This window comes from Pygocentrus nattereri, chromosome 3 (assembly GCF_015220715.1).
Source record: "Pygocentrus nattereri isolate fPygNat1 chromosome 3, fPygNat1.pri, whole genome shotgun sequence".
Lineage (NCBI taxonomy): Eukaryota > Metazoa > Chordata > Actinopteri > Characiformes > Serrasalmidae > Pygocentrus > Pygocentrus nattereri.
In genome coordinates, this window is record NC_051213.1 from 32,089,736 (window position 1) to 32,161,824 (window position 72,089).

General features: G+C 38.7%; 1 protein-coding gene across 3 annotated transcripts; it reads right to left on the bottom strand.

Annotated features, from left to right (window-relative positions):
* Positions 1-1,587: 1,587 nt before the first annotated feature.
* cep162 (centrosomal protein 162) lies at positions 1,588-56,586 on the bottom strand. 3 transcript variants are annotated; one of them, XM_037537366.1, is made up of 29 exons: positions 56,285-56,586; positions 55,869-55,961; positions 54,667-54,823; positions 41,025-41,117; positions 40,364-40,702; positions 39,201-39,353; positions 37,848-38,037; positions 37,634-37,707; positions 37,349-37,413; positions 31,925-31,955; positions 31,718-31,843; positions 31,304-31,486; positions 31,028-31,109; positions 30,694-30,937; positions 30,207-30,432; positions 28,595-28,734; positions 28,292-28,483; positions 25,666-25,803; positions 24,489-24,601; positions 20,934-21,039; positions 20,727-20,853; positions 20,472-20,635; positions 15,353-15,457; positions 14,704-14,949; positions 8,345-9,000; positions 6,489-6,630; positions 4,780-4,878; positions 4,062-4,196; positions 1,588-3,053 (listed from the first exon to the last, which is right to left on the bottom strand). In XM_037537366.1, exons 2-29 carry the CDS (start codon positions 55,926-55,928, stop codon positions 2,832-2,834), a joined length of 4,608 nt encoding a protein of 1,535 aa, XP_037393263.1. In that variant the 5' UTR covers positions 55,929-55,961; positions 56,285-56,586; the 3' UTR covers positions 1,588-2,831. The 3 variants fall into 3 exon arrangements, with proteins under 3 accessions (XP_037393263.1, XP_017562366.1, XP_017562367.1); XM_017706877.2 differs by lacking the exon at positions 41,025-41,117; XM_017706878.2 differs by lacking the exons at positions 40,364-40,702; positions 41,025-41,117.
* Positions 56,587-72,089: the final 15,503 nt, after the last annotated feature.

Sequence of the window (72,089 nt, forward strand, 5' to 3'; positions counted from 1 at the left end):
AATGTGAAATTATTGAATTGAGAACTATTTGTCACTGTGTTTGCACACTGTAAACTTAGACCTCTGCATTTAACCCAGTCATGCAGGGAAACACCCACATACATGCACACTAGTGAGCACACACACTAGGTGGCAGTGAGCAGCCCTATCCATGGCGCCCAGGGAGCAGTTGGGGGTTAGGTGTCTTGCTCAAGGGCACTTCAGTCATGGACTACCAGCTGAGGGGATCGAGCCGGCAATCTGCCGGTCACAGGGCTGGTTCCCTAACCTCCAGCCCACGACTGCCCCGTGGGAATGAAGAAGCAGAAATGATAGAGCGAAGATGGGACATGGCCATGCACAGACAGAGGGGTGCCATTTGGTTTTATAGTCACCTGCAGTTAACTGCTAAGGTGGGTTAATGTGCTGCAATGAGCTGAGCAGATTCTTCTTTCATCTTTCTATCTTCAAAGAAAAGCCTGCAGTGTTTAGAACACTTTAAATAAGGAATTGTTATTAAAAACTACTTTTCTCAGAACTATTCCTTATTTTAAAGTAGCAGTAATGATTCAAAAATCATTAATGATATATTGCATAGACAAGATATTAATTAGCTAACCAGTGTGGAAACGGTATGAGAAAACAACTTTCATTGGAAATCTTTTCCCTAAAAGAGTCACATCCAAAGGATATACAACTTTGTTGATTTACGCATTTTCCAAAGTTCTCCTGAAGCCATGTTTTAAATCCCATGTGTCAAACACAAGGCCAGTGAGCCTAGTCAGGCCTGTCACACAGTCCTATTTGGCCCATGAAATTATTTCAATTTTCTATTCTTAATACCCTGTTTCATCCTGAGATGCACTACATAACATAGCATGCGCTCTGACCGCCTTCACCGAACTATAGTCTATGTGTGGTTACAGATAAAAGAAACAATGCTTTGGTGCCTAGTTCAACCAAATAGGCGAAACAAAAGCTACATAAAAATGTATTTTTATTTAGCATTATTTTTAATAAACATTCGGTGCTCATTGTGCTGTTTGCTGTTGCAGTTTTGGCATATTCTGAATAAACAATAGCCCGTTTGGGTCATGACAAAATGTTAAGTAAAAATGAAATAAAACCACAACTTGGCCACAGATTTTTTTAATATGGCCCTTTTAGTGACACCCCTGCTTTAAACCATACCAATTACTTTATGCTGAATAATAAATTGTTAAATATTTTGATGTATTACTGGTATGCCCAGGAACCTAATCACCCAATAAATGCTAAACCATAAATTGAACAACTGTAGCACAGTGCAGCTGATTATGCTGGTGCTAGCACAGCAGGCTAATAGCTTAACCCAGCACACCACAGAACAATTTAGGTTAATAGCACATTTTAGCATATTACAAAGAATAAGTTCAAGCTTGTTCATGACGTCCAATCTAATCGTTCTTTTCTGTAAGTACTGAGAAAGCCTGTGTTTTCAATGGAGAAGGGTAAACACTGCACATGTGATACAAATATCCAGAGTTGCCAACTACTTTTAATGGAAAGTTAACAAAGCCTGCTTGAAAAGTTGCTGAATGTCGTTAAATGACACCATGTGCGAATTAGTACATTGGTGACATCATTGTATTGTATTTGCATTCAGCCTAGTGTCACATTCACTAGTGTGCCTTTTACATCTGGTTGGGGTTAAATCCGCTTTTTAAAAAAAAAAAAAAAAAAGGTATGAAAAGATGCTAAATCTGGCAACACTGCAGGTTACAATCCTCAATCATAAACTACGAAAGAGTTAAACATTTAAACAACACATTTCGAGTACAGGGGTTTTTAAACGCACTACTACAGATAGATGTTTAATAAGACTTTTCACAAGTTATATTTTCACTTTAATGTCAATAAATATTTAAGACAGCACAATACACATAATGAAAAAAATCTACTTTGAAAAATAAATTAAATTACTTGTTTTGTAGTACATGTGCAATTGACATTACTGGGAAATGACCTTAAATGTTAACGGTGTGCCCACATCTGCAATCCAGCGCGATTTATTACATGTAAGATGGAAATTAAATTAAACTTTCATAAGAGAGCAGAGAACAGCATGTGCCTTGACCTGCTCTGGGAAATTTAACCTGAAATCAGTCATCAGTCTCTTTGCTTGTGTATCTCTCCGTAGCCCTTTAAGTACGGCCAGCAGAGGTTCACATTTTAATCTAGTGATACCTGAGTGATGAGGTTTTCTGTGAAGGTTCCCTGGGTTTTCTGTAGAACTAGTGAAGTGGATTTAACAGCCACTTTCAGGTTTCCTTTATACAGAAAAAGGCACAACAACTGAGAACCCTATGTGCACTGGTCAAAGTCAAGAAGCTACATGTATAGGTAAAGAAGCTACATGTAAGAGTTTCATTCCACTTCAGTTGTGTCAATTTGCTTGAAGGTTTTATATAAACTGTCTGCAAACATTAGATGACATCACTAATCACCATGTGCCACTGCATTTTATCTGCTTTTACGCTTTTCTAGACCTTTCTAGCTGGCACTCGGCAAACTAAGAGCTTAACACTTAGTCACTACATCTGTCAAAGTGAGAGCTGCCAAAACACCCTGTCCACACACATAGTAACAAGAAAAATTCTAACAGAATCTCAGGCATGCTATTTACTTCAGCTTAACCATTGTAAACAGTTTATTCAATAATAAATCAACCTTGAGCTTAATTTAGCATAGAGTGGTCCAGTATTTGTCCAAAGCACAAAAACTAGGTGGCTAATTCCCAGATACAGGAGCTGCGGTCCAAACATTGTCCTAAACATACCTGAGTGTAATGGCTGGTTAATGGAGAAATTAAGTCAGGATCGGAGAGGCCGAAATACAATGCCAAGAGGAGAGGCGTGTTGTGAGGCAGGGATGACCACACCCTGTCTCTGCAGCTCTCGAAGCACGTCCAGTATAGAGTCCAGCTCTAGTCTGAAGGCCTCCAGTTCACTGCCCTTTCCCTGAGCTAACTTCTTCCAGCGAGCCACCTCAGCCTGCTGTTCCTGCTCCACCACTGAGCGTGTCTGAGTGATCATCTGAAACGTGAAAAACAGTAGGAACATTGTGCTTGGATAGTGAACAGTGTGAATATTAGGACTGGCAGAAGTTATTTGAATAGTCATGTATTAGTTTATGTTGTTGTTATTTCTCTAATGTTCAGAAACTTAGGTCACAAAAGGTGTAGCCTAAAATAAATTCAATCAGAAATGCTCTTAGATACTACATTTACCTCTGAATAAGTACTGGCATGTAACTTCAGGTGGGAACGTGAGCTCTAGAAAACTTTTCTTGTGGTTCTCACACAAATAAGATAATCTCAAACACACACACGCACACTTTCTAAGCTGCTTCTCCCTCGGGGTCGCGGGAAGATAATCAAATTTAAAAAAAATTTTTTTTTCAAATAGAGTTTTTAAATTATTTTAAAAAGAGTTTAGAATATTATAGGAAGGAGTGATTTAACTGGATCTCTCTGGAGTTTATATTTACTCACATGCAAGAAAAGTATGCCTGCAATTTAACAGATGTAAAATGTGCTTTTATTACAACCAGTGTAGACTGAAAAACTGATTATAAATGGAGTGTTCAAAAACGCTTCAAACATTGTTTTAAAATTCTCTTGTCTACTAATTTTTCTCTATTCTCCCCTATTATGTGATGTGGTGTTTGAACTGGCAGAGAAAGAATGCTGTTCAGAGATTTCTAAAAATTTTCTATAGTTTTCTGCTTAATTTTGTTCAATTTGAATTGGGTGGGACTACATTTTTGGCCCAGGTGACATCAAGATCTGCCAAAATACCCATCAGAGTTATCAATACATATAGGTCAGCTGCTCATGTGCAATACTTGTTTTGGTTCTTTACATTGCCTGAGAGACGCCACTGTCAACAACACAAGCAGTTATGAGCAGGTAGAAAAAAGAAAAGCTCCTACCTGCTCACAACTGAGTCATATCAAAATCACTGTATATATATGTGCAACAAAATAATATTACTTAAAACAGTCACTTCAAAGTTTTGAATGGTACTGTATGATGCACACACCTGCTGCAGTTCTTGCTCACGCTGATTGTATCGACGCTCCATGGAGTGGATTTTGTGCTCAAGGCTGGCAAAGTGTCTCAGCTCAGGACTGTGGGCCTCTTTTGCCTGCTTAAGCTCCTCCAGAAGCTTTGCCAGCTAGCACACACCAAAATACAAAGAGGAGATGACGGTAGTTGAAAAAAAATCAAAGCACCTAATTTATCAAAACTTAAAGAACTTTAAAAAACAAGAAATTATTTTTGTCTAATTAACAGTCTTTATTTTTAACAGTTCATGCTTGATTATATACTAGGAATTGTTACAACCCACAAACTGTGCCCTTTCCTCTTCAGCTGCTCATGTTTATAGCATAGCATAACAGACTACTGTGCTCAGTGTTCCATGATTAAACAGTTTACAACAGTAATTTAGTAAAATAACCATTAAAATTGTATAATCTGCAGATGGCTTATCTTTGCCTGGGGACTTAATGTTGACCCGTTTTGACCTTTTACAAAAAGCCACAATATGCATAAAAGAGTAGTCCATCAAAACCTGAGTAATGAGCCATTGGCTCCAAAAAGAAATCAGTGTCAACTTTCTATGGTAACACATTACTGAGTGCATTCGACTGTGAATGTAATGCCCTAAAGCCATGATGTGTGACAGCAAGAATATGGTAGAATCCTACTCACTTGCACAGGTTCCCAAAACACAGCAGAGCAGTAAAAATAGATACCTGGTTCTGCAAAGTCTCCTCTCTGATTTTAGACACAGCAAGAGAGTCTTTAGTGCTTTGCAGTTCCTTCACCTGCTCACGCAAATGCAGCACCATAATCTGTAACAGACACAGGTACTTAAAATTAATCACTATATAAGCATAATGTTTATTTAATTTTCAGTAAAAAAAAGCAAGCAAACAAACAAACAAACAAACAAAAAAAAAGAGCATCAAATAATAAAAATTTATAAAATAATAAAAAAATTATTAAAAGTGAGACAACTGGACTCCTAACAACTGTGCAAGACCTGGCAGATCACCAAAACTGTCATCATCAGATAAACAGTACTTAAATCTTTCTTCTTTGAAAAATAAGAAAAAGCTCCATTTTTGCTTTAGATCTGAAAAAAATCCAAAGATGTTTCTGTCCATCCTTTCAACACGTCGTTACTAAGAAAAGGAAACACAAATAATAACAACAATAATAATAAAACTTTAACAAAAACAAATTAAACTAAGAAGCTGCTGGCGCTCTCAGAAGAGTGCAGTGACTGACCATCCCTGAGTCCAGACCTCAACATCAATCAAGGTGTTTGGAAGTATTTGGATGGCAAGAAGCAGAAACTGCAACTAACTTCTACAACTAACTGTGTATCCCTGTAGGTTTCTTTGAAAAACTGAAAGCAAGCTTTCTGCATAGAATGGAAACTGTAATAATATTTAGTGACAGAAGTCAGAAGTTTTAACGGAGGATGTTTGTTTATCCCTGTCGAATGAAATAGGTACTTTTCATAATGTATCATGAACCATAATCAGGTCAGTATTAGGGGGTGGCACACTTTCATACCCAAGCAATGGCATTAAGACTGCACAACACACACAACACAGCTCAAAAACTACTCCACTGAACTACAAGTTATTTAAAAAAAAATCATTACTAAACAAAAATGAAACAAAAATGTTTTTGTGTGCCTTCTTAGATAAAGCTGTTGAGGTGATGCTGCTTCTCAGCTTTTCTGTGCACTGCAGGTCTGATGTAGTGGCTGTAGCGGTCAGTATTTTGTTTCTTTTTATTTTGCTCAATACTGAAAGGTGCTTTCGTAATTTTGTATTGTGCTATTTGTTTAGGAGAGAGGTCCATTAGATAGTCAGAGACATACTATTTTAATAATAATTTATCACTTCTCATACTGTCAACTTCATTGTGATATCCATCGGCTTTATCGAACATCGCATTTATTCTTATCATACAACCCTAATACAAAACATAACTTTAATGTGAACCTTACTGAGGAAAAATGCAATAGGTTTCTAAATGCAATGGCAGGTAAATACATGAATAGATGAATAAATAATATTTCCTTGCAAGCAACAGCTGTAGTTACCTAACTGGCTAACTCTGGTTGCACAAATCACTGTGAGGTGTAAGTAATGATATACATAGATCAGGCCTAACATTACGACCACCTCCTTGTTTTTACGCTCATTGTCCATTTTGTCAGCTCCACTTACTATAGAGGTGAAAGCCTTGGGGGCATCTTGAGCCATTAAACTGTAGCAAAGACTTTGGTGCTCCAAAAAACAAACTAAACAACAAAAAACACCCCCCCCCCCACCATCACACCTTTCTAATACGTTTGGTTATAACACCATAAGAAGTATATCTATTTCTCTGGGGTGTTAAACAACAAACTGAGCATAAACAGAACATAAATACAGACACTAACCTCTTGGGTCTTTAACTGATTTGTGAGTTCAGTCACTTTGGAGGAGGAGTGCTCGAGGGCATGGCGAGCCACAAGATGTTCCATCTCCCTCTGGTGCTCAGCTTTGAGTACGGCAAGTTGCTCCATGCTGTGCTCCTGATCCCTAGAAAGATCACAGCACAGCAACAAAAACAGCAAGTCAACTGCTGTCTTGTAAATAAATCATCAGAAATTATAATCTGTCCTCACATAAATAATGTGAAATGATCTGAAAACTGTAACAAGAAATGTATATATGCACACTGCCTGATGATTAGGGCTGAAACATTTGGGGAAAATTATTTAAATTTTATACCTAGCTACTCTAAGTTTGCTGCCTAGTACTGTGATTGTGATTCAAATCGTGTATATTTTCTATGAATTAAAGCTATGCACTTTGTAAGTTCATCTGTCCATGAACAGACACTCTTGTTCATGGACAAATGAACAGACAGTCTACTTAAGAATTCTCTGATAAAGAACAGAATTCATGGTTCGTTGAATAACAGCAAGTTGTTCCAGTCCTGAGGCAGAAAAACATCCCACATCCACTACCACCTCCACTGTTTGAATGTTGCTATGATGTTCCTACTCTGAAATACAGAAGTTGCTTCATGGCAGATAGAAAAGAATTCCTAAAAGGCTTAGCAATTATCCAGGTGCTATTTTTCGGAAATGTGAGGGAAGCACTGACGCTTCTGTTGGTTAGAAATGTTTCCTACATTACTGCTTCTTTATGGTTGACAGTTTTGCTTAGTCCAGTTCCTACTGTGGAGTAATGAACACTGACTTTAGCTGAGGTTAGGCAGTCCTGCAGTATTACGGATGAACCTTTGGTTACTTTTTGGATGATCTGGCTCTGTGCCCTTGGTAATATTGGCAGGCTTGCCATTCCAGGGAAAATTCACCAATGTTTTCAATTTGTGGATAATGGCTTTCACTGTGGTTGAATAGGACATTCCAGATGAATATATTTCAACAATTTTTTTTCTTAACCTCTTTTGAAATTGCTTATGACCACGGCCTAACACACTTCTCTCCGGGACTACATAACTCTGATGTTAAGCTTAAATATGACAAAGGTTTACTTTCAACAGGACTGCCTGCATTCAAGTCTGAATATCAGACATCTGAATCTCATTTTTCAATTAATTATGCATGATCTGTTTCTTGGCTAATGTTGCTTTTTTCAAACAGGTGATCTGCATATTGGATAAGTTTGCCTGTTAATGAACTGAAGAAAAAAAAAAAAAGGTTACTTTAGTTGGCAGATCGTTGGCAACAGTTGGCTGTTGACGAACATTATATCTTTTTATCAAATTCAGCACTGGAGAACTTTGTGTGCTGCCATGTTTACCATCACTATACAAAATAAGCATAAAGCTTCCCTTCTTGTTGGATACACAATGGTTTCTTCATTGCAAGCATGCGAGTTCATTCAGAGCACAGTTTGGATTGGTAAGCAATAATTATTGTTAGTCTGATTATGCAAGTTGTAAAGTGGGACTGTTGTGTGACATTCGTTTTTTTTTTTTTTTTGAGTTGATCACTTCCCTACATATCAAATTAACACAACAATCTAACAATTTAAAATTGTGTCATTAATGAAGAGTGGATAAAACATCAGATGAAACATTTACTTTTTTCTCTTGGTTTTAGAGGAATAAAAAAAATGAAATAATAATTAAAAAATGTGTTTTGTCCCCTAAAAACCTAAAAGCATTAACTGTGACACATGCAATAAAAATTAAAAATAAGAAATCAGGAAGGGGTCAAATACTTTTTCACAGCACTGTGAAAAAGTAGCACCAGGTAAAAGATGGGCCATAATCACGCACTTGTGGAGTTCATTGCGTGCTTGTGTAGCAGCTGCCTGAAGTGCGATTCTCTCCTGCTCCCACTGCAGCTCCAGCTGCTCCTGTCTGAGTCTCAACCGGTCATTATCCTGCTGCACCTCAGTAATGTGTGACCCTGAAAAAGCCTTGGGCTGATAGTATTTCTCATCCTGGGTTGGTGGGAAAGTCTCAGCGGGAACAGAAAATGGATCTTTGGCTGGGTCTGAGTGGTGTTGCTTGGGCTTAGTGCTGGACCCCTCGACCCTTGGAGCAGAGAGCATGGTCCTCCTTTCTCTCTGCAGACGCTCCACGGTACGGTGCAGCTCCTGAATGGTGCGGCTCTTGGTAGAAAGCTCTTGGGTTAGGCGCTCTATTCGAGCTGACTGCGCTGCCTCTGCCTGCCGCTGGTGTCGTGATGGGCTGCGGGATGGCTTCTCCACCTCTGCTGAAGGAAGTGCTTGGCTTACTTGTTCCTGCAGAGAGGCCACTTCAGCCCTCAAAGCGTTCACTTGGCACTGATGGGCCTCCCTCAGCTTCCTCAGCTCCTCCTGCAGTGGCTCAGCCTGGGTGCCCGAGTCTTGAGACAAATCGCCCTGATGCTCCTGACTTCGCTCAGCTAACCGCTGCTCCAGCTCTGAGATCTGCTGCTCATACTGGAGCTACAGAGACAGACATGCAGTTTTGGGTTTGTGCAACTGTCTATGATTCATGTAAATCAGTCTGACAACACCTGCAGCTACAAATCAATGACCATAAAGCAAAAGAATTAATACATTACTGCAGAAAAAGAAAACAAACCTGAATCTACAAACTTATAACACTGCTGCTTTCTATTTCTATTTTACTTAAAAATATGCATATTTGTCTAACTTGAAAAACAGATTTTAAAAATAGATAAACCTGGAAAAAAAAGTCAGCCTCTTTTCAGTTTGAGTCTCTTGACTGTCAAATTCCCTCCCAGAAATTGCTAATTTTAGTAAAACCCATTCTTCTATCTACCCGTGCTATATTGGCTGCCACATAACTCCTCAGTATAATAGATCTAGCCCCATACTTAGCTGTTGACAAGGTGTTCTTTTCATCAAATGCTGCCCCCCCCCAAACATTCCTTTGATGACTGTGATGAGTGAGTTCCATTTTTACTTCACCATTCTTTCCCCTAAAATATCTGTCTCATCAATACACTGTTTTGCATGTTTCAGACACTGACTTTTTTTTTTTGGAAGATGTTTGAGGTAAGGTTTTCTTCAGATGACTCTCATGGTGTCCAAAAATCTACTGTATATTTATCTCTACTAATTATTAACATTTTTTTCATATAAAAATGGCAAAAATGGAGAATAAAGGAGTAATGATGCATACATGCACACACACACACACATAAAGCAGTAAACAGTAAGCATCTTTCATCTATAAAACCACAAATGGGATAGACATTTTCCTCCAGTTTTTCAAATTCTGAGAAAAAAAAAAAAAGATGTGATTTGCGCATGTCTTAGTATACAGTGGGACCCTGAGAAGTGCGTCTAACATGATTACTCATGGTAGTGCTATTCTGGGGTAAAGACATGGAGAGATGGAGGTTCTTGCTTCCGTTATTAAATTTATTATTCACAAAGTTCTTTTCTGTTTTGTATTCACAAAAACACAAGGTTGTCCACTGTACCTAGCATACAAATGACTACAAAACCTTCTGGTCTTTAGTTCTGTCCACTTAAGAGTCTTGAAACAAGCCCTTCCAAGAAAAAAAGAGATGCTATGATGGCATGGATAACACGGATTCTCTATTTATCATATGGAAAACACCATATGCTTGTATTGTTTAGGTTGTTTTGATTTAATTTTTGAAAATGAAACATGACACTGACAATATATTTATACAGTGAAAATATATATGTTAAACAGGTTTGGCCATATGTAGGACTGGAATTTGGGACACATTCAGGAAATATTGTGTGCCTTTATGTGGCTTTGTTTCTATGGCAACAACCTTCTGTAAAGAATCACAGAGGTTTGAATCATGAACAGCTGAGAAGAAAAAAAAACATGTAAGTGACCATATGCATTTAGTATGAAATTAAACTAGTATTAGTAAGAGTTTCTCTGACATCATGGCTATGTGGCGTCATCACAGCAGGACTAGAAAGCCTATGACTTATCAGCAGTCATCCCTGTATACTGTTCATTATTTCTTTTTTTTTTCTTTTTTTTTTTTAACCTGTCATGTCTGGCCATTTTTGCAATCGGAATGGTAATCCGAATGTACTGATGTACCAAACATATTTGTTTTCACAAGAAAAAGCTCTATAGGTTACTAAAGCCTATTCTTGTTAAAGTTTTTATTTTATTTGTTTGGCCAGGCCTGACAGGCAATAAAAAAGAGGACAGGAAAGAAAGAGAAGAAGGGAGGAGAGAGAAAAAAAAAATAATAATAATAAATCATAATAATGATAATTAAGTAAGTAAATAAATAAATAGAAAAAATAATAATAATAAAAAAAATAAAAAAAAATTTAAAAAAAGAAAAAACAAATAAAATAAGTAAATAAACAGACAACTAAATAAAAATAAATAGATAAATAAGTAAGTTAAAAAAAAAAAAAAAAGGGAGGGGGAAAAAAACAATTATACAGATATACATACATATACATATTCACATATACATATACATATATACACCCAGACATAATTCTACTATTTGCTGCTACATACATACACATGTTTACATATCTATACATATGCCTCTATACATATACACCCACCCACCACACACAATTCTACTGTTTGCAGCAATGTGTATATGTGTGTATATGCGTTCACGTGTCATGTGTCATGGAATGTGCTCAGCAATGAGGGCAAGAAGCCGCAACCATGCCCCCGTGGTCCAGAGACAGATAGGGAAGGACCCGGGGGACCCGGACCATCCACAGCCCATTAGGAACTCAGGAGACCTGAGGGGGGGGGGGGGGGGGGAGTCGTCAAGCAGCGGGGAGCGGTGGGGAGGGGTAACTCCTGCCCACCACCATGTACCACAGATGTCCAGGCTCAGCAAGTCATAGACCCAGGCCCAGCTGTCCACACACACATGTTCACATGCACCCACACATACCCACACCCACACTCGCACACACCAGTCACCCACTCATGCATACACACGGAACATACATGGACTCACAGTATCGGCGGGCGGACACCAGCACGGGTCAGCGGTAACCCAGGGAGGCAGCCACCCCGGCCCCGAATGACCGGCCGGTCTCCCCACCAGGCAGGGTGCACCAAACCGGTGTGAGAGGACCCGCCCAAACACACACACTCAATAGGTGTGTGAAATGAAAAGAATGTGTGTGAGCTACAGTGCAATTAAAATTGGAGGGACAGAGGCAATGTAGTACTGAATAACAGCACACTGCCACACTGCCCCCCAAGGCCCTCAATGTCTAATGTGTAAATAAAATTGAGGGGCAGGTAGCAGTGAGCAGATAAGTGAGGTCACATCAGCAGCGCCACCCACCATCCACTGAGTGACACCTGCCCCCCAAAGCCCTGTGTGTACTGTACTGTGTCATGAAATGTGTCATTGTAAGGGGGGAAAAAAGGGGAGGAGTGGGACATCACGCATCACAGCGAGCAGAGCCAGGTAGGTGGCCCTACTCACTGTAGCATGGGCCCCCCTCCCCCAGAACCCCCATGTGTAGTGTGATGTTTGACTGAGTGGGAGGAGGGGAAGGGTCAGGATAAGAAAGACCGAGAGGCAGAGAACTACCCCTCGGAGGAAGAGAGCCAGCTGGCGCTAGCTCACTAGGCACCCCGGTTTCCTACACCCGGCCGCGGCGCAGGGAAGGCCGGCCCTGGGCCCAAAGCGGCCACGACCCCAGGACACCACCGCGCTCCAGGCCGGCGCCCGCCCACACAGCTGACACAGCACAAAACATACACACCCACACGCACACAAGAGACAACAATTATCACACATACACATACTCACGATTACAATACACATACTCACAATTACAATACAAACACACACACATACATACCAACACAAACACACTCACCCGCACAAACTTCACACACACCCATATATACGCAAACACAGTGGTCCTGGGTCCAGAACCAACCAGCCCTATGTGGTTGTCCCCCTACTTGAGTGCCCCACCCCTCCTCCCGGGAGGCATCCAGAATCCTGGAATGCCAGACAGACACCCCGGCGCGCCCCAGACCCCCCACCACCCGGCAGTGCGCCCAGGGGGGCACAGACCCTTCCAGCGCAGGGAGGAGCCCAAACGGGGGACGGGCGACCCCAAGCGCCAAGGCCCCAGACCCCGCACCCCGGCCCACACAGAGGAGGCCAGCCCCCCGGACGGGGCCATCACCCACCCCCACGGGTCCCCAGGTCCCCACCCCAAGACCGTGAGCGCACACATCCAGGCCCAACAACAGGGCCCGCACACAGAAACCGCAGAGCATCAGCCCCCATCTCCAGTCCAAGAGCCATCAGACACCCAATTTTCAATATAATTACCTGTGCAGTTAGTGCATATATTTGTTTCTCTGAGGCCCATTTGGAACATTCTGTGCCCTGTATAATGTATTCTATGGAGAGTTTTGTATTGTATAAGTTGTAAATTTGGATTTTTAGTCATTTTAAAAGTATTTAGACATATCTGTGTCCAGAAATTTTCATCCGGGATGATGGAAAGATCTCTCTCCCATTTTGTAATTGGAAGGGATATTGAATCATTAATTTTTAATAATAATTTGTATATTTTTGATAACAGTTTAGGGGTATAGAGGTTTAGAAAGTCTGTTATCCACACAGGGATTTCTAGATTTAGATTACTTAGATTAAATCTTGCCTGTATGATGGACCTCAATTGGTGATATTCCAGAAATTTGCTACTGCTAATTTCATATTTTAAAATAAGATCTTCAAATGAAATAAAGGTCCCATCATGAATAGCATGTTCTAAATTATTTATTCCTTTTTCTTGCCATTCTGAAAAATTCAGTACTGTCTTTTTCCGACATATATCGGGATTGTTCCAAATGGGTGTTAATTTACAAGGGATTAGTGAAGACTTAGCCATCTTTAAGAATTCCCACCAGGCTATCAGGGTGGTGCTTATTGTAAGGCTTTTAAAGCAATTGAAATGTTTAATGCTGGAGCTAATGAGAGGTAAGTCAGATATTTTCAATTTCCCACAGAGTGTTTGTTCCAGATCCAGCCATGGACTGTATGAGCGGTTTGATTTCATCCACCTTGAAACATACTGTAGTCTATTGGCTAAAAAATAGTGATAAAAATTTGGTTCATTATTGTTCATTATTTCAGCTTATGTTACTTCATACTTCATGTAACTCTATAATCAAGTACATCATTTAATAATTAAATAATTTAAGACAAGTTTCCATTTACTACACACAGAATACATGTCAAGCAAATGACGTGGCCCTCCACTTTTCCAAGAATAGAGAGCATGGTGAAACACTTGAACATTTTAAAATGAATCTTTGACATTTTGTAGCTTAAAGGAGGCTTACTCTGAGCAAATCTGCATCAAATCCAGACAGATTTCACAAATTGTGAAATAATTTCTCTTCTGAGTTAAAATCATTGGTCTTTGAATGTTTGATGTAGCATGCTGTGCTTGATGTAACAAACTGAGGGGTTAGAAACTTACCTTTAAAAAAAAACTAGCTAAGTAACATAGCACACTAAACAGGCTAAAATATCCAGGGTTAGAGAGTAAAATTAAAGTATTTTCTGAATGATTCACTTCTTAAACTGCAATTTAAAAAATAAATATTATTAAAAATATCAAATATTAAAGAATATTTTGTAAAATGTCCAAACACACTTCACTTGTGTTTTGGTTAAATCTGCCTTATGCAGTATTAAACCCAGTGTGGGTAAAACAAATGGCATAGTTAGTTTGCATGTCACTCACTTTCCACCAGTTTCTCAGCCTCACATGCATGTTTTTCAGATGACACATCCAGACATTGTCTTGTGGTTTTTCAAAGTTTGAAGAAAAAAAATTAAAATAAAAAATCCATAGAAAACGACATGTGATTTATTAACATATTATGGGACCAAGAGAAGCTCATCTAGCAAGATTATTCATGGCAGTGCTATTTTGGGGTACATGCATGCAGAGATGACGTTCCTTGCTCGGTAATTAGATTTCTGATTCACAATGTTCTTTTCTATTTTGGATAGACTTAAATACAAGATAATTAACTCTACTTAGCTTTTAATTTACTGCAAAACTTAGCAGTCTGTATTTTTACTACCAAATTCGGCTAAGATTTCAGCTGTCACATGCAATAAACATAGACACTCTACACATTTTCTCATATACCTTGATTCTTTGGAACTGCTGCTCCATGGCTCTGAGGGAGCGCTTGGCTTCCTCATCGCGGCCCTCAAGCTCAGCTTCCAGTCTGTGGATGCGTCTCTCCAGCAGGGCTGTTGTCTGCGAGGGCTGAGGAGCTGTGTGTTGACAACTGCTTCGTCCTTCCTCTCCACCTGCAGCTGCTGCAGCGTAGATCAGAGCTGGCAAGGAGTTCGGATGCCTACGGCGAAGTATGTCCTCCATCTCTTTTACCTGAAAGACAGATTTTAAGATATGAGCACTCTGAATTAGGGGCTGGCATCACGGTTAAATCATGATATCTAAAAATGTTTCCACAATATGTATTTGCAGTTTTTATGGGGGTTTGGAAAGTTGGAACACACAATGCACCAAAATGGGTGCCAATGCACTGCACTGTATATACTGAACATGTGCCTTGTACCAATCCACAAAAGGTAGGCACTCAGTAAGGACAGCACAGAATCGTTTGAGCAGGACAAATGGCATGTGGATCAATTTTTGAAACACTGACTGAGGAGAGTGAACAGAAAGGAGTGATGTGCTCTGAATGAGTAAGCTGCAAAATGAGACAGCTGCCTCTCTCAGGTCAGAAGGCCAGAGTACACAGTGTGATTCTCCGCAGCTTGTTTCTAACCTGCCGCTGAAGGTCCTGAATCCTCCTGGCCTCTCCAGCCCTCTCCTGAGCCTTCTTACGCTGCTGGTTGGTTCGCTTGGCTACCTCCATCTTAAGCTTCTCCACCTACGGAAAGACATACATTAGGCATGCACTACAATGACTCAACAACATGAATGTTATCACAATCACAGTAACAAACACCATTTGGCCAGAGTGAAAACGTATTGCTCAAAACATCATTGTGAGTTCTAATGACAGTAGGCATGTGTTACTGAGAAAATCTGAGGAGTTTGTGAGATGCAACAAGAGCAGCTCAGAAATGGCACAGCACAAAAATCAAATCAGCAACAGAATTCAGGTTTGATTTAAAGTGGCTGAAAAACCGCTGCGCATTTGATACAGCTGGGTAACGGTTATAGTTTAAATTCACTTACTATATCTTTGAGGTCATGTATACAGAGCAAAATGATGCTAATTATTGGTCATTTATTCGTTATTCTGGGTCTCTCCACTACTAAGAGGAGCTTGTTGCCAGGTTTGTATATTGTACACCAGATTATTTTCTTTATTGAATTCACCATTTTCTAGTCTTATAATGCAAGATTAGGCCCGCTTCCTGTTCACTGTTAAGCATGTACTATGAGCACACAAGGCACTAAAACAATATAACGTGCAACAAACTAGGAACGGAACAATAAACAGAGAGAGAGAGAGAAACAATTTTCAGCTCCGTATGGGGTAAAAATAAAACACTACACCACTGGTTTTGTTAGATTGTCTTGAATGGTTGACTAGCCAAGCTGTGTGAAATGACAAGCAGAGCACAATCTTGAGCTGGAACAAGCAAAATTGCCCTTTTGCATTCATCTCCTGTTTGGGAATACTTTGTTTTCAGAAGTTTATGCCTGTGAGTCTAACTCAGTTTTCCCATCAAATTAAATATAATATCAAGAATTATTTCTCACTGTGTTTTTTAGCCTATGTTGCTTTAAGTGCTGATTCTGAGAAGGCAAAACTACTCCCACCAAAGGGATGTTTGTTTCCAGAAGGTAAGAGCCACAATTCATATAGCAAAGAAAGCTTATAAATTAATCTTCACTGTTCAGTTCATTTTATTTTGGGATATAGGTTTAACCGTCTATATGTTTTTTGTTTATTTTTATTATGGACCATAATAAGAGGTTTGCCAAATTCATATGTACAACGTGTAATAAATCTTGAACTTATTTGTTTTTGTCTTTTAAAACATGACTTTATACTCAGCATACTATGCATGTTGGTTAATGTATATGCATAGTTTTTTTTAATGTTGTTTTCCTGCACCATTAAAACAAGCTTACTGTATTCTCTTGCTATTTATTGACAAGCATTAGCTAACAGTTGTTCTGCAGAGAAGTATGGATTTGGCTCTAGGTCTAGATCATATGGAAAAATAATTAACACCACATTTTCTTGTTTAAAAAAAAAATCTTCAATGATTGATCATTGTGCATGCTGGAAAAAGCTCAGACTCCTGCATGTGCTCCCGATGAATAAGCTGCAAAAATCATATCAATAAGCATGAGCATAAATAAATGTTAAAAATGTGTAAATGTCAAAAAAAACAAAAAAAAAAACAAGAAAACTGTATTTATCATTTTCAACTCATTTGAACCATTGAGACATTTAATCTGTACTGAAAAGGTGAAAAGGAGAGTTTTCCTTGGAGCTCAGAGTGTGTGTTGCACTCTGTGAAACCTCTGGAAGCCATGGGGAAACTTATACAACAATACTGCAAAAACCTTAAGGCCAGTAAAAATCCACTGTTTTAACAGTAAAAGAGAACAGAAAATTACAAGTACATAATATTTAATGCAATTCTATCAGTAGAAAATTAAATTAGTCCTCTCTTTCATAGATATGTAATTGTATTTTTTTGTAATTGTAATTGTGTATATTTTGTCGATATAGTTATATATTTCATACATTTTATATTTATGCCTATTACTGCACATTTGCACTGTCTGTTTTGCACTATTGCTACTATTTGCACTTCTGATAGATACTAACCACATTTTGTTGCCTTGTACTTGTACTGAGCAATGACAAAGTTGAGTCTGTCTGTCACAATACCCTGTTGCCAAGCCCTACTTCACATTATTTTACTTTCAACCTCGCTGCAGAATTTTAGTGCTTGTGCAACCAAACACACAAATGAAAAGGCTGCACTTGCACTGCAAGTAATCTCCATATCAGAGAATGACAGACTTTAAACCAAACTACCATTTCTCCAAATTCCACTGCGGAGTTGCTTTCTGTACAGAACATTTAAATGCCTAGATATTGAGGCTGCTAATACAACATACAGAAAAGACTGGGAAAAAAAAAATCCAAAACATTATGTAATATATTTAATGATGCTTTCGCACTCAGATTCAGACTAGTCAGCATGTAGGCGTAACATGGGGATCGGAGATCTATCTTAAATCTGTACACTGCTCATAAAGCACAGCAGAATGGCCATCTTGAGAGCTCGCCACTTAAAAGAATATGGTGTAAAGAATATTCAGACGCTTCAATCGTGGGAGGCCATTGAAAAACTTGCTTAAGGAATGCCAGAGCTACCCCACTCACTGCATCAAAGCAAGTACTGTGTTTCCCTCAGAAATTAATTAATCATTACATAAGAGTATTTCTCCATGTTTTATGCCAGTATGTGTTTGTTAGGAAAACAAATTAGATAAACTAGTTTGTAGACATCTTTCCAATTAAATTCACTGAGTGTTAACCAAAGATTACAACCACATCAAAATAAATATATAGTTTAATCTAACTAGTTATATGTGCATAATTCCTGCAATAAGAACTAAACCACAAAGGTAAATACAAATTTTATTGAGAGTCATCACAAAGCAGTTGACCGAAAGCTACAGTACTGTGCAAAAGTCACCAACTATTTGTTTATTCTTTGCAAAAAGGCTAATAAGTACATAATTTCCCAGAAATTTCATAAGAGATTAGATATAACATAACCCACTTGGAGAATGAAGGGCAAACTCAAAGCAAACAGGATTTTCAAAAGTTTTCTTAATTTCTAATTTTTTGATATAGAAAAAAAAATGGAACTCTTAACAACCATGTATGTGCTATACTACAAAAACTGTCAATCAGACAAACAGCACTTGAAGCTTTCAGAAGCTTTAGAGAGAGAGAGGAGAAAAATCAAGCTCCACTCTTGCTTTATATCCAAAAAAAATCCACAGGTCAACACTGAGCCTGAAAGGATGTGCAGCTGTTAAGAAGCCGTTACTAATAAAAGAAAACAGACAAAAATGTAGAACATTTGGAATAAAATACCAAACCTGGACTTCTGAGACGTGTGCTTTTATGCGTTTGAGATTAAATTTGTGATTGGGATTATTTGGATTATGAGAAGTAGAAAATGCAACCAACTTCTAAGACTGAACTTTGTAGGTGTGGAAAAATCTCCCTACAAAGAACGAAAGAATAGAAAACAGCCACCTGGAAAGAATGGAAGGCAAAAAGGTATTTTGTATTTAAAAGGTCATTTTTGACCAGGGGGTCTATGACTTTCTATGACATTTGCACATTACGATCAATCTTTATCTATACACAATTCAGCAGGTAGTAGACATGGTAGCATACAGAGGTAAAGATGATGTAATAGTTAATATTAAATTGTGATAAATGTCATTAAAAAAAATCTTTTTAAAAGAAGTGTTGTTACTTAAGCTTTACAGGAGGCATAGCTGTATTTATTAGAACAATAATCAATAAAACATTGAAGAAAAAAGACCACGACCCTTGAAAGACTGCGCTTACAATGCGTGAGTCTGTGTGTTTGCGTTTATATGCAAATATTAGTGTAGTACCAGCTATTTTAAGGAGAAAAAAAACGTGGTAGGAATTTCAGTAGTACAACACAGTAAGTTAGTATTCACTCTGTTAACAATGGGGGGGGGAGAAAAAAAATACTTCAAAAGATATTTGGACAATAGCTCGAGTGAATGTTACTAAAAACGTGCATTATAAATGTTGACACTGGTGAGCTCAGTGAAAGCTACAGTTCAAGATAAAAAGTCTTGTTGCTCAGTTAAGTAGCTGTAAAAACAACATCTTTGAAACAGTGACACTAGGAGAAAAGACATTTCAAAGTCACGCATTTTCTTTCTTAGCAGTTGTTCTTGATGGCAGAATAACTGCAGAATTTCAAGGCAGCCTTTGAAGCAGCAGCGAGGGTGGACTTTAGCTCCCCAGGAAGGGGCAAAATGTGAGATGGCCATTTAAAAGATTATCATGCCTCCTACACACAAACATCAAACCAGCAAGATCAGAATTTAGCAACCCACTGCCTGAGGAAAACAAAGATTACCCTGTATTTGCTATAGAGTGTTTTTTTTTTATTTATTCTAATTTAAAGGAATGAAGCTGCTGCCCCTTTGTGGCAATGCAAAATAAAACAAAAATGCAAAAAAGTTCCTGCACTTAAGCATGTGAGCTAGATCATTACTGTGCACCCTTTAAAAATGAGTGTAAATTACCAAGATGCTTTTTGTGTTATCACACAAAACATGTTTTTTCCAGCCACAATAATAGTATATCTATGATACAAACTGTGTAATCTGACACACACACACACACACACACACACACACACACACACACACACACACACACACACACACACACACACACTTCATGTGGTAACAAGTATATCAACTAGTTTTATTCAACCTAAATAGAAAGGATTCTTTTAATCAAAGTAACTTTATGAGTTGAACAAAACTAGTGCAACTGCTTGTTACTACATGAAACATTTTTAGGTTGAACTGATGTAAATTGAACTGATGTAAATTGCTTTTCAATAAACATAAGAGATAAAGGAACTACAAGGTAATGACAAAAGATTTTTAAATCATTAAAATCTGTCCTTTCAATATGGCAAAACTGCCATATATAAAAAAAAATAAATAAAGTAAAATTTTTACAGCATGTGGGCTACAGTATGTTCCTCTGAAATAAATCACCCTCAGTTAGTCATCAATGGTGGCAAGGCAGTTTATTTCTAAAAAATGTTAGTTTTTATGTCAGGCTCACGGTGTGTTAATGCAACTGTGAGTGCTGTGGGCCATCTTACCTGCTCAGTTAGTCTCTGTGTCTCTGCATTAGCTACTCTCAATCTGGCCGCATCTTTGTCCAGCAGCTGCTGATTCTCAGCATACCACTGCAGCCTCTTTTTCAGCACAGAAACCTCCTCCTTATGCCTCTCCTCCAGAAGCTTCAGCTCAAAGCCCTTATCACCTGAAAAAGACAGCCATGGCCTAACTGTCAAAGCAGCACTCACTTGACGAAGTGGAGACCAGCTTTTCAAAACTCCATGAGCTTGTCCTACCTGAAGCGTACATGACTTGTGTTTTTGCCAGGTCTCTCTCTTTTTTTATCACATGCAGATCCACCTGTAGGGCTTGCTTCTCTTGCTTGAGCTTGTGGATTTCCTCCTGCAGTTGTAGTTCCCTCCTCTACATACATACACAATGATATCAAAAACAAAAACAGCCATTTCTTCAAATGAAACAAGAACTGAATTTGAGCAGCTTACCTGTGCAGCATGCACTTGAGCCATAAGCTCGGTAACACCATATCCTTGGTCTGAAGCAGCTACACTCCCCACTGTCTTCTGCTTACTGTTCCTATTTAACTGTTCCCTAAAAGACAGTTTAGTGTTGGATGTTAAAGCAATGGTTTGTGAGCATCAAGCTAATGGTGGGGTGGTTAATATTTGCAGTTCATAGCAGCTCTGTCTATTAAATGCAGGCAAGCTCGTACATTCTCACAAAAAAAGGTACTGTCGGGGTAACTTTTAGTCCTCCAAGGTACAAACAACAAATGTATCCTCAGCTCTTCCCTGCAGAGGAGGCTGCCATGTATGCGTGGACCAACAACCATGGCAACTGAAGAGGCCAGCTTAACAGCATGGAGCTCACACTTGTAAGAACATGAACTAGTTTGCTTTTCTTTATTTATTTCTTACTATTTACTTGTCTTTGTCATGAATACTGTTCTTGGCAAAAAAGGATTGGGCAGTTTTTTTTTACTTGGAAGTGGATTGTAGATACTGAGCTTGACTAAGTGATGGTATGCTGACTGATTCGGGCGCAGTGGATTCTTGAACACAAAACATCTTAAGTTTAAAAAAATCTTCAGTTTAAGAAAATTTATGAAGATATAGGTAAATGATGTCCAACATTCTTGGGGCAATGATAGCCTTTAGCCTTAGTTTAGACTCTCTTCAGTTGTTAAATATGGTTCCTATTACTAAATACATAATAGTAAACGTAACTGTGTATAGTACATATAGAACCTAGTAAACAAGTTCTCTCAAGCATCTAAAATGTTTTAAATAAAATATACTATATTGCCAAAAGTATTCACTCACCCATCCAAATCACTGAATTCAGGTGTTTGTCACTTTTATGGCCACAGGTGTATAAAACGAAGCCCCTAGGCCTGCAGACTGCTTCTACAAACATTAGTGAAAGAATGGGTCGCTCTCAGGAGCTCAGTGAACTCCAGCGTGGTACTGTGATCGGACGCCACCTGTGCAACAAGTCCAGTCATGAAATATTCTACAAATCAACTGTCAGTGGTATTATAACAAAGTGGAAGCGGTTGGGAATGACAGCAACTCAGCCACAAAGTGGTCGGCCATGTAAAATGACAGAGCGGGGTCAGAGGATGCTGAGGCACATAGTGCGCAGAGGTCACCAACTTTCTGCAGTTAATCGCCTCAGACCTCCAAACTTCAAGTGGTCTTCAGATTAACAGTGTATAGAGAGCTTCATGAAATGGGTTTCGATGGTCGAGCAGCTGCATCCAAGCATTACATCACCAAGCGCAATGCAAAGCGTTGAATGCAGTGGTGTAAAGTGCCATCCCTGAACTCTAGAGAAGTGGAGATGTGTTCACTGAAGTGACAAATCACGCTTCTCCGTCTGGCAAACCGATGGACGAGTCTGGGTTTGGTGGTTGCCAGGAGAACAGTACTTGTCTGACTGCATTGTGCCAAGTGTAAAGTTTGGTGGAGGGGGGATTATGGTGTGGGGTTGTTTCTCAGGAGTTGGGCTCGGCCCTTTAGTTCCAGTGAAAGGAACTCAATGCTTCAGCATTTTGGACAATTTCATGCTCCCAACTTTATGGGAACAGTTTGGGGATGGCACCTCCCTGTTCCAACATGACTGCACACCAGTGCACAAAGCAAGGTCCGTAAACACATGGATGAGCAAGTTTGGTGCACAGAGTCCTGACCTCAACCCGATAGAGCACCTTTTGGACGAACTACAATGGAGACTGCGAGTCGGACCTTCTCGTCCAACATCAGTGTCTTCTTCTGCAAGAATGGTCAAAAATTCCCATAAACGCACTCCAAAACCTTGTGGAAAAAGTTATAGCTGCAAAGGGTGGGCTGACATCATATTAAATCCAATGGCTTAAGAATGAGATATCACTCAAGTTCATGTATGTGTGAAGGCAGACAAGCGAATACTTTTGGCAATAGTGTATTTAAAAGGTGGAAGTGTAAAAATATCAAGACTTTAAAATTAGGTTAGAGTTGGTATCAGTACTTGGTATTGGATGATACTTAAGGGTCAGTTATCAGTATCAAAAGAGAATGTGGTATGCCTAGCTAATAGTGTTTTAAATTATGCAATGAATTTCTGTTTTTACAGATAACAGTTAGTTGTGCTGTGTCCAGTTTAGTGATATAGTTTGCACAATATTTGTTGGTGGGGTATAACCTTATATTACTTGTTGGGTACATTAGCCTCATAACTCTAGTACAAAGGTCACTAACAGGCAGACTGCAGTCTGAGTCCGGATCTGGATGATGTCCTATGTGGACCTGGACCTATAAGAAATAAACTATGGAGAATTCTTTAATTTCAACAGGGAAGTCCAATTTTAATCTGTAACTTCTCTAGCCTTCACAGTACCACTGTAGCAGCCCAGGAAACTCAGACCAATCGTATGCGTTGTAAATATCACACAAGACACTACACAGCCAATCTCTGTGCATTACGAAGAGCACTGAGACTCTAGTGAGTGATGCACACACAGGGGAGGGATGAGGTGAGACAGCAGTTGGAGAAGAAAGTGAGCCAGAGGGAAAATTATTTCACATGGTGTGATCTAAAAAGAGAAAACTGACAATAAATGTTGTTGAAATATTACTGAACTGTACTTTATTTGATTTGACATTCAGCTGCTGGCTGTATAAGATGTTTATATAACTACTTGGCTAACAAAATATACAGTATACGGTACTGAATCATGATGCAGATTAGACATGATGTTCCAAACCTTTGCTTGAGGAAATTTTCTCTTACTGGACTTTAACGAATTTTACATGAACACCCCTGCTCTAGTGCAAAACTAAAGATGATATCAAATGTACCTTGGCTGGTTGACTTTACATGGGGTAATTTACTAGTTAATCTGACTTGTACAGAAACACTGGTTCTTCAAGACCCAGTCTTGAATCGTCACCTCTAGCAATATCAGATGTTGGAGATGTTGTAAGAAGAGCATAAGTGATATTGCTATGACAACAAATGAACATACCAACAAACAGAACGCATGTCAAGGGGTGAATAGAGTACGATGTTTACTTTAAAATGTACACTCGATTGACTTGACAATTCTTTGGAGAGGCAAGCTCAGTTATGTAATATGCTTAGACCATAACTTTGTTTCTCACGATCAAAGCGAACACTGAATGTGCATCATCACTCTGTTATTCATACCACTAAAAAGCTTCTGTACAATACATAACGTAGGCAGATGTGTCACACAACACATACACAAATACAGGGTGAGTCAAAAGTCACAGGACAGGTTTTATTTTTATTTTTATTATTGACTTTTACCTCTGGGGTCATCTCAAACAATGCTGAGAAAATACTCAACTAACACCACCTTCAGCTTGTGACAGCATAAAAATAAAATAAAAGGTGTCCTGTGACTTTTGCCTGTCCCTGTATAATTAGAAATACAGATGTGTTTGTCACACTACAAGGTGTCTGTACCACAAACTACAGACCCAAATGGCCCATAGTGTGAGGAGAGCCTTAATAAAAGAGTTATCTTAAACACTCACTTCGTGAAGGCTAATTCAGAGAGCAGCCGCTGGTTCTCTGTGAACATGGCCTCTTCATGTTGTTTACTTTGCGCCTGGAGGGTCTTCACCTGCATGCACAATTTCTCATTCTCCTACAAAGTCAAAAACATTAAAATACTGTAAACTTTACAAAGAACTGTAAAGACCACATCAATGAATCAAGCAATAAAATAATCATTCACCACACAATGTAAAGATATCCGCAAACCCAATTTGGACTAAACAAATTTTTTATTTAAACGAAAATGCACAAAGGACTGATTTACACTGCTGACAGTAAGAATTCAGTTGAGAGAAAAGAAACGATTGACGGGAAGGCTAAAATAAATGAGAAGCTATCACAAATAGCATACACCGTGCATCTTCAGTCACATTCCAACTGTTAAACTGTATTAAACCGTTCTCACAATTATTATTATTATTATTTCAAAATAAAAATATGGGGCAGTGAAATGCAAATAAAAAACAGAAGCAGCCTTGTGTAAATCTACTTTGCCACACAATCCAAATAAGTTGGGACAGGGGTAATTTATGACTAGGAACTTTGTGAAATGTTCAAAACGCATCTTAAACAGGTAGATACAGTTATATCACCCTGTATAGTCTATGACATCATCAAAAGATGCAGGGTATCCAGTGAAATCTGTGCGTAAAGAGCAAGGCCAATAACCAATACTTAACACCTGTGACATTCAAGTCCTCAGGTGACACTGCATTAAAAGCAGCAACAGCATTAAGAATGGCAAGAGCTGTCATTGGTATCTTTAGCTCCTAAACTGATTATTTAGTAATTTAGTACTGTTAAAAGGAAAAGTGATGTAACACAGAGGTAAACACGCTCCAGGGCCAATTTGTTTTCTGGAAATCAAATAATGAACAATTTTTTTTGCAGAAATCAATTTGGAATGAGCGCATGTTTAACCGAAGAAAAAAGTTAAGAAGGTAAAACCTCAAATATTTTTTTGTACTTAAAGCTGCTTAGATTATTTTAAAGCTACAGGTCAGCAGTGCAAGGATATATTAAAAGGATGCGTTTGATCCTTAGGCTAAGAGCAAAGACAGAAAACAAATCCACCCACACACACTGTACATACTGTATTTTAATTTGTATGCGTTTTATCCTGGTGCAGAGAGCAAAACAGGGAAACACACCTACCAGCTGATAGCCCTGAATCAGTGTTTCCTGTTCCTTCATCTCTTTCTCAATCAGTCTGAGTTTCTCCTCTGTTACTGGGTCTGAAGCCTTGCCAAAACTCCATCGCTGGTTCTTACTGGCTTCTTCTACGCTGCACAACTGAAAATGGAGCATTCTTTAGGGCATATCGTGCTTCAATAATAACGCAGCCTCACAGTCACCTCTGTTTGTAAACAACCCAAAAACATCCCATAATTGCAATTCATTTTAATGGAAGAAAAACACTTTCATAGAGAAGCATAAACGTGCCTGAACTGAGAAGTTTCTCTACTGATATATGTATTTGCACAGTAATAAAAACATGCTTGGAAAGCAAATCACAGGGCAGTTTCCAATACATCTGAAAACAACATTCATGCACAGAATACCAAACCCCTTCCTACATAAAGCCAAAACTAATTCATTTAATTCACAATTAGCAGTCACATGACCAGTAAACATGAAGCTTGACATATTAACCCAATAAGAGTTGAGAAAGATTCTACAGATGAATAATTTCAGGAGAAGAGATTTCATATTACCACTTATTTTCTGACGTGATGCCAACACCAAGAGTAATCCGATATTTCTTCTTTAAAAGCTAAAGAGCTTTAAAAGTTGGGATGCATCAAAATGGGAATTGTGGGCCGATGCCAATGTCAGCAATACAGCCGCCCAGCATCATCCATGTTTTCAAATATACAGTAGGTTTGAAGTAATGGTAAAAATGGGTACATATTTTTAAAGCTGCCAATACTGATCTGATTCCGGTATCATTGGGCAGCTTTTTACTGAAGCACGTCACTCAAGATAAGCATCTAAAAGCAGGCTCAAATTACTCACTACTCTCCACTACCCAACAGAAAAAATACACAGTAAACATCACAACACACACTGTGAGTGCATGCTATTTCGGGACAGATTTGTCACAGGATTGGATTTATATTATTCTTCTGATGTCCAATTTACTATTTTCTGCTTATTATGGCCTGATATTATACCTGGTTTCAGATTGGTGCCATCTCAAAGGAAAAAAGATCTTATCTAAGCTCTGTGACCAGACAAATAACTGCAGAAAATAGCACAATTTGGGCTGTTACATAGGACTGCGTATGAGAAACCTTGAGCTCTAAATGAACAGAATCACTGAAGACTTTATGATGCTTCATTTCAAAGCTCCAGTCGCTCAATTTTATGGCTCACTTTGAGAGACAAGGGATATGAGCTCACTCATACTTACATACATAGAAACACAGTAGGTGAACACCACTGAGACAAAATAACCCCTACAAGAACAGCATAAATTGAATAGAGAATAAAATAAAAAAATAAAAAAACACATTTAAAGTGCATAACGTTAATACAGGTTCACTCAGTCACCCTTCTTGTCTGACACTCAGCGCCTTATGGTCCTTTCTTTTCCCTTTTTTCACTAAATATAACTACTATTACCTTCAGCACTTATGTTTGCCCTATAAAGCAAGACATTTCAATGACTGCTTCTCACTCTAATATTGCACAAGAAAAAGACTTTAAAACCATTCACAGGTCCAAGATTTGTTAAACAAAATGTTTGATTTGTATGCAAAAATCTTTCTTTATAATCTAACATATTAAAGACTACTCAGCTTTCTTTTTTTTTTTGGGGGGGGGGTGGCATTCTCTGAACAGGGTGGCAGAACTACTTTAAACATGATTCCAGCATGTAATCCAAATGAATCTTGCTGTTTTCTCAATCTGTTATTGAAATTTGTCATATGAATACATTAAATGAAAATATGCATAACGATGAGTAATTAATTTTATTGTGCGCAAACATCTATGTAATAAAAACATTTTAAACGCTTCAATAGGGTATCTATGGTCAATGTGTTTCATTTTGTGTCTAAATATGCTGAAATCGCTCTGTGACGGCACAACCAATTCTTAGAACACTGATCAGAAATGTCAACAATAACCTGATGTGCAGATCAGACTTTTGGCCTTTCATGTGCATATTGGTTAATGGAGTTGACACAGACCATGACACCAGTTACACTTCGGTCAAAACAATCTCAAAGGACAATCTCAAAGGGGGCTGACATATGCATGGAAAGTGCCCTTGCGTTTATGTGTTAAAATGGTAATGAATTTTAAAAAGGTTTTAGAAAGTGTAACAGCAGTGGCAGATGTTATTGCAGTATGAAACAGAAAAACTATACACAGAATCAATTTTCAACTCAAAGCCTCTCCACTGACTAAAGCACTAGCTAAATCAAATATGAACAAATAATCAAAAATATACAGAAGCGCTCTGATAACATCACTGACGAGAATATTCAAGAAAAAAAAATTATGTTCAAGAAAACTTTGTTCAAGAAAACTGTGTATTGAGGAAAAAAAAACCTATCCCTATTAATGCCATCATTATATATAGTCACTTTATTTAAGCAAAAACTCTTCAAATCAAGCAAGTCTTTGCAAAATATCAGTAAATAATTTGTTAATTAAAAAAAAAAAACTAAACAAAACATAAAAAAACAAAAAAACATTGCTATTCACTGATGGTTCTAGTGCTTGTAGGCAAAAGAGTCAAACTGAACACCAGTGAGCAGGTATCAGCACTAACCTTGCTGTGCAACATGTAGTTCTCCTGTCTAAGTGCACTGATCTCCCTGCTGTGGTCTTGCTGTAGCTGCTCTTCTCTGAGGAGAAGCTGTCTCGCTCTCTGAGCCAGCTGCAGACGCAGACACTCCAGGGAGGAGCGCTCCGAGGGCAGGTCCGGACCACTGCCTGCAGGTACATCCTTTACCAACTCAGTCTATCAGACACACCACAGGGAGAAGAGATGAGAACCTGTACACTAGTGGATCAAAGAAAGAAAAAAAACTTTCATTCCATTCAAGTAGTAATAAAGCATCTATTTACTCACTCTGTTTACTTGTTGTGTACTGCTGTCTGAACGGTCAGTACAGCCAGTGCTCAGTTCACTCATCTGGTGCTGTAAAAAGGCAGCAAAGGACTGGACAGAGGCAATTAGCTCATTGCTTAGCCTCAAACCAGAGTCTGGACCTAAACAAGAACATAAGTACCATATTTATAGACTGTTCTATTTTTGGGTGAAAACTGCTGTTTTGTAAAGCTTGACTCTGGGTATCTAGTAGCTCAACTCTGATTTCATGATCTCCAATGTTTTGGTACATAAAAACATCACTGAGAAGTAGGAATGCGAATTATGCCAAATTCTTTCAACCAATAACTGACTGTTAGTAGTCAGCAATAAATAATTAACCCATAAAGTCTAAAATCATAGACAAAACCCATAAAAAATATCAAACACAGTCCTGCATTTTATATAAAACAAAGCTTTCAACTTCTCTTATTACTAAATTTAAAAATCAGCCAAACATAACAGATGGCAGTAACGTGAGTCTGCTTACTTACATTTAGCCAAGGTAGCAAATATATATGGCCTGACTGCGGGTAGGTTGAAGTTCATATGCATAGTTAAAAGTTATGCTGTGAACTTCCAAGCTTAAAGGTAGTTCAATTTTAGCTTGTGGTTTAGACAATCACAATTTGGCGGTTCTCAAGTTGCTTTAATTTAAACTAAAACATTTATATATTTATTGGTTAATGGTTAACTGGCTGATTTCTCTACTGATAAGCAGTGATGATGAATGATTATAAAATTAATAATTAAAATAATCAATAGAAGAAAGTGAAGTTTGCTTAGTGGGTCCTTTGGTTTCCAGACCTTCCACTTTTCTTCCACTATTCTTCATACTGATTGTCCGTCTCATAGAACAGCTGAAGTTATTTGTAAATAGCAGTGTCAACATTGGTTCATCTCTTATATCTGAACCCTATGTTAAGTCACCAAGACTGCAAAACTCCAAAATGCCTTTTTGTCTCTCATATTGATTATTGCAATTTCTTTTTTTAACGGTCTCCTTGTTAAACCACAAAACAGGTTTACTGAAACTGTATCTGCATATTTGGGCATCACATGAGCATAACTGGTTACCAATATCTTCGCTCATCAAGCACGAACCTCTCCTTCTAACTTATAAATTTAGGTCTGGCTCATACACATCTTGTTGTGCTCCATTATATCTAGAGTTCCTCTCGTTCCATTAGATATTTTAGTTTAGCATTCCCATGCATCAAATTATTATCAATGGGTGGTAGGTTGCTCAGGGATACAGGCCAAACTCTGGAAGTCTCCACTACAGTCTCTTCATATTCTTTATAGAGCACTATATCTTTGCTAATGTATCTACATTAATTTACAGTCCAGACATGCCAATTTTATACCTCCTAAATTGCCAAAAAAAAAAACGTACAGGTTGACAACTACGCAAAATACCCTGCTTTTTCTCAGACTCTATGAAGCAGCTGTGCAGCAATGGATGCTGTTAACAGAAGCTCTATTAAATGAACACATAGCAGGTAAATTCTTTTATATTCTTTCCCAACTAGTCAGTGATCCAATTCACAAATCTGTTTTCCTTTTAATACAGAACACCTCACTGGGGTTATACCTTTGACAGTATGTGCCTGGCTTAGAGCAGGTGCCTCAGTGGTGGTGGTGTTCTGACTATTTTTTTGAACCAGTGCAGATGGAGGTTTAGCTGCGTGGCCAGTCCTGTTAGGCGCAGAAGCCTTTGGTAATGGTCTAATCTCAGCTCTCTTGGTCCTCACAGATGGTACTGGAGCTTTTCTAGAGGCAAACGAACTAGAAGCTGTGGTGGTAGATCTGCCAGAAACCTAAAAGAAAAGTTAATATCATACAAGTGATTATCATTATCATCATTATCACCATTATCACAATTGCAGGAATGCATGAGCAAATGATGAGCTAGTGGAAGTTACTAAAAGAAAAGAACAAAACAACCATTTCTTTTACTGTATGCCTCAGCTCTGACTTTCATATTACCAATATATACTCTCCTTTCATGCCTGTTAGCTCCAAGGTGTGAAATTACACAAAATTGAGAGGCTGAGGGACAGCGTGCTATTCTGCCTGACCTTCTGCTTCCTGCCTTTGCTGGAGACACTTGGGTGTTGTCCCTGACAATCTTCCTGCTCCTGCATGAGCCTCTTCACCTCCTCAGCAATACTGCTTTGTCTGTTATGGGGGGAGGCTAGGTGTGGCTCCATTACTGCAGGGTTCTCTTTAACTGCCCCTGTGATCTCACCAGCAGGGTCTTCAGATTTAGCTCTCACAGGGCTGCTTTCTGAAGCCATCCTTTCAGCACCTCCTGTTGCTTCTCTGTATAAGATATACAAATGTGATCTCTCATGTGTAACAATCTTTGACCATGTTATATCCGAATCACCTCAGATGTGCTAGACAGCTCACCTTAGGGGCTGAAGAGAAAGGCCATACATGAATCCAGAGTCTGGTCCGATAGCCCGCATTAGCTCCTCTGCGGTGGGTAAATCTTCAACACACAAACAAGGCCTTAAGGGATTTTGTTAAGGCAGCCAATGACAAACCTTAATGAACTGTCCTATTCAGATGACCAGCGTTTAAAGCATTTGAAAGAAGTGAAATACGGCCATATATGGTTAGATTACACCACTACAGTTCACTAACAAACTCATTATGAGTAAAAATTCCATCACTGAGACTGACCTGACTCTGCCGTGGAGAGGTGCTTGAAGGTTCCTCTGGAGCACTCAGGAGTAGCAGGAGAGGCTGGACTCCTGCTTGGCTCTTGAACTTTCTCCTCACACTCTCCCACTGAATGACTGATTTGCCTGTATGCCTCCTGCAACGCCTCCATCTCACTTGCACCACTCTGCCCATACGACTGACCTAGAAGAGGGAGTGACAGAGTGCAAAGGAGAGTGTGAATGAGAATTGAGAGCGAGAGCAAGAAAGAGAGAGAGCGAGAGAGAGAGCGAGAGAGAGCAAGAGAGAAGGAAGCAGAAAAGCAAGCAAGTTTAAATAAAAAAATAAATAAAAGTGACTAATGACAGTGTAGACCATTTGCTGATGACAGTGTAGGCCATTTTTTCCCCGTATGATCAGTAGATGGAAACAGACCTGTATTACCTTCTCCTGCTGCCTTTGCCATTCTGGCGTGAAGGTATTCTGTTCTCTCTGCAGCATTATTTGCAAGAGCATGCACCTGAGCTCCATCCGTAGAGTTTAGAGAGTCATGCAGTGACACTTGGGGAAAGAATATAGGTTCTTTCAATATGTTTGATGTTTCAATATGTTTCTGTAAGTTGCATATGCATGTACACTCACCTTTAGCCAGCATGCCACACCTTTCAGGTTTCTGAAACAAATAGAAAAAAAAAAGGAAATATTAACATATGAAGCAACAAATAAAAAGCTGCAAAAGCTGGCAGACACTGATTGAATAAGACTGACTACAATTTTGTCGCAGAACTATGAGGTTTACCTCTGTGGCTCCTGACACTGTATGATACACTGTTAACCAAACAAATTAGCTTTGCACATTTGTCCATTTTTATATATAACAGTATATCATACTGTGTCTGATACCATAAAAGTAATTGTTTTCCACCTTGGCGTCATAGTTCTGGTACTAGTAGCAGGCTGAATTGTGCCAGTAGTTTTGACCATTTCAAATTTAAAACAAAATTAAAAGTATTTAAGTTTTAAGAGGGTATTTACATTGTTTTAGTAATAGATAATAATAGATGATTTAATCTCTTCAGCCCAGTATGGCTTAAATGTACATGAGGTCCTATGGTAAGTTCGTCTTTAACAGGTGCTACTCCATGATTTTATTTCTGTCTGGATTGGCCAAGTAGGTGCTTTTCTTTCCTCCTCCCATGAAAAGAAAAAAAAATAAAAAATACAACCTGATTTACCTACTACAACCCCAATTCTAAAAAAGACTGAGACACTTTGCAACATGTAAATAAAATGCAATGATGTGCAAAACATTTAAACCCTAAATTTAACTGAAAATAATACAGAGACAATATATGAAATGATGAAATTGAGAATTTTTTATTGAAAATGTATGCCCATTTTGAATTTGATGCCAACACGTTCCAAAAAAGTTGGGACGGGAGCAACAAAAGCCTGGTAAAGTTGAGTAATACTTATTTTAAAAAACAAACAAACGCATAAAAAAAAAAAAACACCTTGTGGTTGATTGGCAACAGGTCAGTAACATGGCTGGGTATTAAAAGAGCATCTCAGAGAGGTCTTTCAGAAGTAAAGATGAGGAGGGGTTCACCACTCTGAAAGAATGTGTGCGCAAACAGTGCAACAATTCAAGAATAACATTTCTCAATGTAAAACAGCAAAGAACTCTTGCTTTTCATCACCTACGGCACATAAGAACATTAAAATACTCAGAGAGTCTGGAGAAATCTCTGCATGCAAAAACAAGGCCAAAAAAAGTATTTGCTTCTGATCTTCAGAAAGCACTACATTAAAAACGGACATGATTCTGTAGTGGAAATCACTGCATGGGCTCAGAAACACGTGTGAAAATCACAGTCTGTGAGAACAGTTTGTTGCTGCATCCACAAATGTAAGTTAAAACTCTAACATGCAAAGACGAAACTGTACATAAACAGGATCCAGAAATGCTGCCACCTTCTCTGGGCCTGAGCTCAAAACGGACTGAGGGGAAGTGGAAAAGCATCTTGTGGTCCGACAAATCAACATTTAAAATTCTTTTTGGAAATCATGGACAATGTGTCCTCTGGGCTAAAGTCCACTCAGTTTGTTATCAGTTCACAGTTCAAAAGCCAGTATTCATGATGGTATAGGGGTGCATTAGTGCACATCTGTGAAGGCATCATTAATGCTGAATGATATATACATGTTTTGGCAACATATGCTGTCATCAAGAGGTCTTCTTTTTTTTTTTTTTTTTTTTTTTTTTTTAGAGAAGGCCCTGCTTATTTCAGCAAGAGCACAGCTCTATATTATTAGAGTCTGGGCGCTAAACTGCCCTGCCTGAAGTCCAGACCTGTCACCCACTGATAACTTTTGGAGGGTTACAAAATGAAAAATACAACAAAAGATATCTTGAACTGTTGAGCAGCTGGAATCCTGTATCAAACACGAATGGAAAACATTTCACTTTCAAAACCACAGCAGTTGGTCTTCTTGGGTCCCAAACCCTACAGAGTGTTGTTAAAATAGGTGATGAAACAAAACGTTACAACTTTTTTGGAACGTGTTGTTGGCATTAAATTCAAAATGGGTATATATTTGAAAAACAATGAAATTTCTCAGTTTGAACATTTGATATGTTGTCTTAACTGTATTTCCCTTTAAAATATGGTTTATATGATTTGCGTATCAACTATAGTAAACTCGCCCCTTAGCCTGGGCCATGTTCCCAAAGCTTTTAAACTAGCAGTTATCAAACCTCTGATCAAGGAACCAAATCTTGATGTTAGCGTATTGTTTAGTTACAGGACTATTTCTAACTTACCATTTATACCTAAGATCTTAGAAAAAGCTGTGGCCCAACAACTTAGTTCATATCTACATAAGAACCAGATATAAGAAAAATTCCAATTTGGATTCAGGCCACATTACAGGACTGAAACAGCTCTAGTTAAGATAACTAATGATCTTCTTGCCTCTGATCAAGGCTACGTATCCCTCTTAGTGCTACTTGACCTCAGCACAGCTTTCCATACGATAGACCACAATATTCTCTTAGAAAGGTTAGAAAACATCTTCAAATCTTACTTAACAGAGTGTTATCAGTTTGTCAGTGTAAACAATTTATCTTCCAATTATTCAAAAGTAAGATTTGGAATTCCGCAAGGCTCTATTTCAGGACCACTATTATTTACACTATACATGGTACCATTAGGCACAGTGATAAGTAACCATGACACTAACTTTCATTGTTACGCAGACGATACGCAAATGTACATATCAGCCAAGCCTGATGACAAATGCAGATTAAAGAAAATGGAGGACTGCGTAAAAGACGTGAAATGCTAGATGTTGCATAACTTCCTCCTACTAAACAGTAACAAAACAGAGGTTCTCCTTCTGTGTCCAAAATTGGCAAGAAATAAACTACCGGATTTAATTTTAAATCTTGCTGACTTTCCAGTTACACCTGGTTCAGCAGCAAAAAATCTGTGTCATAATTGATTCAGATTTATCATTCGATCAACACATAGGCAGCATCACTAGGACAGCTTTTCTACATCTTCGCCACATTGCCAAGATAAGAAATGCCCTATCACTGTGTGATGCAGAAACACTAGTACATGCATTTATTACTTCAAGGCTAAAGTATTGTAATGCACTACTGTCAGGATGTACAAGCAGGAATTTAAGCAAACTCCAACTAGTCCAAAACGCTGCAGCCAGGGTCCTCACTAAAACTAGAAAATTTGATCATATCAGTCCAGCGCTATCATCACTTCATTGGCTGCCTGTTAAATTCCGTATTTATTATAAAATTCTTTTACTGACATATAAAGCCCTACATAGGCTCGCTCCTGAGTACCTGCAAGACCTTATTTCCTATTACGAACCATCACGACTACTCAGATCCCAGAGTGCTGGCTTATTAATAGTTCCCAGAATTCAGAAGGTTTCAGAGAGCCTTTGCTTATAAAGCCCCCAAACTCTGGAATGATCTTCCAGAAAATGTTCGGGACTCAGACACAGTCTCAATCTTTAAGACTAGGCTGAAAACTCACTTGTTCAGTTTAGCTTTTGGTAGTTAATGTTCCCCCTTAGATAAAGGCAGCAGATCCAGGGGTCCATGGACACAGGGAATTATAGTAAACTGAGACACTAATGCTGTCGTCCTGCTGCTCGCATGCGGTCACTCAGGTTTGTGGACAGTGGAGCGAGGGATGCCAAACTGTTTCAGAGTCTGTGTGTCCTTCTGGTTCTCTCCTTTTAGTTAAGCTGTCATAGTCAGATCTGCCGTTATTAGCCACACTCTGGAAATGTTCACATTCCCTGTTTTACGTACAAACAAACAGAATAAAACTAATTCCATCTCCCTGCCTTTTTCCAAGTAAATGACTGCCTACTTGTCCGGTCGCTGAAGGACGACTGACTATCAAGCTCTCCTCCTATGCACTTCAGACAAGCTGCCCATGCCCCAGCTACTGCCACCTGCCTTGGACTAGCTGCCGACCCTACATTGATGTTTTCATAGACTAATAGCGACTACTGCTACTACTACTATTAATATTAATATTAGTATTATAATAACTTTGTAGGTAGTTTGACCAGAGGAGGATGGGTCCCCCCTTGTGAGCCTTAGTTCCTCCCAAGGTTTCTTCCTCAGCTCTGAGGGAGTTTCTCCTTGCCACCGTCACCCCTGGCTTGCTGACCTGGGGTTTTTACATTCAAGTTAAAACATTGTCTTTACTGGAATTCTGTGAAGCTGCTTTGTGACAACATCAGTTGTAAAAAGCGCCACAAATAAATTGGATTTGATGAAGATTTGATTGGATCCTACTTTTAATTATATTTTTCGGAAAAGGGGTTGCATTTTTCAATTAAGTGGTGCACAGGTAAATGAAGTCCTGTCCAGATATACATTTCTGTGATTTTGGTGGATTTTATTTAGTCTTTGAGCATGCGTTTATGTTAAAAATGGTCTGAATTGCAAAACAATGGATGATTGTCAAGTCCTTCAGCCATTTACTTGGACTGGGTGGTAGAACTTCATCTCCATCCTCTCTACACCGGGTTGGCATTAGTAGGAGGAGAACCAAAAAAAGTCTATTAGAAAAGCAGGATCTCGCAGGCAGATTAAAGGGGCAATGATGATAGCAGTTACACCTATTACACGATTATTGTTTTAAAAAAAAAAAAAGAAACTGATCATTGATTAAACAAGCAAACAACTATTTAATAATTTAAGACAGGACACAGACCATTAAATGATTAGTTATTCATAATAATTAAGATCTATGACTATTAAATAAATGGTTATTGGACAACAACAACAACGATAATAAAAATGATTAAAAACAAATCTTAAGCATGTGACAAAATATGTTGATTAATTAAAATAGTAGTAACATAATATGTAACTACTACTATGATATGTAACAATTTTACAATTATTAACAACCATCAATTGTGATCAATTTCATAATGGATAGCTGCTATTTATTATCGCCTATTATTAAAACGTGTTACCATCCACTATAATGTATAACAATACTTTCTAGTGTTAAAAGTCGCATTAACAAACAAATAGTTTAACCTCATCACATCCTTAGGTTACTGAGGGAATACTGAGTAGTTCAATGTTATCATCAAAAGGTTTTAGCATGAAATTGTTTTAACTATTTGTTTGATAGCTAGTACTCTGGACATACTAGTTTCAGAGGGAGAAAAGTGGAAAGTCTCACTGCCCCCAACAAATGAGTTTGGGGCAGCAAAATAGCCTCAAATAAATTACATGAGATTACATGAATTACATCCTTAATCAGATCTAATAAAAGCAAATAACAGCACTGCCAGAGAAAACTGCATCAGTGGTATATTGCTAAAAGTAATTTTGTTGTCAGTCTCAGCTAATGCCTGTGGAACCCTAAGAGTTTGTGCCATATCATGCTTTTGAAGTTTGCATTTCACCAAAGTATCTAAATAATTAGAAAAAAAAAATCTCTCAAACCATAAAAAAGACACAAGCACCAACTAAATGACTAATTTGAAGGTGGAACATGCACTCACCTTCTCTTCAAATTCCTTTGGACTTGTCTCATCCTCAAAATCTTCACTGTAAGCAGGGGATGCTGCTGTGGAAATATTTTGTGTGTTTAACAACAATATTAAATATTTTTTCCCCTTAATTCAAATAATACTTAATCCATGTTCCTCTAATGTAACTCACACAACAGTTTGGTTCATTATAATGAGAACTTGCTCTTGAAGAAAAACCTACAACATGTTATGTATGTATGGACTTCAGGAAATAATTACTTAAATAAATACAGTAGGGCTTAATAATTCCTTTACCCGAGTTGTTTTTAACAGAAACTCTTTCTCCATCTTCACTTTGATCTTGCTTTGTCAAAGATACAGCTCCACCCCTGTAAGACACCCACACAAAGAAGACATGGATATGCTGTAGCTATTTTCCTCAAAAACACTTCTACACAAGTCCATAATACTTCATAAAACCAATAAGGAGGCATGTTTGCTCAGTTCATTGTCAGCTAGAGAATGGCACCTTTGTGGCGAGTTGAAAGTGGAGCCGCTGGATTCTTGCTTTTTGTCCAATTTGGGGTCATCACCCTGAGACTCCGTTCTTTTGTCCAGGTAGGCAAAAAACCTTGCTTTCTCCTCCTCCTCCTCCCCCTCCCCATCATTCAGGCTTAGCCCAGCTGCATTACGTGCCGATCCAAATGCCAACACTGAATCTGTGAACACACAAAAAAAAGCTGATTACTTACATTTACGGCATTTGGCTGAAGCTTTTATCCAGGGCGACTTACAATTTGATCATTTTTTACACAGGTAGGCCAAGGTGGTGTTAGGAGTCTTGCCCAAGGACTCTTATCGGTCTTATCGGTTGGTATAGTGTAGGGTGCTTGCCCTGGTGAGGGATTGAAGCCCAGTCTACAGTATAGAAGGCAGAGGTGTTACCCACTACACTATACCAACCATTACTAAAGAGATGGACTAATAATTTATTGACTGTAATTCAGACCCACAATATTCTTGTCCTGGAGGGTCAGAGTCCAGCACAGTTTGTCGATTTTTCCCTGACAAGGCATGGGGCAATACAAATATCATGATCTTTGAAACAGCCCCACAAAGCATGAAATCTCAATGACAGGACAATAATAGCTACTCTGTGTATCTTAAAAAAAAATAAAATATTGCCACTTCTGCAGTGCAGTGACTGTGTGTTCACAAGAACATACTGTGTTGTGTTAGATATATACTATACTTGGCTGGTACAGTGAAAGTATACAGTTTAATGTAATTTACTGTTTTCCACTTAATCCAGATGTAAGCTTGCTAACAAACACTAGTAGTCAACAAGTGGTCAGATACCCAACGCATGACTAACTGTAAATCAAATGAATAAAAGTTCACTTTTTATATGAACACACCAAACAGCCACACCTAATGTCTAAAGTGACTGCAAGCACTGATCAGCTACAAGGTGAAGTTTTGTCTTTTTATATTTCACAGCATGACATACTTTGTCCAAATCAACAAACCTACCATGGCAGATCTGGATGCAGTTTGAGAGAAGATTTGTGGATGTATATTTACGTAAACAATTTGGGTAACTATCTTTTGTTAGCAATGATAGCCATGTAGCTCCAGCGCTAACACAGCAAACCTTAAACACCAAAACGTCTTGGCTGATCGACTGTCTGAAGTAAGTTTTAAATAACGTAAGTTAAGAAATTTGTTTGTGTGTATAAGTAAAAAAAAAATTATAATAAAACCTCAGCAAACCATGCTGGACATTGGCCTTCTCGGACCAGAACTGTATACCTCTGCTGTAGGTGAAAACATTTGGAAGAAGAGTAAGAACAACAACAACAAATATGGATAAGATGCCAACCTTCAGGCTCTAGACTATCTCTGCTGAAGATGAGCGTGTCCCCTTTGGACTTGTTTTCAAAGCTGTGCTCCTTCAGCTGCTCTTCATCAACCTCCTTGATGGGCTGCGACTTCCTTAACGATTTGCGGAAGGTCTTTGCAGGGTCCATCGCTCCTACCAGCAACAAAAGGCCAATTAAGACTTCAGATACCTACCAAAAGCGGTCATGAAAACTGTTTTTGATCAAATCAAGGCTGAGCTGAAGCAACATTAATCAGTGCATTAAATGCCCTGGCTTTTCACTGTTTAGTCATTCACATTTGAATCATGATTCACAGCTTACCCATGCAGCGGATCAGTCACACATTATTATTGCTGGTCTTCACAGATTGTGTGGCATAGCAAAAAGCAGTGACTGCTTCTAAGGCTTCACCAATATATTTGTGTGTGTGTGTGTGTGTGTGTGTATAAGATATTTATTCAGTAACACAAATGGTTAAACCAATATTCAGGTAGATAACAAAAGGTAAGGTAAGATAAGGTAGATGCAAAAATCAAAGAGCACCCTTCATTTTTTAAATTAGACAAATTGGGCTGTTAAGTACATTACTCATTATTCTGAAGAGATTTTAGAGGATATTAGACATATGAAAAGCCACTTGAATAAGGAAGTAGTAGTAAGTTAAAGTAGAAACAAAAGCGGTTTACAAAACTGGAGTTGAAAAAATAAAGATTAAGAGAAGATATGACTTCTGACAACTGTGCAAAACCTAGCAGACGAGCAAAACAGTCAACATCAGATATATAGTAAAACTTTCTTCTTTGAGAGAGAGGGATAAATCAAACTCCACTCTTGCTTCAGGTCTGAAAAAACAAAAAGCGCTTCTGTCCATCCTTCAACTATGAGAGGACAACTCAATGCTGTATGGACTGCAGATTCCTTTACAAAACAGAATGGAAAAGAATGGAGGTTGTAATAAAAGCAATGAGCGAACACAATAAAATATGAAAGCATGTAGTTGTTGAGGCTTATATGTAACACACACACGCGTTTGTGTTTATTTGCTGAGAAAAGTGTTAATATTTGAACAAACAAAATTTATAGAATATTAATTAATAATGAGAAACACACACACACACGATGGCCAGTGTTGTAAGAGGCAGTGACGGTCTCAGATTTTTACCATTGTCACTACTGGAAGAATCAGCATCACTGCTCACTGTGGAAGCGTTGTCAGAGTCTATGAGAATGACACTTGACTGTCTTGGTGCACAGTGGGAGTTCTCAGGTGTGAATGGACTACTTGACTCTGCAAGAAAGCCATCTTCTGAGGCACCTATTTCTTCTGAATAACTGTGCTCCTTTGATGGATGGCTCTTAGGCTTTGCAACAATGTGTTCAGAGCCCCTCTGCCTATCTGCGTTGAAGGAAGTCTCCTGATTAGGCAGACACATCTTGTCCAGATGGCTGGCCATGTCGAGCGCCTTGCTGCGAGGTTTAGGAGTGGGCTTAGTGGGGACTACTGATGGAAAAGAGAGGGTGAGGGAAACAAGAGCAAGAAGCAACAAAATGAAAAATGTAGTCATAGCGACAGGACTGTACCTTGACAGTGAGGCACAAAGTAAAAAAATAAACACGCCACTCACACTAAGTAGAAAGACCAGCACACCACTCACACTAAGTAGAAAGACCAGCACACCACTTAGTTACATACGAAAAAGATATAAAAAGGTCTAGGGAAAAAGTGACAAACAAGGGAAGCAGAGGCCTAATGCAGTCTACACAAGGGTATTTTTGAAGATGTCAACAGAACATATCTAAGGTTAATAATCACTCAGCTGTACCCAGAGATGAACTCTGTCTCTGTCTGCTCCCCTCTTGAATGTCCACAGTTTGAATGTTTTTACCCTTGATGAACCTACATTCAGCTGCTTCATCTGAGTTAAGAAAGAGAAAATCAACATGAATTTGGAAAATAAAGAAAGTGTATAACCTACACACACAAACAGAATGGGAAAGAAGTGGGGATAAACAGTTAGTCTGCAACTGGCGAGGCAGGCTATTAAGATGTTCCAGAGCAATGAAAGGCAAGGAAATCTCAGGGAAGGAAAATCCTACAGAAAAACAAATGATGCACATATTTGCTGATTCTTGGAATTATGGCAATGAAACACAGCCCTGTGTTTACTGTGTAAGAGAGGCACAGGCTCACCTATTTTCTGCATCACTTGCTAACGCACGCAGATCACATACATAGATACATACACATATTTGTGTACATCATACATAAAATATATCGCTGTTGTCGGAACAAAACCTTGTATCTCCATTTTTGTTGTTTTCCAGTTTTTCACATAATTTGAAAATGCCTGTTGCCTTGTTCACTGTGTGCGAATTTCAAAACGAATGGACCAATAAAAGTGACTAGGAAAAGAAATCCTGTTCCATTGACTTGCATTAAAAGTAAAGTAAGTTTTTTGCTTCTCCTGTAAAGTTATCATTTTGGAGATACAAAGTTTTACAAAACTCCAGCTGCTCTTCTCATTGTGTGAAAATTTCATGATGAATGGACAATAGAGATGGTTCAAATTTTCTTGTTAATTAATAAATAAATAAATAAACCAAACTTCACATTAACTTAAAGGTTCTCAATGTTTTTTCCTTCTATTGTAAATTACACTGCATGTCTGTGTGTATGTAAATATGTATACATGTATATTTATACCCCTCCTAATCTGCATGTCTTTTTTCTAAGCTTGAAGAAATTCTGACTGAACAAAAATACTTTAAGATAAATCAACAACTAGATCTATCCTCTATGTATATAATGCCAGACGACCTTTTTTTATTATTATTATTTCAAAGCTTTGCAGCAGCATAGCACTGCAAACAAAAGACACTTGGTGTTGACCTGAAATATTTACTGAGTGATGAAGTGTATATCTACAGCATACAAACAAAAACATTAATATCTGCTACAAGTCTGCAATCCATGCAAACCATGTTGGTACTGAATCCAGTATGGAAAAAACTCCACCATTGTTAGCTTGATGCTATCACATAGTGGAGAATCTCATTTCTCTGTTCACAGGAATCAGCATTCTTGTTGTGCACGCACTTCATAAACAGAGGCTGCTAATAAAGGCTTCAAGATTAAGCACGTTATGACTGTTATGGCAGGTTCATGACGATTAATGGTACAGTATGTTAGTACAGTACAGGTGTTAGTAGTTTGTTCCATGCTGACTCTCTTGTTGGGGCAGCTTCACAGCTCTTGGTGAAGGTCTCGGTGTGCTATGATAGGATCTCAACTCCAGTTCTGCTAATAGTGGTTTATAATAATCATACGCAGTCCGCACCACTATGCTGCACATATATATCTTTTTAAAAACTACATCCATAACATAACTATGAGATAAAAAAAGTCTATTTTGTTCATGCATCATCATGATATCATCTTCATAAAAAAAAGGTAATTTTATTTTTTTTTCTTTACTGATACATTCACTGCCTACCTGCAATGTACAACTATGCACAGCTTACAGAGTAGTATTTGGACAAGACAGACAATATAGGCAGTTTGCTTCATTCATTTTGTTTTAAAAGCTTATAATTATGTGCTTGAAATTTGCTCCTACATTCGTTACTTCCTAAAAGTTCCTGAAAGGCTGTCAAAAGGCTATGAGCAATTAATGCTGGCAGAATTTGCACAAATTGTGATATCTACATCTGCTGTGGCAGCCTTGTTTATAAAGAATCCCACCAATCAGAAGCTTAAACAAGTTTAGCCCACGCAACATTCACTGCACGGTTTTAGTAAAACAGAATGTGTAAATGTGTTTTTCTTTTGGCAGAACTGAGCTGGGAACAACATGCTGAAGACCAGAAAGAAAATGTTAGAGATGGTTAAATAGGCCAGAAGTGTTGTACCTTTGTGAGAGAAGGAAGCCTCTTGTACATCCCCAATTCCAGTGAAGTTGGGACGTTGTGTAAAACATAAATAAAAACAGAATACGATGATTTGCAAATCCTTTTCAACCTATATTCAATTGAATACACTACAAAGACAAGATATTTAATGTTCAAACGGATAAACTTTATTGCTTTTTGCAAATATTCACTCATTTTGAATTTGATGCCTGCAACACGTTCCAAAGAAGTTGGGACAGGGGCAACAAAAGACTGGGAAAGTTGAGGAATGCTCAAAAAACACCTGTTTGGAACATTCCACAGGTGAACAGGTTAATTGGAAACAGGTGAGTGTCATGATTAGCTATAAAGGGAGCATCCCTGAAAGGCTCAGTCATTCACAAGCAAGGATGGGGTGAGGTTCACCACTTTGTGAACAACTGCGTGAGCAAATAGTCCAACAGTTTAAGAACAACGTTTTTCAACGTGCATTTCATCATCTACAGTCCATAATATCATCAAAAGATTCAGAGAATCTGGAGAAATCTCTGCAAGTAAGCGGAAAGGCAGAAAACCAGCATTAAATGCCCGTGACCTTCGATCTCTCAGGTGGCACTGCATTAAAAACCGACATCATTCTGTAATGGATATTACCACATGGGCACAGGAACACTTCAGAAAACCTGTGTCCTCCAGGCCAAAGAGTAAAAGGACTGTCCGGATTGTTATCAGGGCAAAGTTCAAAGGCCAGCATCTCCGATGGTGTGGGGGTGTGTTAGTGCCCATGGCATGGGTAACTTGCACTGAAGGCACCATTAATGCTGAAAGGTACATACAGGTTTTGGAGCAACATATGCTGCCATCCAAGCAACGTCTTTTTCAGGGACGTCCTGCTTATTTCAGCAAGACAATGCCAAGCCACATTCTGCACGTGTTACAACAGGGTGGCTTCGTAGTAAAAGAGTGTGGGTACTAGACTGGCCTGCCTGCAGTCCAGACCTGTCTCCCATTGAAAATGTGTGGCACATTATGAAGCGCAAAATACGACAACTGAGACCCCGGACTGTTGAGCAACTGAAGTTGTACATCAAGCAAGAATGGGAAAAAAATTCCACCTACAAAGCTTCAACAATTATTGAGCTTATTGAGTGTTGTTAAAAGGAAAGGTGACGTAACACAGTGGTAAACATACCCCTGTCCCAACTTCTTTGGAACGTGTTGCAGGCATCAAATTCAAAATGAGTGAATATTTGCAAAAAGCAATAAAGTTTATCTGTTTGAACATTAAATATCTTGTCTTTGTAGTGTATTCAACTGAATATAGGTTGAAAAGGATTTGCAATTCATTGTATTTTGTTTTTATTTATGTTTTACACAACGTCCCAACTTCATTGGAATTGGGGTTGTACAATGTGTAAATTAAAAAATTATAAAAGAATAAATAAATAAATAACCCTTAAACAACTGTAAATCAAGTGTAGTAATATAGAAAAGCAGTACAGTGGGATTGGATTCTGATAACATACTGAAGGATTGAAGAAGCCTCTGACCCACCTGGATCTGAATTTAAAAAGGCATTCAAGCCTAAAACTTGCACTTAATGTTACCTGTTGCGTTATGTAATATTTTGTAGGGCAGCTTTGCATCTCAACCAAATTTGTTTTACAGAATTCATGATTTTGTCTCTTTTTTGTGACTGCCTCCATCAATATTTTCTTACTACAATACCCAGCATGCATTGCCTAAATACTGTAAATCATACAACTACGGGAATTCCACCAATCTCATTAGAGAAAGCTATTGATGTGTCAGTATTCGTTAATCTAATATCCCTAGTAGTATCATATGCAAATACATTTTTTTTAACATTCTGTTTTAATTTTGAAATATTCAACAATAAAAGCATAATACAGTATAAACTAACATTAGACAATTCTTTGTACGATTTTCCGACACCCTAGACCCATCCTTGTTTCTCTGCTCCACTCAAAGCAATATAATAAAACAGTATAAATAAACACAAACATTTTGTACAAATACAAAAAGACACTAAAAAAACACATTTACATACCCATACATACACCAACATATGCATGCATACCCCTGCATATACATACACACACAGTACCAAACCATATTAATAATAATGTTAGTAATTACCTCCATTATAGCATAATTTTTAGCCCTAAAATTAGGGCAGTAGCTAGAGTTCAGCATCACATAGACGTCATATGATGTTTTATAAGGAAACAGGTCGAGGGTCTTCACAATCAGATGTGTGTAAGCCTTCAAAGAATGTTATAAAAGGTAGCCAGGTGTCAAAAAACCTATCTTTTGAGCCTCTTATAGTGAACTTAATCTTCTCCATTTGAATGTGGGCCATAACTTCATTAATCCATCTGTTATGTGTGGGTGGTAGCTTGCTAGCAGGGTGGAGAAAGCGATAACATGACATTTGTCCTTAGTTAGAGCTGATCCTTCAGGTCGTGTACCAAATAGAGCTAGTAGAGGATGTGGATCAATTACGACACCATAGATGTCATTAAAGGTCTTAAATACACTCCTCCAGAACTCCTTCAGCCTAGGGCATGACCAGAACATATGGGCTAAGGTAGCTGGTGTTTGCTTACATCTATTGCATGCTGAGCTGGTATTAGGAAACATTTTTTGCCAATTTAGAATTAGTGAAATTGAGCCTATGGAGTATCTTAAATTGTATCAACCCATGTCTTGCACAAGGGGACGATGAGTGCACCTGGTGAAGAATGCCCTCCCAATCAGCATCAGATAGAACTATAGATAGGTCCTGCTGCCATGCAGCCCTAAGATGCTCTAGCATCTGAGGATTTATAGAGCTAACAGTAAGATATATATAGGAAATAGTGCCACGTTTATTGGGATTTAAACTCAACAACATATCAATTATTGACAGTGGAGGTAAACTAGGGAAGGAGCTAAATGCTTTTTGAGTAAAGCTCCTTATCTGAAGATACCTGAAAAAGTGGCTTTGTGGTAGCTTAAATCTTTGGGAAAGTGCAGTGAAAGATAGGAAAGAGTTGTCTGAAAACAGATCCTTAAAGCTTTTAATTCCCTTCTTGTACCATATGCTAAAAGCCGAGTCAGAATAGGAAGGCACGAACAAGTGGTTTGACACTATAGGGCTCAAAACTGAAATCAATTGTAGCCCAAAGTGTTTACAGAATTGGGACCAAATTTTTAAGGTATGGGTGACTACAGGATTAAGAAAACATGGAGTGGTACCTCCAGTTGTGGGAAGAGAAGAGCATACCAAAGAGCTTAAAGACTTGGCTGTAAGACCTCTCTCCATACACCCATATTGGGATAGATGGGGAGTCTTCTGGTGACATCCAGAAGGCTATCTTTTGAATATTGTATGCCCAGTAGTAAAATAAGAGATTTGGTAGTGCCATTCCACCCTGCTGCCGCGGTCTCTGCAAAAAGGTTTTCCTAATGCAGCAACATTTATTCCCCCACAGAAATGCGGCAATCAATTTATCTACATTCTTAAAGAAACTTTTTCTAATAAAAACAGGGATATTGGAAAATAAGTGTAGAAAACGGGGTAGAATTGTCATTTTAACTAAATTAACTCGCCCTGCTAAAGAGAGTGGCAGTGCGGACCATCTTACAAAATCTTTCTTGGTACGGTCATAGAGAGGGACAAAGTTAGAGTCAAAAATAGCACCAAGGGAACGTGCGACCATTATGCCCAGATATTTAAATCCTCGGTACTTTAACTTAAAAGGAATGATGGAGTTGGGTAATCCATTACTTTGCGAGTTGATAGGGAAATACTCGCTTTTCTGTAAATTTAGTTTGTAACCAGAGAATTTCCCAAAGTTCTCTAAAATAGAGAGAATGTGGGGGACTGATGACAGGGGGTTTGGGACATAAAGCAGGAGGTCGTCTGCATACAGTGAGACCTTATGTTCAATACCCTTACGGCAAATACCAAATGTACGGCAGAACATTGTCTCAGAGCTATAGCCAACGGTTCTATCGCTATAGTGAACAATAGAGCAGATAAGGGGCACCCTTGTCTCATGCCCCGCTCTAAGTGGAAATATCGTGAGTGGAAATTGTTAGTGCATACAGATGCTACCGGGGATGCATATAGCAATTCGATCCAAGAGATAAACTTAGGGGGGAAACCAAACTTTTCAAGAGTAAGAAAGAGGTAAGGCCATTCTACTCTATCAAATGTCTTTTCTGCGTCCAAAGAGACTATTATTGCAAATACATTTTAGTCAACAATTATTGTGACATGCCTGCACTGGTGTGATGGCTAATAAATACAGACCTGATATTTGGTAAAACATTATCATAGAAAGTTATTTTTTCTGAAGCTCCTCCCACCTTCAGAATATAGCATCAAGACGACGTTTTACTTGCCTTCAAACATCCAAGTCTCATTCTCAGAACTACCGTGGGTCCACTGTAGGAACTGAATAGGCATGCTCATAAACACATGTAGCAAAGATTTCATTTTGGCTGCTTTAAACTTCCCTTACTGGACACATTTCTTGTTTCCTGTCTTTCTGACAGATCATCTACAAGACATTTACTTTAATATATTCTGATGTTTCACTGCGGCTACTTTACTGATGTGTTACTGATAATCTGTTGAGAGATTTTTAATCTACAAAGGACTAAAATACAATAAAGTGCTACCTATACTTGTACAGAAAGTATTTCCTTGTGTTTTAAATGATTAAACTTGACATCCGAACAAGAGATTGGACTCATCATTTCGGAACAAGAGACCATCAAACATCCTTATATAGTTAATGCATAAATAAAAGTAATCATGGTATAATTCAAATTTCTGTGTGTATGTGATATGTTTTTTCAATTAAAACCTTTTTAGATACTTACACAAGCCTGCTTTGTAGGTTAAAACTGGCTTATTATTCAGGGATTCCACTTCACTTTTTAATTAGCACTTTCTAACACTCTTTGGGGGCCCGGCAAAAACTTCACATTTCCACAAAGCAAAGTTGGCTCCTTATTCGGCAGCTTTTGTTTACATTTTTTTACGTTCCACCTCAAATGGAGCAGTGGTTACGTTTCGGCACCTGAATACAAGTACACCATTTAAGGTGGAATGGGAAATACAAATAAGAAGCTTCACGTTTGTTGAATTTCTCAAGTCATTTGTGTCATACCTGCATCCTATATACTTGTGCCTCCAACTGAAAGAAATTGCCGGAAAATATTAGTCATTCACTCTTGAGTACCAGATGTTCCATAGCTTGTTTCAGGCACAACTGTAGCCTGGTCTGATGCAAGTAAGTCATTTAGTTCCTTAAATGGTACAAGAGGAGATCATGTGGCCATGTTATGCTAAGACTCATGCCATTTCCACTGTTAGAAATATAGGTTCTGTGCAGGTACAGTTTCATTCATCAAGGTACAATGTAAATGTTCCTTCAAAGGTATAACAGTGGGTAAGGTCCAACTGTGTACCTTAAATATGTTTAAGTATGTGTTTTTATCAGAACGATAAAATAAAAAGCCTGGAGACGAGACGTAGTGTAGTCAAACTTAGAAAATATAACGGATTAAAAATGGATTATAGTATAATTACACTATATTGCCAAAAGTATTCACTCACCCATCGAAAGTCACTGAATTCAAGTGTTCCAATCACTTCCATGGCCACAGGTGTATACGACCAAACACCTAGGCCTGCAAACCACTTCTACAAACATTAGTGAAAGAATAGGTTGCTCTCAGAAGCTCAGTGAATTCCAGCATGGTACTGTGATCGGGCGCCACCTGTGTCCATTCATGAAATTTCCTCGCAACTAAAAATATTCCACAGTCAACTGTCAGTGGGATTATAACAAAGTGGAAGCGATTGGGAACGACAGCAACTCAGTACGAAGTGGTCGGCCACGTAAAATGACAGAGCGGGGTGAGAGGATGCTGAGGCGCATAGTGCGTAGAGGTCGCCAACTTTCTGCAGAGTCAATCGCTACAGACCTCCAAACTTCATGTGGCCTTTGAATTAGCTCAAGAACAGCGTAGAGAGCTTCACAGAATGGGTTCCATGGCTGAGTAGCTGCATCCAACCCTTCATCACCAAGCTCAATGCAAAGGGTTGAATGCAGTGGTGTAAAGAGTAAAAAGTGGTGCCACTGGACTGTAGAGCAGTGGAGACGTGTTCTCTGGAGAGACTAATCATGCTTTGCTGTCTGGTAATCCAATGGACGAGTCTGGGTTTGGCTGTTGCCATGAGAATGGTACTTGTCTGACTACATTGTGCCAAGTGCAAAGTTTGGTGGAGGGGGGGATTATGGTGTGGGGTTGTTTCTCAGGAGTTGGACTTGGCCCCTTAGTTCCATTGAAAGGAACTTTTAAAGCTTCAGCACCAAGAGATTTTGGACCATTTCATGCTCCCAACTTTGTGAGAACAGTTTGGGGACGGCCCCTTCCTGTTCCACCATGACTGCACACCAGTGCACAAAGCAAGGTCCATAAAGACATGTATGAGCGAGTTTAGTGAGGAAGAACTTGACTGGCCTGCACAAAGTCCTGACTTCAACCCAATAGAACACCTTTGGGATGAATTAGAGCAGAAACTGCGAGCCAGGCCTTCTCGTCCAACATCAGTGTCTGACCTCACAAATGCGCTTCTGGAAGAATGGTCAAAAATTCCCATAAACACACTTCTGTCCCTTTTGGAAAGCCTTCCTAAAAGAATTGAAGCTGTTATAGCTGCAAAGGGTGGGCCAACGTCATATTAAACCCTATGGATTAAGAATGGGATCTCACTCAATTTCAAATGTGTGTCAAGGCAGATAAACGAATACTTGTGTCAATGTAGTGTATGTTCCCTAACTAAAGGTATTGAGACGTACCCTTGAGGGTACCATCTCAGCGACAAAAGGGATCTGCCCCAGTGACAGTTTGATACATTTTTTTCTGAGAGAGTACTGCTCACTACTAAACTCTTTAAAAAGATGGTTCTTCAATGTAAGGAAAGTAAAGAAAATGGTTCTGTAAAGAGCCATGAACACTCAAAGAACCCTTTGCATGATTAAATGGCTTTTGCATCATGAAAGAATTCTTCTGATTGATGAAGAACGTGCTTTAGATGGTTCTATATAAAACCTTTTTGAAAAGGGTTCTATATAGCACCCAAAGGGGTATTACTATTGTTACAAGCTTGAAATCTTAACAATTGAAGAATGCTTTTTGGTGCTACATGAAACCCTTTTACAAGAAGAGTCTATATAGAACCACGTACAGTATGTTCTTAAGAAGCTTTTCATGATGTATAGAACCTTTTAATAATACAAAGTGTTTTTGGGTGTTCATGGTTCTATATAGAACTGTTTTCTTTACTAAAAAAAACTTTTCTTCAAAGTCTTTTATAAGAGCGCACATTAAACATGACATGAAATCTGTTTGTAAAGACTTGCAGTATTTAAGATCTGTTATATTATGGGCAACTAACGATAAATGGAACACGACACGTTTAAAATAGATCACAATCTGAAATTATCTAGGGCTTCAGCTGCATTAAACAACACTGTATGTACTGTAGCCTTTGACATTTGAAACTTCTGCACCATTCTAACACATCAAAAATTAGCTGTTGCAATTAGCTGTACTGCTTCACCCTCTCTGTAACAGCATATATCAGTCTCTCAAACTAGATAAGTGGCTGCACAGCAAAGCTGCTTTTAGTGTGCCAGGCCTGCAGGATCAAGAAGCACAAATGAAAGACTCTCATTACAGAAAAATCAAAGGTGTTGCTGCAGCCTGACAAACATACCATTCATTAGAGTGCATGGTTAGGGCTCTTGCTTATTTCAAATGAGTTTCATACGACAAAATGCAAATGTCCTGCCATTAACTGTCAGCACTGAAAATGTCACAACACATTTAATGTGCAACAGAGATTACCATATATTACCGATATCAAATGACTTCCAACTGCAGCTGTCTCCATGCATAAACAAGTTTCTCTTGATTATATTAGGTTGGATCTGGAATATGAACAATATCTTAACAATAAATATTAAATAAATGTTAATTCACCCTTCCAATTCAAGAAAAGCATGGCTAACTCTGCTTCCATGTATTCTATATGCTTTTATTTGATAATTTATCTTATCATCCAAAGTAATTCATCCTGAGTGCAAGTGACTAAATGTGCAATATCAATGTCCTGCCATACACTTAGAATAATATGATGATATGCTTTATTTCTAGAGGATGACTAGCTTTTTGGGCTCCATGATATGTCCTTTTTACATGTTGTGTCCTATTTATGTGGTATGTCCTAATTATTTGCTAGTTTGTAAAATATGAAAGTAGCAGAGTGTACACTAATGCAGATAATATGTGAATACAAAAACAAAAAGAAATGTGTTCTACATTTCTTAACCTTTTAGAGAATATAGCCCCACCACCTGGCCGATACTGAGCATTTCATTTGTCAGGGTGGTTATAAAGGAGAAAAACCCATGAAGTACACAACTAGGCCCAAAGTATGTGAACAGCAGAGAATTACATCCATGTGCATAGTGAACACCTCATCCCAAAATCACGGGCATTAACACAGAGATGGTCCCGTTGCTGCTTTCCTCTAGATTTTGGCTGTGGGGATCTGCTTCTATTGAACCACAAGAGCATTGGTGAGATCAGGCACTGATACTGGACAATAAGGTCTGGCTCGCAGTCGGCTCAGGTCCGGCAGACTGCCATATGGTGAAGCATCACTCCACAGAATGTGTTTCTACTTTTCTCCAGTAGCCCAGCAGCAGGAGTGGGTGATATAGCAAAAATATTATACCTTAAGACATTATCATTATATACAATGTGCATCATGTTGTTTAGTTCTTTTAGGATAAGTTGAAAGAGACAAAAGAGAACTTGTAGTGCCACATATAAAAAATAATAATATAATAATAAAAAAAGAATAAAATAAATCTACAACCAGCCCCCCACCCCCCAACAATGTTTCGCAAACAAGTTTGCACTAAATCAAGGCCTAATTATGCTTACTTTGAATTATGTAGTTAGTCAGTTTTCTTTAAGTACTGATACCCATGGTATGCTCAGAAAAAAAGGGTATTGTGACATCTCAATAACAATAAAATATTGTCATATTGTCATATACCACTCCAGCTGACATTTGGTATTATGCATGGTGATGTTAGGCTTGTGTGTAGCTATTCAGCACCAGAAACCCAGTCCATGAAGCTCTAGATCAACTGTTCTTGCACTGACGGTGCTTCCAAGTTAGAAGCGAGTGCTGCAACTGAGGTCAGTCGATTTTCATGCTCTAATCATGTTAGCACTATGTTTAAGGTACCGATCATATTCTGTGAGCTTGCAGGCCATGGACCTCTTCAGTAGATCAAGCATACTACCAGGGTGTGTCTATGAAGATTGCATAGCTGTATACTTGATTTTATGCACGTTAGTAATGGGTGTGGCCGAAACAGCCAAACCCACTAATTAGAAGTGGCATCCACAGACTAGTGTTAACAAAAATCTTTAAACAAAAACCAACTTTCAGAAAGTTTCAAATAGGAATGCGTCGAGAGCCGTTTTTCAGGCCGAGTACTATACCATTTTTTTTACTCGCCAACACAGAGTCTAACACCATACTGAGTAACCTACTTAGAATCAAGTAGTTCTTGGTGTAAATGAGTGAAATATACTACAAAATTCATTACGTTGAAATGCATTAACTAGCTATGCTACTATTAGTTACCTTTGACAGAGCAGCACTGCAGTGGAGAAGACGGGCAACTGTGAGTAAAGTACAAGTCATAGTTTTGCTCACATTTTAAGTTTTACATCTTATTGGGAGTATTTTGTTTAGCTGGTTGAGCTGTAGCTGAACGTCCTCTAAAGCCAGACGTACACTGTGTGATTTTAGAAATCTTGGTCTTTGGTGACTCACGTTGTCTGTTTGAATAGACCATTGTCAAGGCTGGGATAGCTGCTGAAAAATGTGTAGTTAGCTACTTTGTAGCCACTTTCCCAAAAGTTGTAGCAGCTACAGTGCAGCTACTTTTCCAGAAAGAGTAGCGGCTACTTTTTTGTTACTTTTTGAAAAGTAGAGGCTACTTTTTAGCTACTTTCAAAGCGTGATTGTCAGAACGTTTGTGAATCTTCACCTGACACACCAAACAGGCCCATCTGACAGTGTGAAGAAGACACTGCGCTTATTGACGTGCCAGAAAGAAACACACAAACGAAAAGCTGCAAATATACAAAAAGATCACCAGAAAGTGTAACCAGCAATCAGACTTACACACCCAAAGGCATGATATCCAACAAGCATCAACAAAAAAAAAAAAAAAAAAAAAATCAACAAAAATATAACCAAACACAAACCAGATCACTTTTTTTGTCAACGTTTAATCGGCAGCAATTTGCAAAACTTAAGTGAGCTTCTCTTTCTCCTGCTTCTCGGTCGAATTCTGCCGTTCCACCTTAAATGCCGCAGCAGGACAGTCTGGCGTCTCAGGCACCATTTAAGGTGGAACGGGACAATTTGAGCGAGAAGCTGGAGGATGAGATGTGACTTCAACCTCATAAAAAGTCAAACATTGAGAGACATTTTACAAGAAACTCGCAATGAAGTTTCCTGAGATGCGAGAAAAGCAGCTACAGCTGAGCTAAAGGTTAAAGCAGAGCAGTAAGTCTGGGTTTATATTTTCAGCCTGTACATCAGCACATACTGAGATATACTTACAGCCAAGACGGTATAACGGACAGAAAATGTTGAGCCCCCTGGTTTGATTTTTGACAAAACGTTAACATTTTGGTTGCAACCCCTGAGTAAAGCTTACTAGTAAGGGAGGATCAGCGCATGGGGCTCGCGCTGTCCGTGGCTCAGCCAGGTTTGCACAGTCGGTACCAGCCCAGTTAACAACCTCGTTCTGTGGTTCATTTGGCGCGGATTGACTGAAGCTAAAGCCAGGTGATGATGTACACAGTAAGACAATACAGTCTTTCTACAGCCTATTTTACAAAGAAATCACCAAATTAATGTTTATAAATTGCTATTCTACTCAAATTGACTAATGTATAGATAGTCTTTGGTAAGAAATGTCAATTTTTTCATCTATGTTTAGTTGACCTGTGCCTCTCCACCCATATTGGGGAAGCAACTGTGAATATGGTTGTGTGTGTTTAAAACAGGCTAAAATCACAGCGTATTCCTGGAAAGAATCTGCAAAAGTGGAATATTTGAAATGACCAATGGCTTTGTGCCTGATGGTCAGAGTGTCAGTAACACTTCATTGTGTGACCAGAGTCTCCTTCACTGTGTTTATTCATTAACATGGCAGTGTACACTCTGCTTACATGACAGCAGGTATCAGAGTGCTAGTACTGCTGATTTTTTTATTTTAGTACAAGTAAATGAGTGTAGTATTGTTCTGATACCCAATACCAGGATCTGTACTGCATCTCTAGTTTCAATATGAATGTCTGCCAAGCAAAAACATACTTTGGTCAATACTCAGGCTGAATATCTAAAATTATGGTACATTTTATACTATTATGGCTAGCAGTAGAACCAACCTTTTCCCAGGGCCTCCTCACTGTCTTCATCATCCTGCCACCAGGGAACAGGCACATGACTTTTCTTCACCTGCTTCTCTGGTACCTTTCCCAACTGATCCAAGACACTGGGGCGCACAGACTTGCCGCCCAGTTCAATCGAGTCATCAGAGACTGACTGTGGAGGAGTGCAACATGAAACTATAAGTCAGACACTGTGAAAAGAAATCATATGGATACTTCTATATACATATAGAGGGGCTGCATTGCTGTAATGATTCTGTAATCATTCATATGTGCACAGGTCATGTATTCACACTTAATAGACTGAACCAACAACTATGCCCATCTAAGAAAGCATGCATTTAACAATTATTTTAGGTTTTATTTTATTACAGCGTTTCTTTGCTGAAAACACCTTTGGTCACAAGATTTAAAGCTCTGTTGAGTCAACACTGGATGATGCAAATTCGTGTTGAGCATGTGACTTATGGAATATTGTGGAATACTCTGAGATATTTCACAGGGGTGAAAGTGTTCAAGTATCAGGGTTGAGGGAATGATGAGTGAGCGTATATAACTTATATTAATGTTGTTAATACAATTATCTAAAACATAGGTTTTAATGTCATTCACAACAGCCTATTTCGAAAATGTCTATTACCTTTCCATTTCATAGACATTTGTAAACATCAGTGATACACAAATGGCACCACAATCATGGAATTATTTTCCAGAAGACAGGTTTGTCCCCCATTCATGTTGCTCACCCCTCCTGATAGGACCCCTTGTACTGGCTTGTACTGTACTCGATTCCTTTAGGTGTCAAATTCAGGTCCAGAAAGTAAAAATCTTCCCAGGATTTTGTTCCAACAGGCTGGCTTCTCCAGTTAGATCACACCACCAGCAGAGCTGTCCAGCCTGTTGGAACAAAATCCTGGGAAGGATTTTTACTTTCTGAACCTGGATTTGACACCTCAGAAATTTGCCTGCGTCGAAAACCACATACTGCATTAATGAATGGACTTCTATGGGTGGTGTACTGTATTCAACACACTATTTAGCATGGCAGCAGGCGTGTTTTAGACGCAGCCTTAGTTTCTCTCGACCTTAAACACATTTGGCACAAACCCTGCCAAAACACCAACCTTGACTGCAAGCGTCACCTCGGGCTACAACCGAGCCAACACTTTTACTTTTTAAACTTTCACAAATGCGCTCACCTCTCTCAAAAACTGTTCAAACTGCTGGTCCAGCTCCTCTTTTGTCATTCGGTAGGCCATTTCTCAACGTCGTTCACCTACTTCGTACACATGCTGAAAGGAGCAGAGAGCACATTAGCACAGATCTTTAATGAGCTTAGTGCCATTTAAGCTTAACCTACAGAGTAACGTTAGTTTTCACCCGGCAACCAGCTTCACAGACTACGATACTGGTTCTGGTTTAGTTATTTAACTTTTCCTTTTTTATACCTTTCAGTTAGACAGTCAGCTCAAATGACTGTCGAGTTATAAACAAACAAACAAACAAACTCCAAGCTGTGACATTAGTCTAACATTACATGCTAAAAAACAGACACTCCATACAGTAGCTAACTAATCCGGTAACTATCTATCTAAACAATCTAAAACATACTTACTTTGGTTGTAATTTTACAGAACAGAGGTCTCCTGAATTTATTTTACAGCTGCTGGGACTGAACTTGGTTCACTGTCCACTCCAACTGCAGACAACGTATAGCTAACGTTACTCCTATTACTACACATCATAGGACGCAGTAGCTAAATCGGAGTTGTGTGTTTTTATGCCCTTAACTCATGAGTTAAACGTATAAATGAAGGTTTCTGTAGAGCGAATGAGGCCCCTGCCTCTGATATGGGCTGAATTGTATTGTTTTGGGTTTGTTATGGTGATTCCCGCGGCACAGAGCGGGGATCATTGGAGCTTCTTCTTCTTCTCCTCCTCCTTTTTTTTTTTTTTTAAATCAACGGTCACATCCCGCCCCCTAGTGGACAGCTCTGCACTCGACAGCGGGTTAGCGGTTTAAAGACACGAGGAGGGTGATTCTTTCACTGAAAGCAAAGCACAGTGCGCAACATCCGATGCATATAAAAACATACATACAACAGTGTACACACACACACACACACACACACACACACACACACACACACACACACTATACACACACACACACACACACACACTATACAAACAAAAGTATTGGGACACACTAGCGGAATAATCAGAGGCGGGCCGGGGGCGGGGCAAATGACCGGGCCCTTTATAGCCTTTATTATTTAATAAAGCTCATCATAACATCATTTTACAACATACACACAAGGCTCACAAGTTTCGCTTATCGGCGATCCACTTGAAAATTTGCGTGTCATAAAGTGAAATGTAAGAGTGAAAATAAAGCCAGTCATGCAGAACAACATTTTATTCAATATTTTACACCCACTACATCACTAAAGTCAGTCGATCTTGTAAAGTTTTTAGAAACCATGACTCAGTCCTGACTGTGGCAACCTTTAAAGGCCCCGTGTAAGACTTGAATGATGGGTGATGTAAGGTAGGCGATGCCTCCGGACGTATGCCGTGCTCATCTGAATACAGTCAGGAGAGGACCCACCTTCTCCAGCTCTCTTCGGACGTGATAGAGGCCCGGCTACTTGAAATCTTATCCTCTCTCCCATCCCGGCCCCCTGTAGGTCCGGGCCGGGGGCGTGCCGTCCTCCCAGCCCCCCCTGAAGCCCCGCCCCTGTTAGGACACCTACACATTACACCTACAGGAGCTTTTATGACATTCCATTCCAAATCCATAGGCGTTAATATGGAGTTGGTCCCCCCTTTGCAGCTATAACAGTTTCCGCTCTTCTGGGAAGCTCCCAGATTTTGCATTGTGTCTGTGGGAAGTTTTGTACATTCATCCACATGAGCGTTTGGGAGGTCACACACTGATGTTGGGTGAGAGGGCCTGACTCACAATCTCTGTTCTAGTTCATCCCAAACGTGTTGGATGGGGTTGAGGTCAGGGCTCTGTGCAGACAAGTCATGTTCTTCCACACCCAACTCACCCAGCCATGCCTTTATGGATCTTGCTTTGTGCACTGTGTCTTCCCAAGCTGTTCCCATAAAGTCAGAAGCATACAATTGTCCAAAATGTCTTGGTAGATTTCCTTTTACTGGAGCTAAGGGGTCTAGGCCAACCCCTTAAAAACAACCTCATAGCATTATCCCTCCTCTACCTAACTTTACAGTTGGTACAGGGCAGTCAAGCAAGTAACGTTCTCCTGGCATTTGCTAAACCCAGACTTGTCCATCAGACTGACAGATAGAGAAGTATGATTCATCGCTCCACAGAATATGTTTCCACTGCTACAGAGTTTAGAGGCAGTGTGCTTTAGGCTTGCATGCAGCTGCTCTGCCATGGAATTCCATGTCATGAAGCTCCTGGTGCCCAGTTTTTGTGCTGATGTTAAAGCCAGAGGAGGTTTGGAACTTTTATGCACTATGTGCCTCAGCATTAGGCAATGGCACTCTGTAACCTTATGTGGTCTGACACTGAGTGGTTTCTAAACACTTCTATTTTTTAGTAATACCACTTCACAGTTGATTTCTTGGTGGGAAGAAATTAGACAAACTGACTTTTTGCAAACAGTACAGCACCACACTCAAATTCAGTGAGCTCTTTAGAACGACCTATTCTTTCACAAATGTTTGTAAAGGCAGACTGCATGTCAAGGTGCTTGATTATATACACCTGTGACAATGAAACTGAATGAAACACCTGACCTCAGTGATTAAGAGGTGTGTCCCAATACTTTTGTCCATACAGTATATATACATTTGTTGGGGGGGACATACATAACTACACAAACGTACTGAAGTACATACATGCTTTAACAGTTTCATAGCTTTTTGTTTTAATAAAGGGCTGGATTCATTCAATATAATGTTTCACCTCCTAGTGTTAAAGGCAACAAACATGTGTGCAATTAGCTCTGTGATTTTACAAAAGAGCAAATGATCAATGCTTTCCACAATGAACAATGCTTTTCATGAACATTCTGAACAAGCACTAAGATTATTCTATATTTCCAAAAGTATTTGCTTGTCTGCCTTCACACGCATATGAAATTGAGTGACATCCCATTCTTAATCCATGTCGGCCCACCCTTTGCAGCTTTGTATGAACAGTTATGTGTGAACAGGAAGGGGCTGTCCCCAAACTGTTCCCATAGATTTGGGAACATGAAATCATCCCAAATCTCTTGGTCTGCTGAAGCATTAGGAGTTCCTTTCACTGGAACTAAGGGGCAGAGCCTAAATCCTGAAAAACAACCCCACGTCAAAATCCCCCCTCCACCAAACTTCACACTTGGCACAATGCAGTCACACAATCACCGTTCTCATGGCAACCGCCAATCCCAGACTCCTCCATCGGATTGCCAGATGGAGAAGCATGATTCGTCACTCCAGAGAACATGTCTCAACTGCTCTAGAGTCCAGTGGCATTCCATGCTTTACATTGTGCTTGGTGATGTAAGGCTTAGATGCAGCTGCTCGGCCATGGAAACCCATTCCATGAATCTCTCTACGCTGTTCTTGAGCTGATCTGAAGGCCACATGAAGTTTGGAGGTCTGTAGCGATTGACTCTGCAGAAAGTTGGTGATCTCTGCACACTATGCGCCTCAGCATCCGCTGACCCCACTCTGTCATTTTACATGGCCTACCACTTCGTGGCTGAGCTGCTGTCGTTCCCAATCACTTCCACTTTGTTATAATACCACTGACAGTTGACTGTGGAATATTTAGTAGTGAGGACATTTCATGACTGGACTTGTTGCACAATGTTGCGTCCTATTACTGTACCATGCGGGTGTTCACTGAGCTACTGAGAGTGACCCATTCTTTTATAAATGTTGAAGCAGTCTGCAGGCCTATGTGCTTGGTTTTATACACCTGTGGCCATGGAAGTGATTGTAACACCTGAATTCAATGATTTGAATGGGTGAGTGAATACCTTTGGAAATATAGTGTAAGTGAATAACTGTCTTTATGAGGAGAGTATTTTACAAAGATAGATTCCTTAGCAGATGAAGTACACCATAAATATCCCTGTCCTCTTCTCCTTTTGGACATGTTTAGCCTTTAGCTTAAGATAAATCAGAAAGGCACATCAAACATGAATGACTAGACAATTTAATTATGCAGACATTTTGAACAATCAGTGGAATTCCCCTTTAATATGATCATTCTGAACCCATACTGAAGTGAACTGAGCAGAATTCAGCGTTGTTTGTTAATAGGACTAAATAATAGGTCAGGAGATCTTGACCCACAACTTATTAACTGCAATACTGCTCTATTAGGAAACCATGGATCTGGGCTGTTGGCTTTAAAACGGTTTAAGCATGTCCATTCAGGAGTCTTCATTCACAGTCACTGTGCATTCATAAGAGTCTTAATAGATTTTGCTTTTGCTTTTCCTCATGGCATCTAACAGCACCTGATTACATGAAGATCGAAGAAATGTCTGCAGGAGCTCAGCAGGTGCTGAAGCTCTGAAAAATAGAAATCAATGAAAAGCCATTTACTATCAGGTCGATTTCAGATTTCATGGTACTTACAATACTCACAAACAACATAGAATGTTATCAGACACTCATAGCATCCGATGATCTACGTGACATCTTATACATTGTATTTTATGATAATAAATGGATGTGTATGTTTTCTGGTTTGCTGAACCCACACATTAGGAGTTAGAAGGAATCACAGGGAGGACGTATGGTGACTATCATACAAATGCAATCACTAAACCCACCTCCAGAGGCATAGACTCATTTAAAACACGTAAACAAACAAACAAACAAACAATAAATATTCCTCTCAAAACCAAAAATACTATTTCTCTCCACAACACCTGCGCAATCATACTGATCAGCCAAAACATTAAACCGCTTCCTTGTTTCTACACTCATTGTCCATTTTATTAGGTCCACTAACCATATAGATGCACATTTTAATTCTACAGTTACAGACTGTGGTCCATATTTTTGTTACCCTCCCTTTGCCCTGTTTTTCAATAGTCAGGACCCCCCAGAGGACCACCACAGAGAAAGTATTATTTGGCTGTCGATCATTCCAACCCAGTCTTACAAAAAATACTTTCATACACAACTCAATTGCAGCACCTGATATATGTTGCAGATCAAAATGCTGTTTCTCCTAATTGGGTCATTAAAAACTTTATTAACAATCTTTCTTTCATAGATGCTTTTTGGGTTGTACATGAAAACACTCTCTCCATAAGTCATAGAAATCACGACTTGACTTCTGGTTAATCTCTGAGTGGCTAGGGCTCTGTCCACTAATAAAATGGCCAGACAAAAAAGTACAGGTTATTGGAGGTTCAAACCAACTTGTAACATTAAAAACATTATAACACATCACATAAGGAATACTGAAGGTGTGCCCATGGCTAAATGAGAAATGTTGAAATATGAATCTAGAAAATATTCCATTGTATTTAGTAGGCAACTTTCTAATGAAAAAAATTAAATTTCTTAAAAATTAAGAAAAGTTACATAAATTAAAAGAGGAACTTAATATGTTCTATTTTGAAAAGCTAAGGGAGCCTTCATTAGGTCAAGAACCAAATGGCTTGAATTTGGAGAAAGACATTCTGGGAAAAAAGAGGGCAGAACTCAAAGCTATCTCTAAAAAGTTTTGCAAATGAATGGGTCATTGGAAGTTTTACCAATTACTGTACTCTTTCTCTTATAATCCTTATTCTGTAGATTTTTTTCTTTAGGAAAGTGTCTCTGTTTCTTGATACCATAACTGAAGAGTGCCACAGTAATTGTGAGAGTGTTCCTACACTAACAGAGCTGGATATGATTATTAAGAGGACTCCATTTAATAAAAGTCCTGGACCTGACGGTTTAGCGTTTGAGTTTTACTGACCATTCTGGCAGGATATTCATATATTTCTTCTGGAAGTTTTTAAGGAGTGTACTGATTACAAGTTAGCATCTCTATATGCCAATAGATTAAAACCATGTTTAGAGGATATTATATCAGTTTCTCAATCTGGTTTGATGAGAGGTAGACATATATCAAATAATATCCAACTTATTCTGGATCTTTTGGGCTTTTCAAAGTTGGATAATGAGGAAACTGTTATTTAATTTTTCAATTTTTATAAAGCTTTTGACACAGTAAATGTATTTATTTTTGAAACTTAACACTACTTTGGTTTTGGTTGTAATTTCTGTAAGGTTATTCAAGCCTTTTAGAAAGACATTAACAGTAATGTTTCCTTATGTAATGGTGTGTCTCCATGTTTTGCAATTAATAGAGGCTTAGACAAGGATTCCCAATCTCACCTTACTTGTTTCTACTAGTAGCTGAGCTTCTTATTCATCTGTTCTAATATAGCGGGTATCAATATATTGGAGCAGGTGTATGTAATAAGTCGATTGGCAGATAATACTTTAAAAGAAGAGACTCAGGTTACTAATGCCTTACAAGTGCTACAGTTGTTTTTAGAAGCATCAGGTTTATTGATAAATTGAAGTAAATCTGAAATAATTACTGTACATGATAGAAATATTACTCAAATTAATGGTATTTAAGTTAAAGAATCGGTTAGATATCTTGGAATATTAATCAGTAAAACATCTGCTGCCAGAACTGAGGATAATTTTGATAAAGAGTTCCATAAAGTTAAAACCATTTTTTGGGTGTTGGCTACATAGAAATCTGACCCTTCAAGGGCAGGTGATAGTTCAAGAGTAGTATATCCCACTCCATCAAAGGCAGATGATAGTTCAAGAGTAGTATATCCCACTCCATCCTTGTATGTTGATTCCAAAACCTCCACAACTATAGACTCAATGATATTTAAGTTTATTTGGAATAATAAACCAGAGCATATAAAGCGAAACACAATGATTAGGCCATACAAAGATGGGGCTTTCAATGTTCTAGATTTCAACATTATTAATTACATTTTTAAGATTAATTGGATTAAACAATGTTTGGGTGCTTCCAACTCATTTTGGTTTTACGTACCCAATTAAATTTTTTAAACAATATGGTAGATTAAACATTTTTACTGGCATGTGATTTTAAGTGTAATAAACTCCCTGTAAAGTTAGCCGATGGTCAGAAGCAGGCGCTAGAAGCATGGAAAATGGCCTTCAGCCATAACTTTACTCCTCATTTCACTATTTTATGGTATAATCAACATGTTTTATATAAAAAGAAATCGATATTCAAAAAAGACTGGTTTGAAAAAGGACTGGTGGCTGTAACTGACTTGTTGAATGTAAATGGTGAACTGTATCAGCACCAGGGTTGGGATAGCTACTGAAAAATTAGTAGTTAGCCACTTTGTAGCTACTTTCCCAAAATTTGTAGCAGGTATAATTTAGCTACTTTTCCAGAAAAAGTAGTGGCTACTTTTTATCTACTTTAAAAGCAAAATTGCCAAGCCCAACTGACAGTTTGAACAAGACGCTGCGCTTAATAACGTGCCAGAAAGAAACACACAATTGAAAAGCTACAAATAAAAGAAAAAGATCACCAGAAAGTGTAACCAGCAATCAGACTTACACACCCAAAGGCGTGATATCCAACAAACATTAAGACTAAATAAAGGCAAAATCAATCATTCCAGGTTTTTCCTAAGAAAAATTTACAGAAATAATCGTAAACAAACCAAACAACTTTGTCATCTGCTCCAATTTCAACATTTCAGCAAGACATTCAGAGTCCTTTAAACTTCAGCAACACTTTCCTCAAAATCCTCATCAGTGACTCTGGCTCTGTTTGAGGTGAGAATCAGGCCTGAATAATCTCTCCACTGCTGCAGAGCTGCTGCGGCTCCACTGCAGAACGAGATTTAAAGGTAAAATAACACAATAATCCTCCTTTACTGTAAAATCATTATAACACATAGTTCTAACACAGTTTTCACAACAAATAGTCTTAAACGCTGGAGTGAACACATAACTGCTAATTCAGTAACCTTTAACGCTGAAGACTGGCACGCAGACTGCTGGACCCATAACCACGCAGATAACGAAACAGCAAAGAGAGAGATTTAAAACGAACATTGATAATTTGGAGATGAATGGACTTATTTGCATTTATAAGTGCTCAGCAGGTTTCCTGATACATTTATTCTGCAACAACTGGTGAAGCTGAAGTCGCTTCTCCTTGTTCTTGTTTGAATTACCCCGTTCCACCTTAAATAGCGCAGCAGGACAATCTGGCGCCTCAGGCACCATTTAAGCTGGAACAGGACAATTCAAGCGAGGAGCTGGAGAATAAGAAGCAACTTCAGCCTCATAAAAAGTCAAACATTGAGAGACATTTTATAATAAATTTGTGGAAAAGTTTCCTGAGATACAAGAAAAGCAGCTACAGCTGAGCTAAAGGTTAAAGCAGAGCAAAGTAAGTCTGCGTTTGCATTTATATTACATTTTTAGCCTGAACACATCAGCACCTACTAATACATATTAACAGCCAAGATAGTAAAACAGACATAAAATGTTGTGGCTCTGAAGGTGGTTTCATTTTTGTTGAAAGGACAAGCTGGCTCTTCTTAACATTTCAGTTGCAAACCCTGAGCTAAGCTCTTACTGAGGTGATCAGCGTGTACTTGTTTGCTCAAACTGTCCAGCTCAGTCAGGATTGAACAGTCGCCACCAGCCCAGTTAACAGCCGCATTCTGTGCTTCAGCTTTTGAGTTGATTGTCTGAAGCCTGTAGCAAAATTTATTGCTATAGCTACACAAAAAATTGCAGGCACTGCAGCTACTAGCTACAAAAATCTGTAGTTAACTACAAAAAGTAGCACGCTACTTAGCTACTCCCCCATCCCTGATCAGCAGGAGGAGCTTATCAATATCTTGGGATGGAATTTGACACAAAAGAATTATAATACTGTTTATAAGAGCATATCACTTAAATTCCTCCATCTCTTTAAGGCCCAATGCAAATACATTTCATTACCATGTCATAAACAAGAGCCATCGCTTTGGGCCCAGGGTCTGGACATTTATAAGTAACTCTAATATTGTCTATACTATTGCCCTAATAACTTCAAAAGGAATGAAAAGAATCAAAGAACATCAACAAAAATGAAAAAGGATAAAAAGCAATGTAAAAAAACTGCAGCGTCTGAGTTCTTATGGAATGAAGGAAAAGACCTTCGCTTTACTGAGCATCAAATGGCAAATAGCAAGATGATTCCTGGTCAACCACAATGCAAAGATCTCAAAACATCCCTTTTTTATTACACTCTGGGGCGATGGGGTAATTTCCTCATCCCATTTACACAATTCCATACCATTTTAGTCCCCATCATGTCCAAACCTTACACCTTTTCGGTAAACTTTAAATCCAAATGCATTTGATGTCTTTTTTTTTACACCCACTTTGGTCTGACTCCTCCCAGATTGTTCCCTCCTTACAGGGCCCCCTTGTGCAAATTTCCATAGGGCAATTTCACGGCACCATCCGTACACATCCAAGACTGGACCGCAGCTTTAACTTGAACTGTCATCTGGCACAGCTCCCTTCTGTGGGCCCAGGACCTCTTTCCCCGTTAGAGAGTCTACTGCATGCGATCCATAGTCGGCTTCCCTACATTAACTTATTATGAGGGGTCTCTGTCGGCCAATGTTTAGTTTATTGATTACTAATCAGGAATATTTTATTCAATCTTTCCCATCAGCCATTTAAGGTGGAAGAGGAGAATAACTGTGACTCCTCTCTTTGAAAGCATATGATGCTTTCAAATGTAACTAAAGCCCAGCAGCGAGGTTGGTGAACTTTATCCTCCTCTGCTATCACTGCAGACCAGCAGGGTTGCACACAGAGCACCGCCATAGCCTGTTAATGAAGTAATGTTCCAAGGTGACTTTTGAGAACAAGGGGTAGGGGTAAAAATAGGAAATGGGAACGAGCCTTACTCTTCATCATGTCACTTAATGTGACAGTTCTTTATTACAGTGCATCATACTTTGTGTTGAGTTAGAGTGGAGCTTGTAATCTAACTACCTAAGGGGTCCCTAGTCCGGTCCAAATGTAATCCAACACAACAGACCCAGAACCTTAAGCGCCTTGAGGAGCATCTGAATATTAGAGCTAGGGGTGCTATAAATAAAGCTGCAGCACTGGGCTTTTTTAAATTTTTATTTTGTCTTTTTTATGGAGCCCTGCTTGTGACGAGCTGTATATAAAAAAAATTAAATGTGGAAACAACTTAGTAAATCATGGGAACAAGATAATTAAGTTGTGGCCGTTATGTTTTTACTTCTTACTTTGTGCACAAACAGAAAATTGATACTTTTTTAGATTATATTTGATCCACAGCCCATTTGGTCTGACTCTGAAGATGAGACTACACTAAATTCCCAACTGTCAGTTGGTCTGTTTAATGAGCTAGATAACAAACGGCCGGCTGTGCAGCGAGTGGGTGGAGTTCGTTACTCTGACATAGCAACAAGCTACTTGTTAAGAAACTATAATTTGGCGGAAGGAACTGCGAACATTAAAGCATATTACATGACATTTTCACGGCGCGATTTATTTATTTTAAAAGCAATAGAACAGAACTCGAGGTCGTGTGTAACACACTCCCTCTCGTGTTCTATTGCTTAAATATTTTCTAAATAGTTTGCCCTGTTTTTTTTCTGAGCACGTAGTTTCGTGTGGAAGCCTGTTTCTGCCACAGGAAAAACAGAGCCAATTAGTCATAACAATGAAAGCATTTTTTCATAATAATGATTTAGTGTCTCATAATTATGAAAAAATCTCCTTATAATTATGAGATAATAAATGATAAAGAGAAAAAGCAGAACCCTGACTTTGGCTTGCCATATAGAAATATCTGTATAAACACAAAAAGACGTGCAAAAATATATAATATTTACAAATGAAAATCTTTGACAGTTGTGCCTGTGAATGCTTTTGTTCAGGTGAAATCTGACTTTTAAGCAGCAGGGAAAAAAAAGCATCTCAGAGAGGTGGAGTCTTTCAGAAGTGAAGATGAGGAGGGGTTCACCACTCTGTGAAAGACAAGAATAACATTTCTCAATGTAAAATAGCAGATACTCTTGTTTTTATCATCTACAATATATAATAACATTAAAAGATTCAGATAATCTGTATGTAAGGGTCAAGGCTAAACAGCAGTATTAGCTAGATGTGATCTTTGGGCCCTCAGGCAGCACTGTATTAAAAACAGACATGATTCTGTAGTGGAAATCACTGCACTGTCTGTAAACACAGTTCATCACTGCATCCACAAATGCAAGTTAAAACTCTAAAACACAAAGAAAAACTGTATAAAAACAGGATCCTGAAACACTGCCACCTTCTCTGGGCCCAAGCTCATTTAAAATGGCCTGAGGGGAAGTGGAAAAGTGTCCTATGGTCTGACAAACCAAAATTTGAAATTGTTTTTGAAAATCATGGACACTCTGTCCTGTGGGCTAAATACCACTCTGGTTGTTATTAGTGCATAGTTCAAAAGCCAGTATTCATGATGGTTTAGGGGTCTATTAGTGCACATGATATTGGTGACATGCACATCTGTGAAGGCACCATTAATGCTGAACGACAATATACATGTTTTGGCAACATATGCTGCCATCAAGACCAAGTCTTTTTTGGGGAAGGCTTTACTTATCTTAGCAAGACAGTGCCAAACCACATTCTGCATATATTACAACAGCATAGCTCCATATTTAAAAAGTCTGGTTGCAAAACTGGCCTGCCTGTCACCCACTGATAACATTTGGAGGGTTACAAAATGAAAAATATGAGAAAGGAGACCCTGAACTGTTGAGCAGCTGGAATCCTTTATCAAACTAGGGTGAAAAACACTTCACTTTCAAAACTTCAGCAAAATGTCTCCTCGGGTCCCAAACACTTACAGAGTGTTGTTAAAAGAAAAGGTGATGCAGCACAGTGGTAAGCATGCACCCATCACAATTTTTTGGAACGTGTTGTTGGCATGAAAACAATAAAAAAAAAACAATAAAATTTCTCGGTTTCAACAATTGATATTTTGTCTTTGTAGTATTTTCCTTTAAAAATATGGTTTACATGATTTGTATATGGGCGGCACGGTGGCATGGTGGGTAGCACTGTCGCCTCACAGCAAAGAGGGCCTGGGTTCGATTCCCTGACCGGGTGACCGGGGTCCTCTCTGTGTGGAGTTTGCATGTTTTCCCCGTGTCTGCGTGGGTTTCCTCCGGGTTCTCCGGTTTCCTTCCACAGTCCAAAGACATGCAGTCAGGTCGATTGGACTTGCTAAATTACCCCTAGGTGTAAGTGTGTGGCCCTGCGATGGGCTGGCGACCTGTCCAGGGTGTATCCTGCCTTCCGCCCGAAGACTGCTGGGATAGGCTCCAGCGACCCTGACGGAGAAGCGGATTAGAAAATGGATGGATGGATGATTTGTATATTATGGCACTACATTTTTATTTACATTCTGCACAGTGTCCAAACTGTTTTGGAAATAGGTTTGTAGTTTTAATAATACTATAATGAATTAACTCATTATAGTTATTATCAATAACTAAAAATTTAAAAAGTTAATGTAGAAATGAGTACAGTAAAAAAAAAAAACGAATGTGCATGCAAGAAACATTTAAATAATGAAAAAATCTGAGTATTAATTGTAGAAATCTAAACTTTAAGGTGGAATGGGGAAATTCGAACAAGAGGCTTGCGAATGTTCTGAGAAAATGTCCTCAGAAAATGAATCAGCATTAAAATAATAAGTGATATTAGATGTGAGCTTTTCAGATCAAGCTATGTACAGAATGGAAAGACCTGTCATGTTGCAGGGAGTATTAGATGAACAAAAGAGAAATGCAGGGAAACCTGCTTATTTTGTTCTGACTTCTTTTCATCTTCCCTCAGTCTGTTCATGGAGATATGCAACCACACGGGCAACGCGAGGCAGCCAGTCTAATAAAGTCAATTGAATATGGAGTAGCATTAGCTTACATGAAGCAATACTCATAACATCTTGCCTTCGACTCATGTTATTTCACGATAACACACTCCCTCCTGTGTTCTGTTGCATAAGGGACCAACACAACCTGCTAACACAAGCTGTCATGTGACAAGTTGTCACATAAGTAGCCAAGTTATAGAACGTTGAAGGGCAGCAGATATCTCAAAAAGCTCAACAAGCACATGTTTGATTTGTAAGAACAATGGACAGGTTGCTTGAACAAAAGATTTAAGAAAGTTTAAGTAACTGGTTAAGTAACTAACCAGTTAACTAATCAACAGAAATAATAAGATACGAATAAACAAAAAAATTAATCACAAAAATATCGACCACCTTGTGTCAACAAATATAACCTATTATAGTTTAACATGTTTGTCTAAAAGTGTGCAAAGTTATCTTACCTGGGGAACAGAGTGACATCGAGAGCGCTGACAGTATTGATAGTAGACTATGTAGAAATTGGACCCCATCACCCCTGAGGCTGGTATGCCTTACTGCCTTTAATGCTAAAGAGTGATTCTACTGTTAAAAAACATGGGTGCAATTACCTAAAATACTTTTAAAATGCATACTGGCTCTGTGGTTCCTGTCTGAGCCAAACACAGTGCACTGTGGAAATGTCTTTCACCAACCAGTGTAGTCCTAATAAGGTGTTCACGTTCACAGCCTTGTACCTTTGACTCATTTTACGTTTTCCTTACTTTTCAAAATGTGTATCTGAAAAGTTACTTTTATCTTACTCTATCACATATGAAATTGATAGAATGGAAATGGAAGTCATACAGATTAAACTGAAATCTTTGTGCTACTAATCCATAGCAAAACAAACATAGACAGACAGGATTGTTGACATGAATCTCGACCAAGTTCCATCTACATTGCATATACTGTTATTAACAGAGCATTAGATTAAGAAATGCTTCTGGAGCTTTTTCATGGTGAGTTCCCTTGGGGGCAGTGTTGTTTCACAAATGATTCTTCCTTGGTGACCTTTTTCAGGCTCATTAGAGTGACAGACAGAAATGTTAAAGATGAGGGGGGCTTTGTATGAGAAGGCTCTCCCCCGCCGATGTAACTTTATTAATTCTAGGTAGTAGTAAGCCAGCACTTTGTGATCTAAGAAGGCATAATGGTCCATGTGCTTTTGTTTTGTTTCCTTGTTTTTTCCTGGTCCTGCCCCCTTGTTTCCAGACCCTGCCCCTGATTATTACCACCTGTGTTTACCACCTGTGTCTTGTTAACCATGTTGTATTTAAGCCTTGTGTTTTCCCCTGCTAGGTTACTGGTCTTTGTATTGTATTGCTTGCATTGTATTGTTTGATGTTATATCTTCTGGCATCTGTTTTATTTTCTGTTCTCTGTTGTTGTGTTTATCCTGTGTTTCTTTTTGTCATGTCTGTCCCCCATTCTATCTGTGTTGGCTCTCTGACCCTGGACCCTTTTGTCCCTGATAATGGATTTGCCCTTAATAAATCTCGCTACTCTCAACGTGTGCGTCCGCCTTAACATTGCTACCCCGTGTTACAGTAGGAGAGAAGTTCACTCAGATACTGAGGGGTGAGTTCATTTAGAGCTTCATAGGTCAGTAATAGAATTTTATAATCAATGCAAAATTTAACTGGTAACCAGTGTAAGGTTGATAAACTGGGCTGATATGGTCAAACAGACTAGCTAAAGTTTGTTAAGGTTTTTGCAGGGACATCCAGACAGCAGGGCATTACAGTAATCTAGCCTTAAAGTAATGAATACATGAACAAACTTTTCAGCATCGTGTAGAGATAATTTTTCTCATTTCTCAATTTAGCAATATTGTGGAGATGCAAGAAGGTTGTTCTAGTGATATTAGTTATATATGCATTGAAGGACAGATCAGGGTCTATCATGACACCCAGATTTTTTACAGATGAACTTGATGCAACTGAGAAATTGTTAAGTTTAAGTGTTGAGCTAGACAGTTGGTTTCTAGCTGCTTTTGGACCAAGAAGCAGAACTGCTGTTTTATCCAAGTTAAGTAGGAGAAAGTTACTGAACATCCAGTCTTTTATGTCTTTTATACTGTCCTCAATCTTGCAAAGTTTAATTTTATCATCTGGTTCACTTGATATATATAACTGAGTGTCATCGGCATAGCAGTGGAAATTTATGCCGTGTTTACTGATAATGGTGCCCAATGGTAGCATATATATTGTGAATAATATAGCTCTTAAAACAGAGCCTTGTGGAACATAATACTTCACTTTTGCGAGGGCAGATGATACACTGTGTACATTAACAAACTGATAGCAATCAGTGAGGTAGGACCTGAAGCAGGAAAGAGCTATTCCTGTTACCCCTACAAGGTTTTCTAGTCTATCTAGTAAGATAGAGTGATCTATTGTGTCAAATGCTGCACTAAGATCAAGGAGGACTAGCAAGGACACATTTTCTTGGTCAGAGAATAATAAAAGAACATTTACAATTTTTACTAGTGCTGTTTCTGTGCTATTATGTGGCCTAAATCCAGACTGAAATGTTTCATGTAGATGATTCCTATACAAATAGAAACTCAATTGTTTTGCTACCACTTTTTCCAAGATCTCAGATATAAAGAGGAGATTCGAGATGGTCTATAATTTGATAGTTCACAGGGATCAAGCTTTCTTAGCTTTCTTAATCAGCAGTCTAATTACTACTTGTTTAAGAGTTTTTGGGATCTATCCAAGGCTAAGAGAGGAGTTTATTATTGACACAATAGGCTTGATTATTTCTGGCAAAATTTCCTCAGTAAACCTGTAGAAATTGGATCTAACATACAAGTAGAAGATTTTGCGGAAGAAACTATTTTAACTAGTTCATTTTCAAGTAAATGATTCCAGCCTCTCTGTTATGATTATAATATTCTCAAGATTTAGACTAGCATTATATGGCAGCAGGCTTGTAGAGTTTAACTGTGTGTTCTGAATTTTCTGCCTAATTTTTTTCAATTTTACCACTAAAGAAATTCATAAAACCACTGCTGCTGTTGGCTAATGGCATCTGGGGTTCAGTAACTGTTTTGTTCTCAACTAGTTTAGAAATTGTGCTAAATAGTAGTCTAGGATTGTTCTTATTGTTTTCTATGAAAGAGGAGAGATAGGCTGAGCGTGCTGTAGCAAGTGTTCTTCTATAGCCTATAAGGCTCTCTTTCCAGGCAGGAACTTCCTGGAAACTGGAACACTTGTTTAGTCAGGTGCTATTTTCACTCTAGCTGTCTGGCAGTCTGTTTTAAAGCTCAAGTGTGATCATTAAACCAAGGGGTGAGTTTTTTCTGCCTTACTATATAACTTTTTAATGGAGCCACACTATCTAGAGTAGATCAAAAAGTATCTTTTAAGAACTTGGTCATGATATCTAACTCAGTAGGATTAGATGG

Bases quoted from the DNA above. Each gene is read 5' to 3' on its own strand.
- cep162 (XM_037537366.1), bottom strand. From the start codon at position 55,928: ATGGCCTACCGAATGACAAAAGAGGAGCTGGACCAGCAGTTTGAACAG. The intron at 4,879-6,488 runs GTTAGTGTCTGT...TGTCTGTTACAG, and splicing joins ATCAGTTAAAGACCCAAGAG to ATTATGGTGCTGCATTTGCG. The intron at 4,197-4,779 runs GTATCTATTTTT...GGTGTGTGCTAG, and splicing joins AGGAGACTTTGCAGAACCAG to CTGGCAAAGCTTCTGGAGGA.